General features: G+C 43.0%; 1 protein-coding gene across 8 annotated transcripts; it reads right to left on the bottom strand.

Moving 5' to 3' along the window:
- Positions 1-26,095: 26,095 nt before the first annotated feature.
- On the bottom strand, positions 26,096-53,821 carry LOC139550930 (carbonic anhydrase-related protein-like). Of its 8 annotated transcripts, none has more exons than XM_071362212.1 (11): positions 53,351-53,821; positions 52,991-53,011; positions 49,347-49,538; positions 48,920-49,044; positions 41,610-41,705; positions 39,431-39,493; positions 38,902-38,950; positions 38,691-38,803; positions 33,887-34,077; positions 28,346-28,456; positions 26,096-28,257 (listed from the first exon to the last, which is right to left on the bottom strand). In XM_071362212.1, exons 1-9 carry the CDS (start codon positions 53,421-53,423, stop codon positions 33,943-33,945), a joined length of 867 nt encoding a protein of 288 aa, XP_071218313.1. In that variant the 5' UTR covers positions 53,424-53,821; the 3' UTR covers positions 26,096-28,257; positions 28,346-28,456; positions 33,887-33,942. The 8 variants fall into 8 exon arrangements, with proteins under 8 accessions (XP_071218313.1, XP_071218311.1, XP_071218316.1 ...); XM_071362210.1 differs by having other exon boundaries at positions 28,346-28,461; XM_071362215.1 differs by lacking the exon at positions 52,991-53,011.
- Positions 53,822-72,089: the final 18,268 nt, after the last annotated feature.

Raw genomic sequence — 72,089 nt, forward strand, 5'->3', positions numbered from 1 at the left:
GAGAGAGAGAGAGAGAGAGAGAGAAAACAACCTTTTGAATGCAACAGCCAAAACAGGAAAAGCAGAATGGCACATCAATCATCGGGATTATTATTATTGCTGTTGCCATGGAAACATTCCCTCCATCTCCTCCACCCAAGCACCTCTATCTCCATGTCTCTGCTTCTTATTATTGTGCTTTGTGATTGGGCGTCATTGAAACTGTAGTGATTACACTTCCGCGAGATGAGCAAATCCACAGTGCCATGGCAACCAAGTACAATACTCTTAATCATTTCCCCTCTTCAATCTCAGATGGAATGGGCTGTCAACCATAATGGTATATGGTGAGTGGTTCGGTGAAATGCTTTGTGTGTGTGTATGTGTGTTCACTGCGGCTGTGCAAAATCATCTGTGTTGTTATTGTTTCATCAAGCGCCATGAAAACACCATGAAACCACATACAGTACTGCAACTAGAACTAATTATATTAATTCATTCTACTTCTGTGGTCTGAACATTGACCTAAAGGAAAGCTTTTCCACATATCATTCTGCTAAAGGAATAGGCTTTTCTCACTGTAATATCCTCGCTGATAACCTGATAACCTACTGATGTAGAGCTGCAGACAAAACATACCCTCAACATCAGTGACGTTTTCCCACATGTGGCATCTCAACATGTATACAGTCATTTAATTAAAACAAGACAATAACAGTTATTTTGATTGATCAAAACCATACGACTGCAATTTTTTTCAAACATGAATACGATTGAACCATTAGGCCTACCCTACCTCTACCACCAGCATAATTTATACTGTAGCTAGCTGAAACAGGACTTGTGCAGGTCTTCTGAAGTGGAAAGCAATCAACCCCAGTGTCTCTCGCTCGCTCTCGCTCTTTCCTCAGATCACCTCGTGGCCGAGGAGAAGCAGAGAATAATATTCAGCCATTCTGATGGAGGATGTTTGGTGTAAAGACGACATAATGCAAAGAAGTTATGTTTTATTAACGCTCAACTGTCAATGTGATGAGAGTCTTCAACAGAAAAGACCATCGATGGCAGGGGAATCTGCATTGATAAATAATGGAGTGGTTTGTGTGGTGGTGGGGGGTTGGTGCTATAACAATGCCTTACTTTTCCCCCATAATGATTCCGGCTCCAAAGGGTAAAAGCACCAAGATCTCTTTATTCTTTATATATACTCTCTATACTCTCTGTACGGTGCTTACATCTGGCTCCAGGATGAGTTATCGTAGCTCCATAAACAAAGATAGCTTCTTGGCTTTGGATTCTCCACTACTGTTTGACTCTGACCTTGAGTGCTTTATCAAGCCGTGAGAAGACAAGGCTGCATTTTTGGCCGGTGGGCTCTGAGAGAAACCTCCTATACATGTTAAAAATAGTTTTAATGGTGGATTGGTAAAACAATGAGGGGCACAAAGGTGATAAGTGAAAGGTGAATGTCCTCTGTGTTGTTTATGAACGTGTTATGTTGATTGTGTTATGAATGTGTTATGTTGATTTGGTTACAAACGTGTTATGTTGATTTGGTTATGAATGTGTTATGTTGATTTGGTTATGACTGTTTTATGTTGATTTGGTTATGAATGTGTTATGTAGCTGTTATGGAGGACCCCAAAGCGTTCCCCATAATTCAAACACTTCGCTCAAATGTGGCTCAGATAATGACAGCCAAGTGGCTCTAAACGGGATTCTCAGGAGGTTCGGCAGTCTCCTTTCATGGGGAAGGAGTTCATCCATACAAGAGCCAAATAGACAATAACAAACAGAGATTCCAACATTCAAATGTACAATAAGTTCAAATCCTGTCTTAAGACATGTGCATGCAGCCCAAACTTTCAAAGAAATGATGGACTGATGTCAATGGAAGATTTGCATGGTAGAATCGCACGCCTTAAGTTAACGTTAGTCTCTCAAGTTAGCGTTCGTCCATGTATAGGCTACATTGTATAAGCATACCCCATATCATTGCCTATTTCAATAGTTCCAGCTCCAGGACTCTCGATGGTAAAGTGCACTGGCAACACCACAACCCATGGCTCTGCTTCCATCTGTCATAAAGCTCAAAATAAAAGGGCCAAATGTGGCCTGGCTGCATACCTCTGTGAACCTGGCAATTACTGTGGACAACCACATGACCTCACCAGCCTCTTCTCTACCTTTGTGATTCTAGGACCTTTGCCAGAGACAGAGTTCCCGTTCCCCCAATCCTTCAAAGGCAGTATTCAGGCCCCAGCTTACACTAATACTACCCCGGAAAACATTCTCAACAAAACCCCACCACCATCAGCCGCTATCTTTCTTTTTCAGCTTTCTTTCTTTCTTTTTTTTCTTTCTGTCATTCTCCTTTCCCCTCTACTGTAATTAATTGCTATCCATCATCTCTAATACAAACTTAATTTTGTTCTTTTCGTGAGGGAAATTTTTCAGAGACAAATCAGGGGATGGATTGAGGTTGATGTGGAGGTTGTTGGGTAATGACCCTGAGGAGAGGCTGGCTGTAGGCAGGTCAAATTGGCCCTAATTCGCTCTTGATGTTTTCATGCAACACTGTACAGGTTTATCAGGTTTATTTCTCTCACACTGGCTGCTGATACACTCTTAGAACCTAAAATGGTTATTTGGCTGTCCTGATAGGAGAACCCTTTGAATAACAATTTTTGGTTCCAGGTAGAACCATTTTGGTTCTACATGGAACCTAAAAGAGTTCTACCTGGAACCCCAAAATTGTTCTACCTGGTTATCCTATGGGGATAGCCGAAGAACCCTTTTGGAACCCTTTTTTTTAAGTGTAGAAAAGCAGAACCACACAGACTTAAAAATACAACCTGTTTTACCCACATAGACTTAAAAATACAACCTGTTTTGGCCACATAGACATTGGTTTTTGACACAGACTATGTAGTACACTGAAATGAGTAGGATGCAAGATTAAACACAACCACATTTGATCAGAGAGAATCTCCTGCCTGAATGATAATGGGTGGCAGAGTGATAGTGTTTCACACATTTCTGCAATGTGCATTGATATCATAAAACCACTTGACCACAGTAGAACCTCCTATTTCCAGGTACAGACAACCATGCGTCTGTGGCTATCACCGCTATTACTTTAATTATCACGTTTCAGGGAAGACCCAGATGCAGACAGTGTTGAAGTAACAAAAGTTTATTACTAGAACAGGGGCAGGAAAACAACAGGTCAAGGGCAGACAGAGGTCCGTAATCCAGATCAGAGTCCAAAAGGTACAGAACAGCAGGCAGGCTCAGGGTCAGGGCAGGCAGAATAGTCAAAACCGGGAAAACTAGAAAACAGGAACTAGAAACAGACAGGAACAAGCGGAAACCGCTGGTAGGCTTGACGAACAAAACGAACTGGCAACAGACAAACAGAGAACACAGGTATAAATACACTGGGGATAATTGGGAAGATGGGCGACACCTGGAGGGGGGTGGAGACAAGCACAAAGACAGCTGAAACAGATCAGGGTGTGACATTAATGGAAGTACTTTTACTATCAACTGTGCTTAAATTGTCCACAGATTATCTAAATAAGCAGTAACAAAATTCATACCTCTTTGCATACTGTGTACCAGTGACGTGCATTTAGGGTAGGCAGGGCAGGCAGTGCTTACTCTGTGATAATCTAATTTAAAAGAGCTATTATGAAGTGCCAAATACAAAAAATTATGATATAAAAATAAAAATTATTTTTTTGTTATGTAATGTTTTGTCTCAATGATTCTGGTGGTTTTTATGCTCCAAATCTCAAAATGTGCTAAAACTGCATCAAAACCTGCATCAAAACCTCAGGAAATATGGACAGGGTCATCATAAGCCTTGCTGCTTTGTCTAGCTTAATTTGTTGCATTTAGACAATTTCATATTTTGTGCATGCGTATCGCCTAAGCATGTTGTGTGGGTAAGCCTGGGATAAGCTCTGCACATTTGGGCGTGCCTACATAATTGGCACTTTATGTAGACTATAATTGGCACTAAGTGAACAAAGCTAGCTAGCAAAAACAACCTGACAAAATGGATGCTATACTCAAATCAAATCAAATAGAATTTTACATACACGTGTTTAGCAGATGTTATTGCAGGTGTAGCGAAATGCTTGTGTTTCTAGCTCCAACAGTGCAGTAATATCTAACAAGTAATATCTAACAATTTCACAACAATACACACAATACACACAAATCTAAGTAAAGGAATGGAATAAAGAATATATAAATATATGGACGAGCAATGTCAGAGCGGCTGGTGATGGATATTTAACAGTCTGATGGCCTTGAGATAGAAGCTGTTTTTCAGTCTCTTGGTCCCAGCATTGAGGCACCAGTACTGACCTCACCTTCTGGATGATAGCAGGGTGAACAGGCAGTGGCTCAGCTGGTTGTTGTCCTTGATGATCTTTTTGGCCTTCCTGTGACATCGGGTGCTGTAGGTGTCCTGGAGGGCAAGTAGTTTGGCCCCGGTGATGCGTTGGGCAGACCGCACCACCATCTGGAGAGCCCTGCTGTTGCAGGCAGTGCAGTTGCCGTATCAGGCGGTGATACAGCCCGACAGGATGCTTTCAATTGTGCATCTGTAAAAGTTTGTGAGGGTTTTAGCTGCCAAGACAAATTTCTTCAGCCTCCTGAGGTTGAAGAGGCGCTATTGCGCCTTCTTCACCACACTGTCTGTATAGGTGGACCATTTCAGTTTGTCAGGGATGTGTACGCCAAGGAACTTGAAGTTTTCCACCTTTTCCACTGCGGTCCCGTCGATGTGGATAGGGGGGTGCTCCCTCTGCTGCTTCCTGAAGTCCATGATCATCTCCTTGTTTTGTAAATGTTGAATGATAGGTTATTTTCCTGGCACCACACTCCCAGAGCCCTCACCTTCTCCCTGTAGGCTGTCTCGTCATTGTTGGTAACCAAGCCTACTACTGTTGTGTCGTCTGCAAACTTGATGATTGAGTTGGAGGCGTGCATGGCCACGCAGTCATGGGTGAACAGGGAGTACAGGAAGGGGTTGAGCACGCACCCTTGTGGGAATCCAGTGTTGAGGATCGGCGAAGTGTTGTTTCCTACCTTCACCACCTGGGGGCGGCCCGTCAGGAAGTCCAGGACCCAGTTGCACAGGGCGGGGTTCAGACCCAGGGCCTCAAGCTTAATGATGAGCTTGGAGGGTACTATGGTGTTGAATGGTGAGCTATAGTCAATGAACAGTATTCTTACATAAGTATTCCTCTTGTCCAGATGGGATAGGGCAGTGTGCAGTGCGATGGCGATTGCATTGTCTGTGGATCTATTGGGACGGTAAGCAAATTGAAGTGGGTCTAGGGTGTCAGGTAAGGTAGAGGTGATATGATCCTTGACCTGTCTCTCAAAGCACTTTATGATGACAGAAGTGAGTGCTACGGGGCGATAGTCATTAAGTTCAGTTACCTTTCTTGGGTACAGGAACAATGGTTGCCATCATGAAGCACGTGGGGACAGCAGAGTGGGATAGGGAGAAATTGAATATGTCCGTTAACACACCATCCAGCTGGTCTGCGCATGCTCTGAGGACGCGGCTAGGGATGCCGTCTGGGCCGGCAGCCTTGCGAGGGTTAACAGGCTTAAATGTCTTACTCACGTCAGCCACGGAGAAGGAGAGCCCACAGTCCTTGGTAGCTGGCCGCGTCGGTGGCACTGTGTTATCCTCAAAGCGGGCTAAGAAGGTGTTTTAGCTTGTCCGAGAGCAAGACGTTGATGCCTGCGACGTCGCTGGTTTTCCTTTTGTAGTCCGTGATTGTCTGCAGACCCTGCCGCATACGTCTCGTGTCTGAGCCGTTGAATTGCGACTCCACTTTGTTTCTATACTGACATTTTGCCTCTTTGATTGCCTTACGTAGGAATAACTACTCTGTTTGTATTCTGCCATATTCCCAGTCACTTTGCCATCGTTAAATGCGTTCACGCTTTCAGTTTTGCACGAATGCTGCCATCTATCCATGGTTTCTGGTTAGGGTAGGTTTTAATAGTCACAGTGGGTACAACAGCTCCTATACACTTCCTGATAAACTCAGTCACCGTATCAGTATATTCATCAATGTTATTCTCGGAGGCTACCCGGAACATGTCCCAGTCCACGTGATCAAAACGTTTTGAAGCGTGGATTCCGATTGGTCAGTCCAGCGTTGAATAGTCCTTAGTACGGGTACTTCCTGTTTGAGTTTCAGCCTATAGGAAGGGAGGAGCAAAATGGAGTCGTGGTCAGATTTGCCGAAGGGAGGGCGGGCAGGGCCTTGTAGTATCCCGGGAAGTTGAAGTAGCAGTGATCGAGTGTTTAGACAGCGCGAGTACTACAGTCAAAGTATTGATATAATTTCGGTAGCGTTTTCCTCAAATTTGCTTTGTTAAAATCCCCAGCTACAGTAAATGCAGCCTCAGCACATGTGGTTTCCAGTTTGCGTAAAGTCCAGTGAAGTTCTTTGAGTGCCGTCGTGGTACCGGCTTGAGGGGGAATAAACACGGCTGTGACTATAACCGAAGAGAATTCTCTTGGGAGGTGATATGGTCAGCATTTGATTGTGAGGTATTCTAGGTCGGGTGAAGAAAAGGACTTGAGTTCTTGTATGTTATCACAATCACACCATGAGTAGTTAATCATGAAACATACACAACAGCCCTTCTTCCCAGAGAGATATTATTCCTGTCTGCGCGATGAACTGAGATCCCAACTGGCTGTACGGACTCATCTAGGAGAGAGCCATGTTTCCGTGAAACAGAGTATATTACAATTCCTGATGTCTCTCTGGAAGGAAATCCTCGCCGTCAGCTCATCAACTTTATTATCCAGAGACTGAACATTTGCGAGTAAAATACTCGGAAGTGGTGGGTGATGTGCGCGCCTCCTGAGTCGGACTAGAAGTCCACTCCGAGTACCTCTTCTCCGCCGGCGATGTTTTGGATCAGCCTCTGGAATCAGTTCAATTGCCCTGGGGGGTACGAAGAAAGGATCCGATTCGAGAAAGTCTTATTCCTGGACGTAATGCTGGTAATGCTGGTGAGTTACCACTACTCTGATATCCAAAAGTTCTTCCCGGCTGTATGTAATAACACAAACAGAATTCTGACCTAATAACGTAAGAAATAACACTAAATAAACAAAATACTGCAAAGTTGCCTAGGGGCTAGAAGCACGGCTGCCCTCTCTATCAGCGCCATTTTATGGTTCTGCACCTCAAAGAAGGCAACAAGCTCATGTAAACGTGACAACTGAACTATGTGGAGTTGCTGAAAAAGGCGAAAGGTTAGCTAGACACATGGACACTTCAACCTTGTTTCGGTACATCAAACAGATTACAGAATGATTTGATTGAAGCAGTAAAAAACAGACGAATGCACTTCATTTACAAGTAAAGGTAGGCCTAAATGCATTTTCCTTTGCAATTTGCGAGTTTCGTTTTGATGAGACAGTTTTTTTTACATTTTGTACTGCATTTTTGAGTAATTTTGATTGTTGATATGGACTTTTCCTTAGAACTGTATTCATTATATATGTGTGTGTGCAATAATATTGTACATATTAATATGTCTGTGTTTGCCCACAATGCTCACAGTGGATTGGAGGAATTGTAAATCCATTGTGAAAAGCTATGGAGTTTGCGTTGCAAATGATTCGGATGAAACGTGTCCATATATTTTAGTGCCACCTATTGGTTGTAACTGTGGCTCTATGGCTGACTGAGTTGAGCAGTGTGTCATTTTGTCGGATGTTATGAAATATGCCACTATCGGAAGCTATCATTTGTGTATCTTGGCTACATTGGTATTTACATTTTAGTGAAAGTTGTTTCTCAAGATTAGTTAATAGACAATATCACTCTGGTTGCTGGAGCTATCTGTTGTATGGTGAACTTGGGCTTCATCAAGGTTTATTTGTGAGTAAATCCGGCTTTGATAATTGCCTACCTAGCCACCGACTTCACTGCATGTCACTACGGTGTACCCCACGAGGTGTGTTTTCAGCTGTAATCTTGGTGTTCTGTTGAGAGAACAGTAGCTTGTATGTTCTTTACTGTCGCCACAGTCCTCCAGTCCTCCAGAGCATATCCCACGCTCCCCTGCATGTGTTTCTGTAGCTGTGCAACAGTCAATAAACCGCGAAATGAATGTGTTGAGATATCAAATCACCTTTTGTTTAAAAGCAGGAAGGAGACAGGGAAAAATGAAAGATTTAATTTAAAAAATGGAAGATTATGACGCAATTAACCTCAGTGAAATAGACTGCCTTGGGTCATCTGATTTCATTTTGTTCATCTGTAATAATATTGTGTTAAGCAGATTTTCTTTGCACTGAGGTGGTGTACTACAGACTTTTTCAGTCAGGAAAGGATATAGCATAGAATAAGATTGGTCCTGCGGGACTTGAACAAAAAGCCCTCTGTATAGGCTAACTGTAGAGCCCAGACTGCAGGGAACCAGGGGAGTAGTGCACAGAACATTGGCTGCTATGAAAAAAAATAAACTGTTACTATCAATGCTTCTGAGAATACACAAAACACACTACTGTAACTATGAGCTGAGGTTATAGGTTACACTACTACAGTACACTGCTGTTATCAATATGTGGGTTCCGTGTTTAAAGGTCCAATGCAACAGTTTTTATCTCAATATCAAATCATTTCGGAGTAACAATTAAATAGCTAGGTTTCCATCCAATTGGTGACAGATCTTCATGCAAATATAAAAAAATATGCATAAAGAAAATATGCGCATTTTCATAGCCTCGGGAAGATGTTTTGTGGTGGGGGTGCTGCAATTTGTTTGACAAAGGAATGTGTGTGTGCATCCTGTTTGCAACAAGGCACTAAATTAATACCGCAAACAATGTGGCAAAGCAATTAACTTTTTGTCATGGATACAAAGCAGTATGTTTGGGGCAAATCCAATACAACACATTACTTAGTACCACTCTCCATTTTTTAAGCATAGTGGTGGCTGCATCATGTTATGGGTATGCTTTTAATCATTAAGGACTGGGGAGTTTTTCAGGATCATTTTTTTTATGGAATGACGCCAAGCACAGGCAAATCTTAGAGGAAAACCTGATTCAGTCTGCTTTCCACCAGACATTTGGAGATTAATTGACCTTTCAGCAGGACAATAACCCAAAACACAAGGCCAAATCTACGCTGGAGTTGCTTACCAAGAAGACACTGAATGTTCCTGAGTGGCCGAATTACAGTTTTGACTTAAATCTGCTTGAAAATCTATGGCAAGACCTGAAAATGGTCTAGCAATGATCAACGACCAATTTGACAGAGCTTGAAGAATTTTAAAAAGAATAATGGGCAAATGTTGCACAATCCAGGTGTGTAAAGCTCTAAATGTGTAAAAAGTCAAGGGGTGTGAATTCTTTCTGAAGGCACTGTACTCTGGTCTTGGCATGTGTGCTCTAGCCAACAGCTCACAGATACAGTGCTGTGCGGGTTGTCTAGTCTACATGATGAGATTATTATGGAAAGCTCAAGAATAAATGTATTTGTCAAACAGTAGTAGAATGGCGCCGGAGAGGATGGCTGACGTTTTACGGGCTCCAAACCAAATGTGGTATTTTGTTCATTTTTTTGCATTGTCTGTAACGTATTTTTGTAACTTATTTTGTACATAATGTTGCTGCTACCGTCACTTATGACCGAAAATAACTTCTGGACATCAGAACAGCGATTACTCACCATGAACTGGTAGAAGCTTTTTCATGTAACGAGTCCAACGAGTCCGACATGAAGGATATACTGTTTTCCCGGGAACAGGCCGAAATCCCTGTCATTTGTGTGAAGAGAAGACGGAGAAAAAGGGGGAGGAGGTCGCGCTACCTTCTGAGAATTCGTAGGCGAGCGTGTAAACCCCCACTGCCATCTGTTCTATTGGCCAATGTGCAATCATTGGAAAATACAATGGATGACCTACGAGCAAGATTAAACTACCAACGGAACATAAAAAACTGTAATATCTAATGTTTCACCGAGTCGTGGCTGAACGACGACATGAATAACGTACAGCTGGCGGGTTTGAACTGTATCGGCAGGATAGAACAGCAGCCTCTGGTAAGACAAGGGGTGGTGGTCTATGTATAATTGCAAACAACAGCTGGTGCACGATATCTAAGGAAGTCTCAAGGTTTTGCTCGCCTGAGGTAGAGTACCTCATGATAACCTGTAGACCACACTACCTAGAGAGTTTTCATCTGTATTTTTCATAGCTTTATACATACCACCACAGACTGATGCTGGCATTAAGAACTCACTCAATGAGCTGTATTCCGCCATAAGCAAACAGGAAAACGCTCAACCAGAGGCGGCGCTCCTAGAGGCCGGGGACTTTAATGAAGGGAAACATAAATCCGTTTGACCAAATTTCTACCAGCATGTTAAATGTGCAACCAGAGGTAAAAAAACTAGACCACTTTTACTCCACACACAGAGATGCATACAAAGCTCTCCCTCACCCTCCATTTGGCAAATCTGACCATAATTCTATCCTGATTCCTGTTTACAAGCTAAAATTAAAGCAGGAAGCACCAGTAACTCGGTCAATAAAAAAGTGGTCAGACGAAGCAAATGCTAAGCTACAGGACTGTTTTGCTAGCACAGACTGGAATATGTTCCGGGATTCTTCCGATGGCATTGAGGAGCACACCACATCTGTCACTGGCTTCATCAATAAGTGCATCGATGACGTCGCCCCCACAGTGACCGCTTTCAAGAAGCGGGACTCTAACCTGGAAGCTTATAAGAAATCCCGCTATGCCCTCGGACGAACCATCAAACAGGCAAAGCATCAATACAGGACTTAGATCGAATCATACTACACCGGCTTCGACGCTCGTCGGATGTGGCAGGGCAAACTATTACAGACTACAAAGGGAAGCACAGCCGAGAGCTGCCCAGTGATACGAGCCTAGCAGACAAGCTAAATTACTTCTATACTCACTTCGAGGCAAGTAACACTGAACCATGCATGAGAGCATCAGCTGTTCCGGACGACACGCTCTCCGCAGCCGATGTGAGTAAGACCTTTAAACAGGTCAACATTCACAAGGCCTCAGGGCCAGACGGATTACCATGACGTGTACTCCTAGCATGCGCTGACCAAATGGCAAGTGTCTTCACTGACATGTTCAACTTCTCCCTGTCTGAGTCTGTAATACCAACATGTTTCAAGCAGACCACCATAGTCCCTGTGCCCAAGAACACTAGGTAACCTGCCTATATTACTACCGACCCGTAGCACTCACGTCTGTAGCCATGACACGCTTTGAAAGGCTGGTCATGGCTCACATCAACACCATTATCCCAGAAAACCTGGACCCACTCCAATTTTCATACCGCCCTAACAGATCCACAGAAGATGCAATCTCTATTGCACTCCACACTCCACACTGCCCTTTCCCACATCACAAAAGGAACACCTACAGTGGGGAGAACAAGTATTTGATACACTGCCGATTTTGCAATTTTTCCTACTTACAAAGCATGTAGAGGTCTGTAATTTTTATCACAGGTACACTTCAACTGTGAGAGACGGAATCTAAAACAAAAATCCAGAAAATCACATTGTATGATTTTTAAGTAATTCATTTGCATTTTATTGCATGACATAAGTATTTGATACATCAGAAAAGCAGAACTTAATATTTGGTACAGAAACCTTTCTTTGCAATTACAGAGATCATACGTTTCCTGTAGTTCTTGACCAGGTTTGCACACACTGCAGCAGGGATTTTGGCCCACTCCTCCATACAGACCTTCTCCAGATCCTTCAGGTTTCGGGGCTGTCGCTGGGCAATACGGACTTTCAGCTCCCTCCAAAGATTTTCTATTGGGTTCAGGTCTGGAGACTGGCTAGGCCACTCCAGGACCTTGAGATACTTCTTACGGAGCCACTCCTTAGTTGCCCTGGCTGTGTGTTTCGGGTCGTTGTCATGCTGGAAGACCCAGCCACGACCTATCTTCAATGCTCTTACTGAGGGAAGGAGGTTGTTGGCCAAGATCTCGCGATGCATGGCCCCATCCATCCTCCCCTCAATACGGTGCAGTCATCCTGTCCCCTTTGCAGAAAAGCATCCCCAAAGAATGATGTTTCCACCTCCAAGCTTCACGGTTAGGATGGTGTTCTTGGGGTTGTACTAATCCTTCTTCTTCCTCCAAACACGGCGAGTGGAGTTTAGACCAAAAAGCTCTATTTTTGTCTCATCAGACCACATGACCTTCTCCAATTCCTCCACTGGATCATCCAGATGGTCATTGGCAAACTTCAGACGGGCCTGGACATGCGCTGGCTTGAGCAGGGGGACCTTGCGTGCGCTGCAGGATTTTAATCCATGACGGCGTAGTGTGTTACTAATGGTTTTCTTTGAGACTGTGGTCCCAGCTCTCTTCAGGTCATTAACCAGGTCCTGCCGTGTAGTTCTGGGCTGATCCCTCACCTTCCTCATGATCATTGATGCCCCACGAGGTGAGATCTTGCATGGAGCCCCAGACCGAGGGTGATTGACCGTCATCTTGAACTTCTTCCATTTTCTAATAATTGCGCCAACAGTTGTTGCCTTCTCACCAAGCTGCTTACCTATTGTCCTGTAGCCCATCCCAGCCTTGTGCAGGTCTACAATTTTATCCCTGATGTCCTTACACAGCTCTCTGGTCTTGGCCATTGTGGAGAGGTTGGAGTCTGTTTGATTGAGTGGGTGGACAGGTGTCTTTTATACAGGTAACGAGTTCAAACAGGTGCAGTTAATACAGGTAATGAGTGGAGAACAGGAGGGCTTCTTAAAGAAAAACTAACAGGTCTGTGAGAGCCGGAATTCTTACTGGTTGGTAGGTGATCAAATACTTATGTCATGCAATAAAATGCAAATTAATTACTTAAAAATCATACAATGTGATTTTCTGGATTTTTGTTTTAAATTCCGTCTCTCACAGTTGAAGTGTACCTATGATAAAAATTACAGACCTCTACATGCTTTGTAAGTAGGAAAACCTGCAAAATCGGCAGTGTATCAAATACTTGTTCTCCCCACTGTATGTGAGAATGCTTTTCATTGACTACAGCTCAGCGTTCAACACCATAGTCACCTCAAAGCTCATCACTAAGCTAAGGACCCTGGGACTAAACACCTCCCTCTGCAACTGGATCCTGGACTTCCTGACGGGCTGACCCCAGGTGGTAAGGGTAGGTAACAACACATCCGCCACGCTGATCCTCAACACGGGGGCCCCTCAGGGGTGCGTGCACAGTCCCCTCCTGTAATCACTGTTCACTCATGACTGCACGGCCAGGCACGACTCCAACACCATCATTAAGTTTGCCGATGACACCACAGCGGTAGGCCTGATCACCGACAACGATGAGACAGCCTATAGGGAGGAGGTCAGAGACCTGGCCGTGTGGTGCCAGGACAACAACCTCTCCCTCAACGTGATCAAGACAAAGGAGATGATTGTGGACTACAGGAAAAGGAGGACCGAGCATGCCCCCATTCTCATTGACAGGGCTGTAGTGGAGCAGGTTGAGAGCTTAAATTTCCTTGGTGTCCACATCACCAACAAACTAACATAGTCCAAGCACACCAAGACAGTCGTGAAGAGGGCACGACAAAACCTATTCCCCCTCAGGAGACTGAAAAGATTTGGCATGGGTCCTGAGATTCTCGAAAGGTTCTACAGCTGCACCATCGAGAGCATCCTGACTGGTTGCATCACTGCCTGGTATGGCAACTGCTGGCCCACTGACCGCAAGGCACTACAGAGGGTAGTGCGTACAGCCCAGTACATCACTGGGGCCAAGCTTCCTGCCATCCAGGACCTCTATACCAGGCAGTGTCAGAGGAAAATTGTCAAAGACTCCAGCCACCCTAGTCATAGACTGCTCTATGACAAGCGGTACCGGTGCGCCAAGTCTAAGTCCAAGAGGCTTCTAAACAGCTTCTACCCCCAAACCATAAGACTCCTACACAACTAGTCAAATGGCTACCCAGACTATTTGCATTGACCCCTTTTACGCTGCTGGTGCTCTCTGTCATTATCTATGCATAGTCACTTTAGTAACTCTACCTACATGTACATATTACTTCAATTACCTCTACTAACCGGTTCCCCCCACACATTGACTCTGTATTGGTACTCCATGTATATAGCCTCGCTGTTGTTATTTTACTGCTGCTCTTTAATTATTTGTTACTTTATTTCTTATTCAGAATATTATTATAATTTTTTAACTCCATTGTTGGTTAAGGGCTTGTAAGGGCTTGTAAGTAAGCATTGTATTCGGTGCATGTGACAAATAATATTTGATTTGATTTGATTTGATCATCATGTCACCAGAAGAAGACCCTGGATATTTATTGGAAAGGAGCATCAAGCTCATCTCTGTGCAGTTTCACCACCCTGTGAAGTTCATCATAACTTATTTCATCCGTAGCCTAATAAATTTTTTGTACCCTTCCCCAGATCTGTGGGACCTTAAATAGACAGATGTGTGCCTTTCCTAATCATGTCCAATTCATTGAATTTACCAAAGGTGGACTCCAATCAAGTTGTAGAAACATCTCAAGGATGATCAATGGAAACAGGATGCACCTGAGCTCAACTCATCTTCCAGTCTCATAGGAAACGGTCTGAATCAAATCTAATTTTATTGGTCACACACGTGTTTAGCAGATGTTATTACAGGTGTAGCGAAATGCTTGTGTTTCTAGCTCCCACAGTGCAGTAATATCTAACAAGTAATATCTAACAATACACACAATCTAAAGTAAAGGAATGAAATTAAGAAAATATAAATATTTGGATGAGCAATGTCAGAGCGGCATAGACTAAGATACAGTAGAATAAGATAGAAAACAGTATATATGATATGAGTAATGCAAAATATGTAAACATTATTAAAGTGGTCAGTGATTTAAAGTCTATGTATATAGGGCAGCAGCCTCTAATATGCTAGTGATGGCTATTTAACAGTCTGATGCCCTTGAGATAGAAGCTGTTTTTCAGTCTCTCGGTCCCAGCTGTGATGCACGTGTACTGACATCGCCTTCTGGATGATAGGGCCAGACCATATCCCATATCCCAAGCATAATAGATTAGTAATCAATACATTGATGACAAGCCACCAATGGCTCACAAAGGAGAAGAGAAATAGCAGTTGAGCTTTTTCTTGTTTGGTCCGTCAATCATCTAGTGTATACATGTAATAAATTGTATATAGTGCATGATGTTTGACTTGTGAGTTTGGGAACGACAGGAATGTTTTATAAGGGGCAGCTGTGTTTACCTTTGTTAGGCATGACATAGACAAATGAGTTGGCTTAAGCAGAAACAGACAGGCTCTAGCCTAGCTGCTGTTGCACTGTGAAAATGAAGTGCTTTGTAAAACCAAAACTAGTGGCAACTGAGCTGCCACCAACTTGAAGGAGACAAAACCCTAACCTTTCTGGTATTGAAACACATCATCTTGAGAAGTTTTGAAACATTACATGGTATGTTGTAACACCACTAAATCAAGTGTTGTGCAACACCTTTCCAGGAACTGGGAGCACGAACAGAAAATATTGAAAACACTATGTTGATGTTTGAGTCTTGTTCCGTGCAGAATTAGATACCTTCTCGTTTGGTGTCCTTTCCTCTGTTCACAGCTTCTAAACACCATTATGATATTTTGAATCCTCTCTAGTGTTGAATTATTTCATTTTTTCTGAAGTGCTGATGTTTAACATTGTATGTATTTGATAATTTGCCATTTTATAAAATTTTTGCAGGCATTGTCAGACACAGTGTTCAAACCACCAGCACTAACTCCAGGCTGAACTGCAAGAATTGAGGAATCTGCCTTTGCCTCTTCCATTGGCAATCATGAGTTTGGGAATGGGTTCTGTCCCCATTGAACCTCAATTCTCAGTTTTGATATCCGTTCATCATGATCCATTACACCTCATGGCACAACAAGCTTAATACTAATAAATACATATACTTTTCTTTCTTCAAAAATGTATACAACATTGTGCGAATGAATCATAAAGTCAAAATGAAGTGGCAAGATAGGAAAGGCAAGTTGATCAAAACCAGACTTCCAATGAGTTTGATCACTCAATTTTCTCTCTCTTTGGTTATCCTCATGAAATTACATTTTGAGCAACAAATGAAGTTGGATTTATTCTTACATTATTTTTGGTAGAATGAATTGAAAAAATAATTGAAACAACTTACATAAATGTTTTTACATATATTTTGGGGGTACTTTGACACTTTATTAAGACAGTTCTGAAATGACAGAGGGGATACAGATAGGTGGGAGAAACAGATTGAAGGGTTGGAGCTGGAATTTAACCCCGGTCTTCGGTAGGGAGAGGGGTGACAAAACCGGGTGCGTTACAGGTAGTCAATTTCAATTCACCCCAGAATAATTTCTTACAGTTCGGCTATGCGGTTGAGTGGGTCAAATTCCAAGGAAATATACAATTTTACTGTCCCTCCTGTTTCCAATCTGTCTAAATAAATCATTGAAATAATTAAGGTGGAATTCCACAACAAATATTATCCATACTGTCTTATCATCAATCAATAATTAGTATAAAAACTATTTGCATTTATAAACCATTGATTGTATGCAGTAGCGATTTTAGCATGTAAATCTTGGGGCAAAAACAAAATGCATGCCAGCAAAGCCACAACACAACACTAAACAATACATTAATTGCACTATAACAGTGACAAACGGTGCGCAAAAACTGTTAGGGCCTACATAAAGCTATCCTAACAGCAGAGTCCCAACAGCAGTCCCAACAACTTACCGCTTCTACAACTGGCTTTCAGCGGAGCCTTGCCTGGCAGCGGAACATTTCATTTAGCCTCATTTGCTGCCTTTTAAAAAACCATATCTGATATGGCTGATTTTGCTTAAACAAATGTGGTTTCTACTGACAATTGAGATGTACAACCGATGGCATAAGGGGACGACAAGCAGATAGGAGGCAATCCGCAATTCGATTAAGACATTAATGAGCGAGCGACGACGAACGTAGTCAATATAACAATTTGTTCAGCACTTTTGAAATGTACAGCAGCAGAATTCAGAACATGGGCCATTCTTACACTATTCTCCCTGTACACCAAGTCAGAACCGTAGGATAAATAAAGGGGGCATATGAGCAGACAATGAAAGCTCTTACGATATTCAATGCTTACATTTCTCTAAAACAGGTTAAAGGCTACATGTGCACCACCAAGTTAGAACCGTAGACAAAATTAAATGTGAAAATAGTCAAAATTATTAGGGTGAGGCACATTGAACGCTGTTTGGGTCTCTGCGTGTCAAAAAAGATACACGTCATATAACACTATTTGACCCGTTAAATAAGCTTTTAATTTGACATGTCAAATAATATTCTATTATAGAATGTTGTGTGTTCTGAATTTGCACGTGCAAGCCAAGCGCCACCACTACTATCAGTAGCACTGTCAAAGCTGTACAAGAAAGTTGGCAAACAAGCACACACCGGGCCACGAACAATGTGTTAACAGTATCGCGTTGGTGAAAATAGACCAAATTATTAGGGTGAGGCACATGGGCTACTAACAGCTTACTACACAACATACACTTAGTATTACTTTCTTAGCTACAGTATACATATCTTCCTTGCATATGGCATAATTTATGCAGCAGCACACAAAACATTTTTGCACTCACCTTGTGAAGGTGGTGCAGCGGTCCTTTGTGGGCAAATTTTGTCATCAAACTTTGTCATCAAAGTTTGGCATTCTGTGGATTTATGGTGGGAACTCTGGAGAAAAAACACACAGCCACTATATTGAATAGCAGGCTGTCGTTAGTGGTTGCTTTGCAATGCTTGGGCTGAAATTTGGGATGTCTACCCTTACTAAGGACATTAACTTGACGATGACGTACTGTTCCTATGAGTGACAGAACACTGAGCCAATCACGGCGCAATGCTCCTATTTTCTGCTATCTCGCCCCACCACCACAGAAAGCACTGAGCTAAGCTGAAACATCTGCATTTTGGAGCTGCCTTACTCAAGAAAACAAAAAGAGACCATGTGTGTATGCAGCTTTATTAGCTGAATTATATATATTAAAACATTTAATTGTTTGCAAACTGATATGTGACATATATTAATGGCAAAATAACATGCAAAACAGGCAAGCCCCCCCAAAAAATATGTATATTTATATATATTTATGTATCTTTGTTTTTGCTAAAAATGTGGGGCTCAATACACTGATTGTATGACAGGCCATCAGTGATGGGTCGCTGATTGTATGAAAAACACCGTTTTTGGGGCCTCCGCAGTGCACGCTGACCAGGTCGCCAGGTGTACAGTGTTTCCTCCGACACATTGGTGCGGCTGGCTTCCGGGTTGGATGTGCATTTGGTCAAGAAGCAGTGCGGCTAGGTTGGGTTGTGTTTCGGAGGACGCATGGCTCTCGACCTTCGCCTCTCCCGAGTCTGTATGGGAGTTGCAGCGATGAGACAAGACTGTAACTACTACCAAATGGATACCACGAAATTGGGGGGGGGGAATAAAAATAAAGAAAAACACCGTTTTTGTTTTGATGCAGCCTTTTTAAACCCCAAAAAGTGATTTCACAACACTCTCTTAAAAACTCAAAAAATCAGGTTGAAGAACCACTTTGGGTGTTTCAGAGTACTTAATTTCTGTTTTAAAACACATTCTGTGTATTAAAACACTTCCACTTAAATTCAAACACCCTCCAAACACCAGATCTCAGTTGAGGTGCGATACTTTTCATGATTTCATTACACAATCATGGTGTTTTGAGACTTTCTATTTTTGAAGTGTGGTCAGAAAAATATTACCGCTCTGCCACAATCCAACCTCTTTTATCAATGATGATTTTACCGTGATCTTACCATTGTTAACTGAGAGCGCCTCATGAATAGACATCATTTCTCACGAGTCTAAGGTCTCTTATGTTACGAAGTCTTTCCAGGAGAGATTAGTCTTTATACAAGTGGAAAATGACACTATTAAAGATGAAATGGTCTGTGCCCTCACTCACACCCAAACACTAATTTCAACCATGGGTGGCTCAGTCTCACACCAACCAGGAAGTGAATTTTGTATTTTTATCAAATCTCTTCCCATTTTTGTGTTCCACCATCAGTATCCATCAGTATCCATGGGTATACTTGTGCAACATCCAGGGTTTGAATGGGACATTGTACTGCTGAACCCTCCCCATAGCATGGGCTCAATAACCGTCCATTTTCTGGGTCCCTGCCCTCACACAATCACACATCAGCTCCAATCTGTCCTTACGATGCTCCGCTGCACTCCAGGAATGGCCCACTCCACTCACACCTCAGTGGCTGCAGTAAAACCCTGCTATACAGTATAGTGAAACGCTGCTGTACAGGGGAAGGGTGGGGTCAGTACCCTCCTCACAGATACCTGGGGTACGTGCTCAGGTAAGACACGCACGCATGTACACAGAGACACACACACTCACACATACACACAACAGACACACACACACAACCAGTTCAGTCCTAAATAACCACTGAGAGCACAAACACAGAAAAGCACACCCACGGTCTAGCAGCTATTACCACTCTCTGAGATACCTATAGATATCTACACTCATTCACCCCCTCACAGAGTACCTGTCATTACATTGTCATTACCACCCTTGGTTAAAGGAAAACTCCACCCCAAAACTATATTTTGGTATTTGTTCCATTAGTCCATTGTTGATATACTCCCAACATGTTTTGCATGTCAGCAATCAAATTTTCAAGAATATAACTGTCAAAACACAGAAATACAGCTGGTATTATGCATTTTGCATCAGGTTTGCTGTGATGTGAATGACTGGATACAGAATAACGTTAGAGTAACATTATGGCAGCTATAGCTTACCAAGGTCAGTGTCTCCTCCTCTGTGTGTAGAAACCTGCCCATCTGTTTGGCCTTCTGGCTCTATTGTCCGAAAGGCTCGAATCAAAAGGGTCACGTTAGGAGGGACATCAATAAACCTTTGAATGAACGCAGAACAATAGAAGAGCCCATTGCTGGGCTATGGTCAGTACATCTGTGTCAAACATCATCTCCTGCTATGAGATAAATCTATTAGACGCCGTGAGAGAATGCTGAGGTGGACAACTGGGAGGATATGGAGGATTCTATGGTTCAGCTTTAAGGTTTTAGTTTGTGCCTTTCTCTTTGACTCTGAAAGGGAAGGGAGATATTTATAGAGATGTAGGATCTTAATTTGAGCCAGTTTGCTACAGCAGGAAAATAATCCCGCAGCAACAGGAAATGTGAATTATTATGTGGATTATAATTAATGGAATTTTTATTGTAGATGTTGATGCATTTTCGTTAGGGCAAATCAAGTCTGAAATTTCAAAGTGGAAATTACAAACTTTAGAAGCCTTTTAAAAACTAAAACACACTACAAGTTCGCATTTCTTGCCGTGTAGGAAAATTCTCAGCAACAAAAGAGTGATCAAATTGAGATACCACATCTGTAGGTCAAAATACAATGGGCTTCTTCTTTAGAAGAAAAGACGCAAGAAAAGAGGCAGCAGATCGGGCAGCCTTCTGAGAATCCGTAGGCTAGCGAGTAAACTCCCACTGCCATCCGTTCTTCTTGCTAACGCGCAATCATTGGAAAATAAGATTGATGACCTACGATTAAGATTATCCTACCAACGGGACATCAAAAACTGTAACATCTTATGTTTCACCAAGACGTGGCTGAATGACGATACCGACAATATAGAGCTGGCGGGATTTTCCATGCACCGGCAGAACAGAAACGCTACCTCTGGTAAGACGAGGGGTGGGGATATGTGTCTATTTGTCAATAACAGCTTGTGCGCAATGTATAATATTTAAAAAGTCTTGAGGTATTGCTCGCCTGACGTAGAGTACCTTATGATAAGCTGTAGACCACACTATCTACCAAGAGAGATCTCATCTATATTTTTCGTAGCCGTCTATTTACCATCACAGACCAATGCTGGCACTAAGACCGCTCTCAACCAACTCTATAAGGCCATAAGCAAAGAAGAAAATGCTCACCCAGAAGCGGCGCTCCTAGTGGCCGAAGACTTTAATGCAGGCAAACTTAAATCAGTTTTACCAAAGTTTTGCCAGCATGTCACATGTGCAACCAGGGGGAAAAAATCTTAGACCACCTTTACTCCACATGCAGAGATGCATACAAAGCTCTCCCCCGCCCTCCATTTGGCAATTCTGACCACAATTCTATCCTCCTGAGTCCTGCTTTCAAGCAAAAACTAAAGCAGGAAGTACCAGTGACTCGCTCAATACGGAAGTGGTCAGATGACGCGGATGCTACACTACAGGACTGTTTTGCTAGCACAGACTGGAATGTGTTCCAGGATTCATCCAGTGGCATTGAGGAGTATACCACCTCAGTCATCGTCTTCATCAATAAGTGCATCGACGACGTCGTCCACACAGTGACTGTACATGGATATCCCAACCAGAAGCCATGGATTACAGGCAACATCCGCATTGAGCTAATGGCTAGAGCTGCTGCTTTCAAGGAGCGGGAGACTAATCCGGACGCTTATAAGAAATCCTGCTATGCCTTCAGACAAAACATCAAACAAGCAAAGTGTCAATACAAGATTAAGATTGAATCCTACAACACTGGCTCTGACGCTCGTCGGATGTGGCAGGGCTTGAAAACTATTACGTAATACAAAGGGAAACCCAAACGCGAGGTGCCCAGTGACGCGAGCCTACCAGATGAGCTAAATTCCTTTTATGCTCGCTTCGAGGCAAGCAACACTGAAGCATGCATGAGAGCACCAGCTGTTCTGGATGATTGTGTGATAACGCTCTCAGTTTCCGATGTGAACAAAAGCTTTAAACAGGTCAACATTCACAAAGCCGTTGGGCCAGACGGATTACCAGGACTCAAAGCATGCGCGGACCAACTGTCAAGTGTCTTCACTGACATTTTCAACCTCTCCCTGACCGAGTCTGTAATACCTACATGTTTCAAGCAGACCACCATAGTCCTTGTGCCCAAGGAAGTGAAGGTAACCTGCCTAAATGATTACCGCCCCATGGCACTCACGTCAGTAGCCATGAAGTGCTTTGAAAGGCTGGTCATGGCTCACATCAACACCATCCTCCCGGACACCCTAGACCCACTCCAATTTGCATACCGCCCTAACAGATCCACAGATGACGCAATCTCAATCGCACTCCACACTGCACTTTCTCACCTGGAGAAAAGGAACACCTATGTGAGAATGCTGTTCATTGACTACAGCTCAGCGTTCAACACCATGGTGCCCACTAAGCTCATCACTAAGCTAAGGACTCTGGGACTAAACATCTCCCTCTGCAACTGGATCCCGGACTTCCTGACGGGCCACCCCTAGGTGGTAAGTGTAGGCAACAACACTGACAACACTGATCCTTAACACTGGGGCCCCTCAGGGGTGTGTACTTAGTCCCCTCCTGTATTCCCTGTTTACCCATGACTGCGTGGCCAAACACAACTCCAACACCATCATTAAGTTTGCTGATGACACAACAGTGGTAGGCCTGATCACCGACAACAATGAGACGGCCTATAGGGAGGAGGTCAGAGAACTGGCAGTGTAGTGCCAGGACAACAACCTCTCCCTCAATGTGAGCAAGACTAAGGAGCTGATCATGGACTACAGGAAAGATGGGCCGAACAGGCTCCCATTAACATCGACGGGGCTGTAGTGGAGCGGGTCGAGAGTTTCAAGTTCCTTGGTGTCCACATCACCAATAAACTATCATTGTCCGAACATACCAAGACAGTCGTGACGAGAGCACGACAAAACCTTTTCCCCCTCAGGAGACTGAAAAGATTTGGCATGGGTCCCCAGATCCTGAAAAGGTTCTACAGCTGCACCATCGAGAGCATCCTGACCGATTGCATCACCGCCTGGTATGGCAACTGCTCGGCATCTGACCGTAAGGCGCTACAGAGGGTAGTGCGAACGGCCCAGTACATCACTGGGGCCAAGCTTCCTGCCATCCAGGACATATTCAATAGGCGGTGTCAGAGGAAAGCCTATAAAATTGTCAGAGAGTCCAGTCACCGAAGTTATAGACTGTTTTCTCTGCTACCGCACGGCAAGCGGTAGCGGTGCGCCAAGTCTAGGCTCAAAAGGCTCCTCAACAGCTTCTACCCCCAAGCCATAAGACTGCTAAAAGGAAATACGGGCCGCCACCGGACAATTTACATTGACCCCCACATACTTTTGTATACTGCTGCTCCTAGCTGTTTATTATCTATGCATAGTCACTTCACCCCTACCTACATGTACAAATTACCTCAACTAACCTGTACCCCCGCAGCCTGACTCGGTACCGGTGCCCCCTGAATATAGCTTCGTTATTGTTATTCTTATTGTGTTACTTTTAATTATTACTTTTTATTTTAGTGTACTTAGTAAATATTTTCTTAGCTTTTCTTGAACTGCACTGTCGGTTAAGGGCTTGTAAGTAAGCATTTCAAAGTTAAGTCTACACTTGTTGTTTTCGGTGCATGTGACAAATAAAGTTTGATGTGATTTGATTTGATTAATCTCTCATATTGACTATGATGTACTGCATCAGTACATTTCTGTTTCTTTCTACCATGAATCTGGACAGGACTTTGGGAGTAGTTGGAATTTAAATATGGATGCAACTACTGTACGTTTTAGAGCCAGAATACCTTTTTCCCTGCCCGTGAGAGAGCAACTACTGATGGGAAAGTGAAATGTACTATACAATGTTATCTGAAGAGGATCCATTTCACGCTGCTCCACTCCAACTTGGTAAAAATCAAAGGACGAGGACAATAGACATTTGCACTCTCTTGAGGATGCATGAGGCACATTTTACAACAGTAAGGCTCCATTTCTGTTCACTCTCTTTTCCCTCTGTGTCCCTTCTCCTCTCTCACTCTCTTTCGGTGCTCTTGATCATAGAATAATGTAGCTTTTTCTATCCTCCCTCCTCTGCGAGAGTCATAGAAACGAAATAATAGAAATGTCAGACGAGATGTTCCGTCATCGCTGATATTCTCTCTCGGTCCGTGAAAGGCCACGCCTGATCAAACAGTTAGATGCCCTGTGGCCCGGAACATTCCCCCGTTGGAACATTCCCCCGTTGGAACATTCCCCCGTTACTTCTCTCTCTCTCTCAGTACCAGGTTCTCACAGCATTGGATTAGAGTGCCCCCTGCTGTTTCACTGAATAACCGCAACTCAGATACATTTGTAAGGAAACTACTAGGGAGGCATTTGCTGTGAATGGTGCATGCACACCACTAACTACACGCTTTCTAAAGAATGAAAACTTAAATCTTAAGATAGTTGGACCAATAGATAGGAAACATCACAACTACACAGGATTGTGCAAGAGATAAAGTCATGATAGTACATGTGGGTCAATTACATGTCTTTGTACTGCGACTCACCCAACTAGCCTACTGTATGTGACTACAGTGTGTCTAGCTACAGCCATGTGACCCCCTTTGTCAATGACCTTTCAGGTGTCGTGTTTTCTCCAGTGCTATGTTAGTCATTATCAGTGTATGAGACATGGCTAGGTTTCGGTGCTGCCATTAGTCATTCAGACAGAGGAGGGCGCTGTAAGACCTGTTTGGTCTCATTCACATTCCTACCATAGATGCTCCAGCATAGTGCAGCTGTATATGGTTTCCTGCTCAAACCATCAGACTTTATATTAAGTTGCTCTTATAACTATGTAGTAGTTATGTAATTAATTATAATGCATCTATTTTATGACAGGTGAAACATATATAAATAGCATTATCCTTTTTATGAATAACCCCAATATTAGTATGAATGTTTTGTATTTCTTTACAGTGATTCCAATCTCCTCAAGGCCACAAAACAGTAAAACATGCTGGACATGTTTGTAGTTATTCTTGGCCATGAAAAACTCCTGGCCCAGGTCACATTGTCAGGAAAAACTCCTGGCCCAACTTGCAATACTTTTTAATTAAACAAGACCTTTTGGCATAGGCTTTCTAAGCGCTCTTCTGTATTGTATTCCAGTACGTTTATGGCTTATACTAATAATATGGGTGGGTCTCTGTTGTACTGTTGCACTGTGAGAAGAGAGCTCCCTATGGGCAGATTAGCTGTGTATTAGATAGGTGGGTGTGGTAGGTTGGATAAGCCTGTTGTTGTTTTAAGTGACTTTATTCATTATGGCCCGTGTAACGAGCACATCCTGCTGTAAACATGGCCTCCAGCTGTAGGTGTGATGTCATTAACTGGCTGTTATGTCACCGATCCAGTTCGGGGTGCGTTCATAAATTCACTCTGGCTATCTGCTCCGATTTCAGAGTGTGCAGAGTGCAGAATAACTGAGGAATTTATGAACACTCAACACCCCTTGAATATGGAAGGTGTCAGTGAACCTCGGCGAAAAAGCGTAATTAAATTGTTGCCAGCAGCACAGTTACAGTCACCAACGCTCTGGATAACATGAAAACAGCCTAACCAGCTCTGCTAGGGCGAGTAAAATGGTCAGAGTGAGGTGTTCTGTCTGGAAGTAGCTAGCAAGTTAGCCAATGTTAGCCAGTTAGCTTGGGTGCTTGACTTCTGTTGTGAGATCAGAACGCTCGGATCAACCCACCTCCTCGGCCAGAGCGTCCAGTGTGCGCTCTGAACGTGTGGCAAGCGAAACACAATGCTCTGAATTTACAAACACACAAAGCGCACTCTGAGCGCACTCTGGCACTCCAGATGGAATTTACGAACACACAAAGCGCACTCTGAGCGCACTCTGGCACTCCAGATGGAATTTACGAACACACCCTTGGTTGCTTCGTCAGGGAATGCTGGAGACAGACACTAGTACAGTAGGGCCTGATGTATACATGGTATAGTGTGGCAGGGACTGGAGAAGTCTGCGACTTTGGTCCTATGTAATGAAAATATACCTACCCATACTAAATGGTAGTGATCTTTTTCAGTGGTGTAATGGTAAATTGAACTGGCTAGATAGTTGAAATAACACCAGTGACAAATGTATTACTACTAACAGTTTGACCTTTATTGTTAAGTTACAGTAAGAGTAATCTTTATCATCATCATCATCATCATTATCACATTAGTCAGTACAAGAACTACAGAACCTTAAAATGTCTAAAAACATCACAACAAAATTCAAGTCTTCATTGTTTCATTTTCATAGCCTATAACCCTGTGCTGTACTGTGTTGTCTATAGCCCTTAAAAGGTAATTTACCTTTGATGGATGTCTCCTTTGTTTTTACAAGAAAGGGCACACTGTGGTCTAATCGTCTATTGTCATGCTTCCTATTGCTAGATAAGCAGATATCGAAAAACACAAAAACACTGTGTTTAATACTGCGAGGACAGGAGCCAGAAGCTGACGGAAATATCTCAACAAATATCAGCCTGTGAGACATCTGAGATTATACGGCATTAAACCTGACCTGAGGTCATTAAACCTGACCTGCCCATGTATATTATACAGAACTACATATGTTTCTGCTTGTTAGTGTGTTTCCTATTCTGAGAGACAGTGCGGTTTTAACAGCATCTTTCTTTAAAGTAATGTACTGTACATTTATTTTCCATATTTTGAAAATCCCTAGGAACAGGTGTTAGTTCATTAACATTTTTCTACTTATTACACAACCTGCATGACAGTACAGTACAATGACATGCCCCAAGCTAAGTATAAAGCCTGCACAAATCCTATCACAAGGACTACATTCCACCAATAACCCCACTATCACACCAGTAAGAATGCATGACCAATCCAGCGCTTCCATCTAGTATACTACTGTTAGTGTGGATATTGGATCAGAGCCAATCATGTCTCTCCTTCCAGAGCATGGAGACATCTTGTACCAGCCAACAGCAAATGGCTTTGTTCCAGGTCAAAGGTGAAGCCAGCTGGTTGGTCTGTCAGCGCTACCTTCATCAACAGAGTAAAATCGTGCCTTTGTGAGCTCCCTCCAAGTCCAGTAGCTATAAATTGTAACACCAGATAATGTGATTTAACCACAGAAATGTGGACCATTATACTGGTAGGTACAGGTGTGGCTCTACAAAACGTTGGCATTTTTGAGCTAACCTGGTATGTGTATGCCGTCATCTTCTTTTTACAAATCTTAATCGAATCATTAATCGAGACAGGCTTCTGTCATCCTGGCATGCAGCCCTTTGGGGTGGACCCCCCTGTCTCAATCAATGAGAAGATTTGAAAAAGACGAGATGGTGGTGTACACATTGTTGGATTACTTCATGGACCAAACAAACATTTATTTATTTTAACAGAGCATTTTATCGATTAGAATGGACCCCCTGAAACTGGACACAGCCATTTTATGAAATGCCTGTTTCCACGATTCGAGGACGAAGATAGTATCGCAAATACCAGGTTAGTTGAAAAATCTCCAGCAACATTTTGTACAGCCACTTCTGTAACTACCAATATAGTGGTCCAAATCTGGTGTTACAATCTGTAGCTACCAGTCCAGGGGATTCAATGTAACATAACTTCCAGCCATCCAGCTGATTCAACAAGGCCATTCTCCCTCTCTCCTCCTTTTTCTCGTTTCACTCTCTTTCTCACTATGAAAATAAAAAAAGGGAATATTTTGCAGATGTTGGAACATTCCAGCAATCATGTCGCCGCTACGACTGGGTTTGGAAACAGAGGTAGCGGGTAGAGGAGCAAAGGGTTATTTTTATAAGTCCTATGTTTTGGGTTAGAGTTGTTTGACATTGTGCAATATTAATATTAATATTTTCCACTCTTAAATCCACAAACTATTATCCTGTTTTCTATGTATGCGCTATGATGGTTACAGAGCTAGAAATTACATTTTCAGGCACACTTTATGTCACATAATCCTTATGAATCCTTATACCTGTTACGCGGAGTGGAACCCATTAGCAGACTCAGACGAGGAGACTGGGATGAAATAACCAAGGTATTTATTGAAACACAGGGGGGAGATGGAGTGCAGGTCATGGGAAGCTCGGGCGGGTTGCTGGAAACCAGGTGAGGATGCTGAGGCTGGAGCGAGAGAGGTTGAGACAGGCTAAGCAGGTCCGGAGGGGATTCCAAGGGGGTAGTAGAGTGGGGAATCCAGGACAGAGTAGTAGAATGACGAGATGTGGGACTGGAGACAGGGACCAGAGTCACAGCGCGCAGAACTGTAGTGGAGAGGAAAACAGCGTCAGGCAAGGAAAACAGGCACAACAGGATCTGAATAGTAACAAACGGCTAGAAACGTAGACTGACTGAGCAGAGATTACGATCTGGCAGCGTGGAAGTGGCAAGGCTGAGTATTTGTAGAGGTCTTGATTATGGAACAGGTTGCAGCTGGTGGGGATCTGCTCTGACTCCAGCACACTTGTCTCCGCCCACACAATCACACACACACAGAGAGAGAGAGAGAGAGAGAGAGAGAGAGAGAGAGAGAGAGAGAGAGAGAGAGAGAGAGAGAGAGAGAGAGAGAGAGAGAGAGAGAGAGAGAGAGAGAGAGAGAGAGAGAGAGAGAGAGAGAGGGAGAGAGTACTGGGGGAGTGGCGGCAGGTCAAGGAGACACAGGATGAGCAGTAGAGGGCGTTGCAGGAGCAGATGTGACAATACCAGAGAACCAACTGGGTCAATAACATTTCGAAATCTGTTGATAAAAACAACATTGCGGCAGGTAGCCTAGCGGTTAAGAGCGTTGGGCCAGTACCGAGCCGACTAGGTGGGGAAAAAACTGTTGATGTGCCCTTGAGCAAGGCACTTAACTCTAGTCGCTCTGGATAAGAATGCCTGCTAAATGACTCAAATGTAAATGTTAGCAAAGACAAAAATAATACAGACTCCAAAAAGATATGGGAACGGTTCTTTTTTTTTTTTAAAGGCACAAAGGAATATCATGGATATAAAATATCACTTATCAGAAGATAAAATCTCTCCTTATGTATTTTGTTAGTGTATTTGTGCTTTTGCTGAATATGCTGGTGTCATGACGTTGCCTGTTTAGGTACATAAAGCCCATTCCCCTCTCCCTGCCACTCCCTGCCTCCCCCTTTCCTCCTTCAACCCATGCTGTTGTCATAGAGAGACGTCGTAAATTCCTGAGAATCTCCTCATGGCCAAACAGTATTAGAGAGAGGGTAAACTTTCAGGACAAAGGAAATTTCTTCCACCTCACAGAGCTTGAGGTACGAACAAATTTCAATTTCCGGAAAAAGTATAAAAGATCGGTGAAGATTCCAGCTATTAACATGTCCGTTTGTCACCATGTGGGAAACTCATGGGAGACTGTGTGGCTACATTACCATACAGCTGTTTGTATAATAACCTCAGATATGAGGTTTACATCTGAGTGTTGTATAAAATTAATGAGTGAGTATGATACTGTTTGTATAATTGTGTAATATGATTTTGGACTGTTTAATGAAGAAAAATACAAATCCCTTTTGATTTGAACTAAATCCGAGGACCTGCCCCTGAGCCAGTTGGGTCAGACATCCTGGGACAGCCCCTCTCTGCAATCCGAATAAAGACCCAACTCTGAGAAATTATCAGCAGACCATGTTTTTTCTCCATAGGAGGAGAACGAAGGTTAAGTACCATTGCTGAATCTTTAACCATACCACGTGGTTAAACTCTTAGACGAATAAGAACAAGTCTTTGATATTGACTACTAGTCTGCAGCTAGGAATTCGGTATCATTGAACGCGAAGAAAGACAACCGCCGAAACACCCATTCTATAACGAATGTCACTCTGAACTATCCACAATAACCAAGACAGAGACAGAAGAAACTCCAACAGAAACTAACTTTTCTCCAGCGATCAAGACGACACACTGAGCGTAAATATATATATATTGATTGCAATTGTTCCCGAATGAGTGAGCGTTCATGTGTAAAGGATTAGCATGTCAATTGTTATAGTTATGAACTAGTCGACCCACAATTTTCCCTTTGTCTAACAAGCCGCCATGCCGGTTCAGCCCACTAGGGCATATTTCTCCCATCATTTCATGTAACCATTTTAAGTTTGTTTGTTTGTTTATGCATTTCTGTGAATTACTTAGTTAGTAATAAATAAATGATTTAAGACAATTGATGTATGGATGACTCATAGTGAAGACTGGGTTCGTGCAGATAACCAACAATTTACGACGTTTGGAATGAGACTAACGTGAGGTAAAAATAAATAAATCATTAATCAGAAGACTATTGATCAGATATGAAAATATCTGAAAGGTTATATTGGGAAATTATAACTTTGTAATCTGACTACTTTCCCTGGTGCCCCCGAATTCATAGTTAATTAGTTACGTTATTAACCAGTTGATCGCGTAATAACTAATTACAGGAATCTTTGATATAAACTATAAGTCTTCAATTTAATGATAGCAAAGACACGACACTGGTTTTTCTAGTTGGTTATTGTTTGTTGTATTTTATTTGTTGTGGCCCATTGGGCACGTGTATAGTTTGGTATACTGTATGGTTGTTTTGAGTTAAATAGGAAAAAATGAAATAAATGGTCTATACAAAAAATATATATAAAATCACTTATGCAAATTATTTGATGTAATTGTAACAAGCTAAGTTAGTGCATGCAATTATGCAGTACTGTCAAACTTTTAGTATTTCCATGGTAAACAGTATTGACAATTGGCAGACCCATTTAACTACCTGCATTTACAAATGTGCTACAATGTAATTACATGCATTATTACCTTATGATTAACAAGTAATGGTTTGGTAATATAATTTAAGGTATTGCTGAATTGTGCAATTTGAGTCAACAGTCAGGTCCCCTTCAGAACCCCCTTTCTCTATCCCTTCAGAACCCCCTTTCTCTATCCCTTCAGAACCCCCTTTCTCTATCACTTAAGAACCCCCTTTCTCTATCCCTTCAGAACCCCCTTTCTCTATCCCTTCAGAACCCCCTTTCTCTATCCCTTAAGAACCCCCTTTCTCTATCCCTTCAGAACCCCCTTTCTCTATCCCTTAAGAACCCCCTTTCTCTATCCCTTCAGAACCCCCTTTCTCTATCCCTTAAGAACCCCCTTTCTCTATCCCTTCAGAACCCCCTTTCTCTATCCCTTCAGAACCCCCTTTCTCTATCCCTTCAGAACCCCCTTTCTCTATCACTTAAGAACCCCCTTTCTCTATCCCTTCAGAACCCCCTTTCTCTATCCCTTCAGAACCCCCTTTCTCTATCCCTTCAGAACCCCCTTTCTCTATCCCTTCAGAACCCCCTTTCTCTATCCCTTAAGAACCCCCTTTCTCTATCCCTTTAGAACCCCCGTTCTCTATCCCTTCAGAACCCCCTTTCTCTATCCCTTTAGAACCCCCTTTCTCTATCCTTCCTTCTTCCTCCTCTATTCCTCCTTTTCCTGGCCCCTCTCAGGTATGGGCAGGTAATATCCCTTACCAAAGAGACAATACTCCACTATCTCTCCCGCATTTCTCTCTGTAGCTACACTGTTTCACAGTGGTGTAAAGTACTTAAGTATGAATACAATAAAGTACTACTTAAATCGTTTTTTGGAAGTATCTGTACTTCACTATTTATATTTTTTATAACTTTTACTCCAAAACATTCCTAAAGAAAATATATTTTTAACTTTTTACTCCCTTACATTTTCCCTGGCACACAAAAGTTGTTTTCTTTAAATCAGGCAGGACAGCAATATGGTGCAATTCACACACATCAATATAACGTGTTGTCATCCCTACTGCCTCTGATCTGTCGGACTCACTAAACACAAATACTGTGTTTGTCATTTATGTCTGAGTGTTGGAGTGTGCCACGGTCTGTCCGTAAATTAACATAATAATTTAAGGAATTAAATTCCTTAATATAAGGAATTTGAGTTTTCCATTTACTTTAACTTTTTACTTTTACTCAAGTATGATATGAGTACTTTTTCCACCACTGTATTTAAGTACATTTAAAACCAGATACTTTTATACTTTTACTCAAGTAGTATTTTACTATGTGACTTTTTTACTTGAGTCATTTTCTATTAACGTATCTTTACTTTTACTCAACTATTATACAACCATTTCCACACAGTTTGTTATACTTAGCCGGTAGCTACTAAAACATCTGTCAAACTACCAAACAAGTGCCCCTTGGCTCTCTGATACAGTCATGTTCTTTCACTCACACTATTTGCGTAATGCAGTAGAGGCCAAGCCACACTTTGTCCCTGTGCCCTCGGTTCAGCACATCCAAATCCATCCACTCAAAATGAGTAATTTTCTAGTTGTTTCCAAGGTGTTCCCAATGCGAGCTCTAAAATAGATATCCCTCCGCTCCACACACAACACCACAGCTAGTCCCAGATTAGTAGAAGAACTGGGTTAGCTCATCATTACTATAGCTCTGACACTGCTCCTGTGTTTAGTGGTGCCATTATTATTTTACCTCTGGGAAATGCCTGGCCTATTTCTATTAAACTATGACTTCCAGGGCATGACAATATAGCCCCGATTTCATTTGAAACATGGTTATTTTTGTTGTTGTGGTATAAATGACTTCCCATCAGGTTTGAACCTGGTTTGTGGTTGTGAAGAGCGATGGTATCTAGTAGTCACACAGATGTCATAAACACTTGAAAATATCTATACATATATAAAGTACACTCTATATACACAAAAGTATGTAGACACCCCTTCAAATGAGTGGATTTGGCTATTTCAGCCACATCTGTTGCTGACAGGTGTATAAAATTGAGCACACAGCCATGCAATCTCCATAGACAAACATTGGCAGTAGAATGGCTTTACTGAAGAGCTTAGTGACATTCAACGTGACACTATCATAGGATGCCGGCTTTCTAACAAGTCATTTTATCACATTTCTCCCCTGCTAGAGCTGCCCCGGTCAACTGTAAGTGCTGTTATTGTGAAGTGGAAACATCTAGCAGCAACAACAGCTCAGCCACAAAGTGGTAGGCCACAAAAGCTCAGAGAATTGGCCCGGCAAGTTCTGAAGCGCGTAGTGCATAAAAATCATCTGCCCTCGGTTGCAACACTCATTACCGAGTTCCAAACTGCATCTGGAAGCAATGTCAGCACAATAACTGTTCATTGGGAGCTTCATAAAATGGGTTTCCATGGCTAAGCAGCCGCACACAAGCCTAAGATCACCATGCGCAATGCCAACCGTCAGCTGGAGTGGAGTAAAGCTCTGGAGCAGTGGAAACGCTGCAACGGACAAATCTAGGTTTGGCGGATGCCAGGAGAACGCTACCTGCCCCAATGCATAGTGCCAACTGTAAAGTTTGGTGGAAGAGGAATAATGGTCTGGGGCTGTTTTTATTGGTTCAGGCTAGGCCCCTTAGTTCCAGTGAAGGGAAATCTTAATGCTACAGCATACAATGACATTCTAGACCATTCTGTGCTTCCAGCTTTGTGGCAACAGTTTGGGGAAGGCCCTTTCCTGTTTCAGCATGACAATGCCCCCGTGCACAAAGCGAGGTCCATACAGAAATAGTTTGTTGTGGAAGAACTTGACTGGTCTGCACAAAACTCTGATCTCAACTCCATCGAATACCTTTGGATAAATTGGAACGCCGACAGTGCCCGACCTCACTAATGCTCTTGTGGCTGAATGGAAGCAAGTCCCCACAGCAATGTTCCAACATCTAGTGGAAAGCCTTCCCAGAAGAGTGGAGGCTGTTATAGCAGTAAAGGGGAGACCAACTCCATGATTTTGGAATGAGATGTTCGACAAGCAGGTGTCCACATACTTTTGGTCATGTAGTGTATTTAAAAACCATGTACTTGGTATTTACATGGTTGACATTTACCTGTTAAACGTGGGGCTAAAGATCCCCCGTGGAGGATGGACGGGGGAAGGGGGGTGTCACTGGAAGGCAGCCCGGACGGTCCTGTCGCTGAGGGGCTGAGAGGGGCGGAAGTTGTCTCCCAACATCCCGTCGTTCCCCTCAGGTAGATCAGAACCTTTCAGATGGGACCTGAGCCTCCTGAACTCCTCTATCTGGGAGAGATGATGAAAAGAATGGCGAAGGTAAAGAGTGGTGATGGATTAATTAAGATAAGTATTCAGTCTAGTTTTGATCAATGTTCTGTCTAGCTGCACTGCGGCTGCCCTCTGCTCCAGCCTTTACAAACCTAATGTGGATAAAAGCATAAGACATATGTCCATCTTGTGTGGACTAATAAAGTAGAGTGTATTCAGAAAGTATTCAGACTCCTTCACTTTTTCATATTTTGTTACTTTAATTCTATCAATTCTAAAATTGATTAAATTGTTTTTATCCGTCATCAAACTACACACAATACCCATAATGACAAAGCATAAACAGATTAGATTTTTTGTGAATTGATAAAAATGTAATAAAAAGGAAATATGACATTTACATTAGTATTCAGACTCTTTACTCAGTACTTTGTTGAAGAACCTTTGGCAGCGATTACAGCCTCGAGTCTTGTTGGGTATGACGCTACAAGCTTGGCACACCTGTATTTGGGGGGTTTCTCCCATTCTTCTCTGCAGATCCTCTCAAGCTCTGTCAGGTTGGATGGGGAGCGTCAATGCACAGATATTTTGAAGTCTGTTCAGAGATGTTCGATCGGTTCAAGTCCAGGCTCTGGCTGGGCCACTCAAGAGACTTGTCCCAAAGCCACTCCTGCGTTGTCTTGGCTGTGTGCTTAGGGTCATTGTCCTGTTAGAAGGTGAACCTTGGACACAGTCTGAGGTCCTGAGGACTCTGGAGCAGGTTTTCATCAAGGATCTCTCTGTACTTTGCTCCGTTCATCTTTTCCTCGATCCTGACTGGTCTCCCAGTCCCTGCCGCTGAAAAACATCCCCACAGCATGATGCTGCCACCACCATGCTTCACCATAGGGATGGTGCCAGGTTTTCTCCAGATGTGACACTTGGCATTCAGGCCAAAGAGTTCAATCTTGGTTTCATCAGACCCGAGAATCTTGTTTCTCATGGTCTGAGTGTCTTTAGGGTGCCTTTTGGCAAACTCCAAGTAGGCCTTCATGTGCCTTTTACTGAGGAGTGGCTTCTGTCTGGCCACTCTACCATAAAAGCCTGATTGGTGAATTGCTGCAGAGATAGTTGTTCTTCTGGAAGGTTTGCCCATCTCCACAGATGAACTCTGGAGCTCTGTCAGAGTGAACATCGGGTTCTTGGTCACCTCCCTGACCAAGGCCCTTCTCCCCCGATTGCTCAGTTTGGCCAGGTGGCCAGCTCTAAGAAGCATCTTGGTGGTTCCAAACTTCTTCCATTTAAGAATGTTGGAGGCTCCAGAAATGTTTTGGTACTCTTCCCCAGATCTGTGCCTCGACACAATCATGTCTCGGAGATCTATGGATGATTCCTTCAACCTTATGGCTTGGTTTTTGCTCTGACATGCACTGTCAACTGTGGGACCTTATATAGACAGGTGTGTGCCTTTCCAAATCACCACAGGTGGACCCCAATCAAGTTGTAGAAACATCTCAAGGATGATCAATGGAAACAGGATGCACCTGAGCTCAATTTCGAGTCTCATAGCAAAGGGTCTGAATACTTATGAAAATAATGTATTTCTGTTTTTGTATAAATTTGCTAATATTTCTATAAACCTGTTTTCACTTTGTCATTATGGGGGTATTGTGTGTAGATTGATGAGGGGAAAAAATAATTTTATTGATTTTAGAGTAAGACTGTATCGTAACAAATTGTGGAAAAAGTCAAGGGGTCTGAATGCTTTCCGAATGCACTGTATATCTTATATCTGATCTTATTTATTGTTTTCAGTGTTCTGTACATGTTGGCATTCTACTGTATGCTTAGGCTAAGAGCTAATTTCTTCCTGTCCTGGTCTATTTTACAGACCTCTTTCCAGCTGAGTCTGGTCTTGTGTGTGTAGCAGTAAAATGACAGACGTTCTCCGTTAAGATTTTCATTGGGTACTGGACTGGACACCTAGCTCTAAGCTAATAGTTATCTGGTTGGATGGTCAGTCAGACTTTGCCAATGCAGGAGGATAGTGTTTGCCCGAAACAAACAAGACAGATGGATTCAGTAATACAGGATTTTATGAGGCACAGCCAACTAACTACTTGACAACAGTACAGTTTCATAGAGCTGTCTGCATAAACAGAGCCATTAACAACCATTATCAGATGAATCAATCAATACTGATGACTCATTTACTATCAATAAAATGCACTGAAAGGTGTTTTATTTGTTCTGGCTTCCTTAGATGGTACACATACGGAACATGTTGTACTTTTCATAGTGCTTTTAGTCAGTAGTCAACAGTTATAAAACAATGCTACAGCTGGGAGATGGGAAAATCTACATAGAATATTCCATTGAACAATGATTTACCATCACAGCACAGGTTTAAAGGTGTTCCTAAACAGGCTGCATATTGGGTAACTGCCCTCCAGAGTTTATATAACACTGAATTATAGGATCTCTATGAGCTGTCCTGTGTTATTTACTGTATGTGAATAATTGGTCGCTCAATACGTATGAACAATTCATTAATCACTCTGTTTTTTAGCTTTATGATATTTCAATTCGTGCCTTTGCTCTCCACCATAACCTTTCCGTCCTCTCAAAGGGAGGTGTCTGGCCTTTACATGAAAGGCTTGCTCAGAATCAAAGCCTCTGTAGAAAGTGTGCTGACTTGGAGAACAAACTGTATTGTGCAATGCTGTTGAATCAGAAGTTGGGACCTTGCTTCATAAATATGGGCTTATAAGTGCCAAATCAATCACAACACTGTATTTTACCTTCTAGCAGAACACACACTTCAATGCAGGTAGCTAGAGCAACCTCAATATCTAGGAGCTGGTTTGAATAACACTTGGTATAAAAGCAATACGGCCACTTGGAGGGCTAGCAGGTGCCATCACCATTGACATGTGAAGGGATAAGACCTAGGGGTAGGACCTGGGGCAAGGGTCTAGAAGCCAACATTAATCAATTCTTTATTATTTGCCCCTGCTGGTCATCTATGAATATTTGAAGGTCTTGAAAAATGATCTGGCCTTAATGGCCACATGTACTCTAAAAGCATCACCCAGTACAGCCAGAAAAGGTCTGGTTTCTCTCTAGGTTTCTTACTAGGTTCCTGCTGAAAATAAAAGCATAGACCAGCATATGCTGGTGACTAGTGCTGGTTTTGCTGGTGACCAGCCTTCATTGTGTTTTGGACACTTTGATGCTGATGACCAGCTTATGCTGGTATGCTGGTGATGCTGTGATGCTGGCAACCAGCATATCATCATAAGTACCAGCATATGCTGGTCACCAACAAAACAAGCATCAAAGTGCTTAAAGATGCACTATGACGAAATCGCTCCGCCATTTCCTGGTTGCTAAAATTCTAATAGTTTCCCTAATTTCTGTTTATGTGACAAAACTAGTAAGAATCATTGTACCATCTACTGTGAAATATATTTTTCATAACCAAAAATATTGTATTTTCAGCTGTTTGAGGCTGGTATACAAAACCGAAGGATGGCAGACATATACATAGCGCCCACATAGAACAGATCTACCGCTTCTTACTTCCGTTCAATGAGAATGACAGATCTATAACACACATTTCTATGTAAATTTTAGGTTACCCAAAAAGTTACATATTGCAGGTTTAATTACTTAAGACAATACATTACATACATCATAAATGAAGGCCTAGTTTTTCCCTAATACAGTGGCCACATCAGGACTGGAAGTCACATTATGAACTTTAATTCATCCACAATCTGAATTCTGAATGACTACTAATTCCAACTACTAATTCAGATTGGATTAGTTGAAAAAAATTGAATTTATCTTTGTGTCACATGAGATTAATTAATCAGTCAATGTACATGCAAAAACAATCGACCTGCAGGGCCTCCTGAGTGGTGCAGTAGTCTGAGACACTGCATCACTGTGCTAGCTGTGCCACTAGAAATCCTGGTTTGAGTCCAGGCTCTGTCGCAGCTGGCTGCGACCGGGAGACCCATGGGGCGGCCCACAATTGGCCCAGCGTCGTCCGGGTTAGGGGAGGGTTTGGCCGGCTGGGATGTCCTAGTCCCATTGCGCTCTAGCGACTCCTGTGGCGGGCCGGGCGCACGCACGCTGACACGGTCACCAGGTGTACGGTGTTTCCTCCAACATATTGGTGCAGCTGGCTTCCAGGTTAAGTGGGCAGTGTGGCTTAGCTGGGTCGTGTTTCGGAGGACGCACAGCTCTCGACCTTCGCCTCTCCTCAGTCCATACGGGAGTTGCAGCAATGGGACAAGACTGTAACTACCAATTGGATACCATGAAAAAGGGGTAAAAAAAAAACATATGGAACTGCAATAGAGCATGCTGGAAAATATGATCTTTATGGTTGTGGTTTTGCTTGCTAGACCATGCTGGTCAAACCAGTTTGACAGCTAGACCATTCTGTTCGGCCAGCTATACCATGCTGGGTAGGGTAGGGAGTTTTCCCTAGCCATTGTGCTTCTGCATCTGCAATGCTTGCTCTTTGGGGTTTTAGGATGGGTATCTATAAAGCACTTTGTGAAAACTGCTGATGTAAAATGGGCTGTATAAAATACATTTAATTGATTAATTGAGCCAGACCATTGTGTCAGACGGCCTACCTGTAACTGTGAGATGGTGAGTGGGTAGCGGTACAGGATCCAGGTGACGCTCTCACTACATGGAGGGGTGGTCAGGGAGCCCTCATACACCCAGTAGTCTCTCAGGAGAGGGTCTGGAGGGAGTAACAAACACATGCCCATGTCTTCATCTAATACTGTGTCACACCATACATGCAAGCAGGAATCATACACAATTAGATGAAGGACTCACCAGGAAGTAGTGTGTTGGGATTGAAGCACGGTATGATCTTGGTCTTCCCCTGTACAGATAGGTGAACACACAAAAATATTTGTTGACCTGCTTCGTTTGTAATGTACTGTTTATTTCGCCACCATGTTTGTCATGACTGTATTATTGCAGATCGTCTGTATTACTGGAGCTCCTTCTTCACATTCTGCATCAACACTTCACCTGTCTAATCTGAAATGTTTCAGATGGTTTCAAGTCAATCTGGAGCATTGATTCCATCAGGTTTAATTGGAAAATCAACAAATGGATCAATTGCTGCATGCTCCAATCGTTGCAACTCTACTGATTTTCTGTTAACTGCCTAGTTTGATTGTCTATGTACTGTATGTCTTCCTCTATCTCTCAGTTAAGCATTGGGCATCTACCCTGTTAAGGTCATATCAGTAATTTCTCATAACCTCTGTCCTCTCATCACCATGACAACTCATAACCATAACATCATCACCATAACAATATGACTTGGTCAACAATGTGGATGCCAAGATCTTACCTTGTATTGTAGGTCCTGCAGCACTTCTGTTATGGCCTTCAACCCCAGATGCTCCTTCCCTATCTGAAGGAAACAATGTCAAAAAGAGGTCATGAAAGATGGTCCTAACAGATCAACGTAATGTTATGATGTTAACACATCTTAACATGGGGCTGTTGACGTGTTTGGAGCATCCTGGAAGGATGTGAAAATGGTGAAAAAATACTAAATTATCATACTTGAGTAAAAGTTAAGATACTTTAATAAAAATGACTCAACTAAAAGTGAAAGTCACCCAGTAAAATACTACTTCAGTAAAAGTCTAAAAGTATCTGGCTTTAAATATACTTATCAAAGTAAAACTCAATGCTAAAATATACTTAAGTATCAAAAGTAAATGCAATAAATACTTTCAAATTCCTTATATTAAAGGGATACTTTGAGATTTGGGCAATTAGGCCCATTATCTACTTCCCCAGAGTCAGATGAACTTGTGGTTACCCTTTTTATGTCTCTGGAAGGTAGGTAGAGTTAGTCTCTGGAAGGTAGGTAGAGTTAGTCTCTGGAAGGAAGGTAGAGTTAGTCTCTGGAAGGTAGGTAGAGTTAGTCTCTGGAAGGTAGGTAGAGTTAGTCTCTGGAAGGAAGGTAGAGTTAGTCTCTGGAAGGTAGGTAGAGTTAGTCTCTGGAAGGTAGGTAGAGTTAGTCTCTGGAAGGAAGGTAGAGTTAGTCTCTGGAAGGTAGGTAGAGTTAGTCTCTGGAAGGAAGGTAGAGTTAGTCTCTGGAAGGTAGGTAGAGTTAGTCTCTGGAAGGTAGGTAGAGTTAGTCTCTGGAAGGAAGGTAGAGTTAGTCTCTGGAAGGTAGGGAGAGTTAGTCTCTGGAAGGTAGGTAGAGTTAGTCTCTGGAAGGAAGGTAGAGTTAGTCTCTGGAAGGTAGGTAGAGTTAGTCTCTGGAAGGAAGGTAGAGTTAGTCTCTGGAAGGTAGGTAGAGTTAGTCTCTGGAAGGTAGGTAGAGTTAGTCTCTGGAAGGAAGGTAGAGTTAGTCTCTGGAAGGTAGGTAGAGTTAGTCTCTGGAAGGTAGGTAGAGTTAGTCTCTGGAAGGTAGGTAGAGTTAGTCTCTGGAAGGAAGGTAGAGTTAGTCTCTGGAAGGAAGGTAGAGTTAGTTTCACGAGCCAGTGCTAACTAACATTAGCTCAATGACTGGAAGTCTATGGGTATCTGCTAGCCTCCACTCATTGCGCTAACGCTAGTTAACAATTGTGCTAGCGCTAGTAAGCAACTTCCTTCAAATCGCTCGCAGAGACATACAAATGGTATCCACAAGTTAATCTGACTCTGGGGAACTAGATAAAAGGCTTCATTGCCAAAATCCCGAAGTATCCCAAACCAGACTGCACAATTGTATTTATTATTGTATTTACGGATACACTCCAACACTTAGACATCATTCACAACCCGAAGCATTTGTGTTTTGTAAGTCCGCCTGATCAGAGGCAGTAGGGATGACAACGTGTTCTCTTGATAAGTGTGATAAGTGTGTGAATTAAACAATTTTCCTGTCCTGCTAAGCATTCAAAGTGTAACAAGGACTTTTGGGTGTCAGAGAAAACGTTTGGGAGTAAAAAAGTACATATTATCTTAACCTCTACGGGATCGGTGTATTATCTTTTACCAGATCTAATGTGTTATATTCTCCTACACTAATTTCATATTTCCACAAACGTCAAAGTGTTTCCTTTCAAATGGTATCAAGAATATGCATATCCTTGCCTCAGGACCTACAGACAGTTAGATTTGGGTATGTAATTTTAGATGAAAATGGGAAAAAGTGTCAGATCCTTTTAAGGAATGAAGTGAAGTAAAAGTAAAAATGAAGTGAAGTAAAAATACTTAAGTAGTACTTCAAAAATATTTTTACTTAGTTACTTTACACCACTAAGTGTTTGTCCATTCATATATTCAGTCATTGCCTCAAGCTAGTTCATATCAGTCAAATGTTATCATGGTTATTTCAATGTGGTGGTTTTTCTCAGTACAATAAAAAAAATGTATATTTAGTGTCAAAGCTTTAGTGTCAAAGCTGATATGAATATGATATGATATAAATTACAGTAATAATAAACCAAGTGCCTAACAAAACCATACAGAGCATGAGAAGAGGGGATTCGCATATGACTATAGACTGAGACCAAAGCAAACAATACCTGCACAAACAGAGCGATGATGAGAACTCCGTTCTTCTTACCCAGGGCTTCCTCCACACTGTTGAACAGGGTTGTGTTCCAGTGGATCAGATGGAGCTGGGGGGGAAGCGCATGTATTGTATTGTACAATATTATAGTGAAGCTGATCACAAAAAAGATTAACCACATACAGTATGATATTCAGGTAAAGAAAGAAAGAGAAAGAAAGAAAGAAAATGAAAGAAAGAAAGTAAACGAAAGAAGGATGGGCAGAGGGAGGCTGCAGAAGACAGGGCCGAGACAGAGCAGGTGTACGGGACGTAAGGGCACTCTACAGTTTGAAATAGAGCACAAAACACCTTTGATAGAAAAGGAAGCTTATAAAGCCAAACCACCATTGGCATAGCCTCTTCAGGCCCTTTCAAACGCGTCAATGGCCTGAGTGATGTGTAAATATATTCTACAATTCACAACCTCTCTTTCGCCATCGCCATCTGGCTTGGATTCTCTGTCGACACGACCACGTCTGAGCAGACCCCCTCCGTCTGAGCAGACCACCCCCCGGGCTACTAACTTTAAACGCCGCGTGCTAGCTTAGTGGAGGCCTCCCTGCTCCATCTACGGCTGCCCCCTGGACACTATGATCACTTGGCTACATAGCTGATGCATGCTTGACTGTCCATTAATTCACGGTACTCCATTCTGTTTATTTGTGTTTTATCTGTCGGCTCTGTGCTTTAACTCAGGATCTGTGTGTAGTTAATCCGACCCTCTCTGCCTAGTCGTCGCCATTTTTACCTGTTGTTGCTGTGTTAGACTAGCACCCTGTTATTGCTGCTGTTATCTTACCTGTTGTTTTAGCTATCTCTCCCAATCAAGACCTGCAATCACTTTATGCCTTATTGTATGTCTCTCTCAAATATCAATATGCCTTGCATACTGTTGTTCAGGCTAGTTATCATTATCATTGTTTTGGTTTGCAATGGACCCTGTAGTTCCACTCTCCGTACCTCTGATACCTCCTTGGTCCCACCCCCCACACATGCGGTGACCTCACCCATTGAGACCAGCATGTCCAGAGATACAACCTCTCTTATCATCACCCAGTGCCTGGGCTTGCCTCCGCTGTACCCACGCCCCACCATACCCCTGTCTGCACATTATGCCCAGAATCTATTCTACCACGCCCATAAATCTGCTCCTTTTATTCTTTGTCCCCAACGCTCTAGGCGACCAGTTTTGATAGCCTTTAGCCGCACCCTCATCCTACTACTCCTCTGTTCCTCGGGTGATGTGGAGGTAAACCCAGGCCCTGCATGTCCCCAGTCACCCTCATTTGTTGACTTCTGTGATCGAAAAAGCCTTGGCCTCATGCATGTCAACATCAGAAGCCTCCTCCCTAAGTTTGCCTTACTCACCGCTTTAGCACACTCTGCCAACCCTGATGTCCTTGCCGTGTCCGAATCCTGGCTTAGGAAGGCCACCAAAAATTCTGAGATTTCCATACCCAACTATAACACTTTCCGTCAAGATAGAACTGCCAAAGGGGGAGGAGTTGCAATCTACTGCAGAGATAGCCTGCAAAGTTCTGTCATACTTTCCAGGTCTATGCCCAAACAGTTCGAACTTCTAATTTTAAAAATTAATCTCTCCAGAAATAAGTCTCTCACTGTTGCCGCCTGCTACCGACCCCCCTCAGCTCCCAGCTGTGCCCTGGACACCATCTGTGAATTGATCGCTCCCCATCTAGCTTCAGAGTTTGTTCTGTTAGGTGACCTAAACTGGGATATGCTTAACACCCCGGCAGTCCTACAATCCAAGCTTGATGCCCTCAATCTCACACAAATCATCAAGGAACCCACCAGGTACAACCCTAAATCCGTAAACATGGGCACCCTAATAGACATTATCCTGACCAACCTGCCCTCCAAATACACCTCTGCTGTCTTCAATCAAGATCTCAGCGATCACTGCCTCATTGCCTGTATCCGCCACGGGTCCGCGGTCAAACGACCACCCCTCATCACTGTCAAACGCTCCCTAAAACACTTCTGCGAGCAGGCCTTTCTAATCGACCTGGCCCGGGTACCCTGGAAGGATATTGACCTCATCCCGTCAGTTGAGGATGCCTGGTCATTCTTTAAATGTTACTTCCTCACCATATTAGACAAGCATGCTCCGTTCAAAAAATGCAGAACCAAGAACAGATATAGCCCTTGGTTCACTCCAGACCTGACTGCCCTCGACCAGCACAAAAACATCCTGTGGCGAACTGCAATAGCATCGAAGAGCCCCCGCGATATGCAACTGTTCAGGGAAGTCAGGAACCAATACATGCAGTCAGTCAGGAAAGCAAAGGCCAGCTTTTTCAAGCAGAAATTTGCATCCTGTAGCTCTAACTCCAAAAAGTTCTGGGATACTGTAAAGTCCATGGAGAACAAGAGCACCTCCTCCCAGCTGCCCACTGCACTGAGGCTAGGTAACACGGTCACCACCGATAAATCCGTGATAATCGAAGACTTCAACAAGCATTTCTCAATGGCTGGCCATGCCTTCCTCCTGGCGACTCCAACCTTGGCCAACAGCCCCGCCCCCTCCGCTGCTACTCGCCCAAGCCTCCCCAGCTTCTCCTTTACCCAAATCCAGATAGCAGATGTTCTGAAAGAGCTGGAAAACCTGGACCCATACAAATCAGCTGGGCTTGACAATCTGGACCCCCTATTTCTGAAACTGTCCGCCGCCATTGTCGCACCCCCTATCACCAGCCTGTTCAACCTCTCCTTCGTATCATCTGAGATCCCCAAGGATTGGAAAGCTGCCGCGGTCATCCCCCTCTTCAAAGGGGGAGACACCCTGGACCCAAACTGTTACAGACCTATATCCATCCTGCCCTGCCTATCTAAGGTCTTCGAAAGCCAAGTCAACAAACAGATCACTGACCATCTCGAATCCCACCGTACCTTCTCCGCTGTGCAATCCGGTTTCCGAGCCGGTCATGGGTGCACCTCAGCCACGCTCAAGGTACTAAACGATATCATAACCGCCATCGATAAAAGACATTACTGTGCAGCCGTCTTCATCGACCTGGCCAAGGCTTTCGACTCTGTCAATCACCATATTCTTATCGGCAGACTCAGTAGCCTCGGTTTTTCTAATGACTGCCTTGCCTGGTTCACCAACTACTTTGCAGACAGAGTTCAGTGTGTCAAATCGGAGGGCATGTTGTCCGGTCCTCTGGCAGTCTCTATGGGGGTACCACAGGGTTCAATTCTCGGGCCGACTCTTTTCTCTGTATACATCAATGATGTTGCTCTTGCTGCGGGCGATTCCCTGATCCACCTCTACGCAGACGACACCATTCTATATACTTCCGGCCCTTCCCTGGACACTGTGCTATCTAACCTCCAAACGAGCTTCAATGCCATACAACACTCCTTCCGTGGCCTCCAACTGCTCTTAAACGCTAGTAAAACCAAATGCATGCTTTTCAACCGTTCGCTGCCTGCACCCGCACGCCCGACTAGCATCACCACCCTGGACGGTTCCGACCTAGAATATGTGGACATCTATAAGTACCTAGGTGTCTGGCTAGACTGCAAACTCTCCTTCCAGACTCATATCAAACATCTCCAATCCAAAATCAAAGCAAGAATCGGCTTTCTATTCCGCAACAAAGCCTCCTTCACTCACGCCGCCAAACTTACCCTAGTAAAACTGACTATCCTACCGATCCTCGACTTCGGCGATGTCATCTACAAAATAGCTTCCAATACTCTACTCAGCAAACTGGATGCAGTTTATCACAGTGCCATTCGTTTTGTTACTAAAGCACCTTATACGACCCACCACTGCGACCTGTATGCCCTAGTCGGCTGGCCCTCGCTACATGTTCGTCGTCAGACCCACTGGCTCCAGGTCATCTACAAGGCTATGCTAGGTAAAGTGCCGCCTTATCTCAGTTCACTGGTCACGATGGCTACACCCACCCGCAACACGCGCTCCAGCAGGTGTATCTCACTGATCATCCCTAAAGCCAAAACCTCATTTGGACGCCTTTCCTTCCAGTTCTCTGCTGCCTGCGACTGGAACGAATTGCAAAAATCTCTGAAGTTGGAGACTTTTATCTCCCTCAACAACTTAAAAAATCTGCTATCCGAGCAGCTAACCGATCGCTGCAGCTGTACATAGTCCATCTGTAAACTACCCACCCAATTTACCTACCTCACCCCCCATACTGCTTTTATTTATTTACTTTTCTGCTCTTTTGCACACCAGTATCTCTTCTTGCACATGATCATCTGATGATTTATCACTCCAGTGTTAATCTGCTAAATTGTAATTATTCGATTTATTGCCTACCTCATGCCTTTTGCACACATTGTATATAGATTCTCTTTTTTTTTCTACCATGTTATTGACTTGTTTATTGTTTACTCCATGTGTAACTCTGTGTTGTCTGTTCACACTGCTATGCTTTATCTTGGCCAGGTCGCAGTTGCAAATGAGAACTTGTTCTCAACTAGCCTACCTGGTTAAATAAAGGTGAAATAAAAAATAAAAATATATGTAACAAAGTAATGAGCTTTAAAAGCCCTGACCCGAAGTAACCTGTTTTTATGTGAATATAACAAGTCCCTCTTTCTCAAGGCCATCAGACTGTTAAATAGCCATCACTAGCACAGAGAGGCTGCTGCCTACATACACAGACTGAAATCATTGGCCACTTTAATAAATGGAACACTAGTCACTTTAATAATGTCACTTTAATAATGTTTACATTTCTTGCGTTACTCATCTCATATGTACAGTTGAAGTCGGAAGTTTACATACACCTAAACTCAGTTTTTCACAATTCCTGACATTTAATCCAAAGTAACAATTCCCTGTTTAGGTCAGTTAGGATCACCACTTTATTTTAAGAATGTGAAATGTCAGAATAATAGTAGAGAGAAAGATTTATTTCAGCTTTTATTTCTCACATCACATTCCCAGTGGGTCAGAAGTTTACATACTCAATTAGTATTTGGTAGCATTGCCTTTAAATTGTTTAACTTGGGTCAAACATTTCACGTAGCCTTCCACAAGCTTCCCACAATAAGTTGGGTGAATTTTGGCCCATTCCTCCTGACAGAGGTGGTGTAACTGAGTCAGGTTTTTAGGCCTCCTTGCTCACACATGCTTTTTCAGTTCTGCCCACAAATTTCCTATGGGATTGAGGTCAGTGCTTTGTGATGGCCACTCCAATACCTTGACTTTGTTGTCCTTAAGCCATTTTGCCACAACTTTGGAAGTATGCTTGGGGTCATTGTCCATTTGGAAGACCCATTTGCAACCAAGCTTTAACTTCCTGACTGATGTCTTGAGATGTTGCTTCAATATATCCACATCATTTTCCTCCCTCATGATGCCATCTATTTTGTGAAGTGCACCAGTCCCTCCTGCAGCAAAGCACCCCCACAACATGATGCTGCCACCACCGTGCTTCACGGTTGGGGTGGTGTTCAATGGCTTGCAAGCCTCCTCCTTTTTCCTCCAAACATAAAGATGGTCATTATGGCCAAACAGTTCTATTTTTGTTTCATCAGACCAGAGGACATTTCTCCAAAAAGTACGATCTTTGTCTCCATGTGCAGTTGCAAACCGTAGTCTGGCTATTTTTTGGCAGTTTTGGAGCAGTGGCTTCTTCCTTGCTGAGCGGTCTTTCAGGTTATGTCGATATATGACTCGTTTTACTGTGGATATAGATACTTTTTTAACTGTTTCCTCCAGCATCTTCACAATGTCATTTGCTGTTGTTCTGGGATTGATTTGCACTTTCGCACCAAAGTACATTCATCTTTTGGAGACAGAACGCGTCTCCTTCCTGAGCGGTATGATGGCTGCGTGGTCCCATGGTGTTTATACTTGCGTACTATTGTTTGTACAGATGAACATGGTACCTTCAGGCGTTTGGAAATTGCTCCCAAGGATGAATCAGACTTGTGGAAGTCTCCAATTTTTTTTCTGAGGACTTGGCTGATTTCTTTTGAATTTCCCATGATGTCAAGCAAAGAGGCACTGAGTTTGAAGGTAGGCCTTGAAATACAATCTAGAAGAAAAAGAAACGCACACCTATTTAGGCGAGGTGCTGGCTAGTGGAGTAGAAAACTTGAAAATAAAGGAGAGCCGCACACTCTAGGAGCTCAGATGCAAAAATGTAATAGCCAACGTTTCGACGGGCAAGCTGTCTTCATCAGGGTATAATCACAAACACTGCAGGGTGACTCGTTTATATAGTGTCAAAAGACACTCAGGTGTCTGTAATCATGGCCAAGCGTGGTTTAATATCATTGGTTAATTCTCAAATATTAAAATGGCATACAAAGAACAGCATACAAAAAACAAATGGATAGCATACGATCATAGATTCATTTTAGACTACACAAGCTTACAAACAATTACAATGGCAAAAGTCACAATAATCACAAGAATGGCTTCAGATTAAAGTCTACGTTGAGACCGAAGGCCTTGAAATACATCCATCTCCAAAACTACTCAAATGATGTCAATTAGCCTATCAGACGCTTCTAAAGCCATGACATCATTTTCTGGAATTTTCCAAGCTGTTTAAAGGCACAGTCAACTTAGTGCATGTAAACGTCTGACCGACTGGAATTGTGATACAGTGAATTATTAGTGAAATAATCTATCTGTAAACAATTGTTGGAAAAATGACTTGTGTCATGCACAAAGTAGATGTCCTAACCGACTTGCCAAAACTATTTGTGGAGTGGTTGAAAAACGAGTTTTAATGACTCCAACCTAAGTGTATGTAAACTTCCGACTTCAACTGCATATACTGCATTCTGTACTTTTCTACTGTATCGTAGTCTATGCCGCTCTGACATTTCTTGTCCAAATATTTATATATTCTTTATTCCATTCCTTTACTTAGATTTGTGTGTATTGGGTATATGTTGTGAAATTGTTAGATATTACTTGTTAGATATTGCTGCACTGTCAGAACTAGAAGCACAAGCATTTCACTACACCCGCAACCATATCTGCTAAAAACACGTGTATGTGACAAATAAAATTTGATTTGATTTGTAACAGTGGCCTCCAACTTAAATAAACATGGTCAGGGCCTTGAAGCGGACAGTGTGTGTGTGTGTGTGTGTGTGTGTGTGTGTGTGTGTGTGTGTGTGTGTGTGTGTGTGTGTGTGTGTGTGTGTGTGTGTGTGTGTGTGTGTGTGTGTGTGTGTGTGTGTGTGTGTGTGTGTGTGTGTGTGTGTGTGTGTGTGTGTGTGTGTGTGCGTGTGTGTGTGTGTGTGTTTGGCCGAGACCCATACCTCCATGGGGAAGGCCTTAAAGTTGACGGTGTGTTCTGAGCCCCGCTGGTTCTCTTTGCCCCAGTGGAAGCGCACCTCATGCAGCTCGTACTCATGATCAATTTGCAACGGTCCACCAGTTACCACTGCAGACAGGAAACCCAGAGCATCATGGGAGAGCAGACACAGGAAATGCAGACCACATCAGATGATCTTGCGTTTTGAATGTAGGCTTGAATTCTGATTAAACTCTGAAGTGTATGTGCATGTCCCTTGCAGCACACAGTCATTGACTCAACTTTCTGGGGTCACGGCTAATGTAAGATCATTGAAAAAGTGCATTCAAGATCATTACTATAGTGGAGGGTTGACATAAATTCCACCTATGAATTGCTTTTATGTGTACCATGGTAATGTTAAATTAACTTTTTGGATGTGTGTTCTGCACCTGATTTGGACCTCAGCATGATGCGTATGGTGTGTCCATCGTTGATGACCTCACAGTCCCGACACACAACGTAGTTGGGTGTTAGCCCCACGTCCAGGAGCAAGGGGTCATAACGCGCCTCCCGGGAGTTCAGGTTGATGGGTGACTGGTACTCCCCATTGGCATCAGGGAACAGCAAACCCCACTCTACACCTGAAAACACGCACAACTTAGACTTACACTCAACGTCACTGACGCTTGCGTAAAGTTACAACTTCTGGGCTCTGGCATGCAGTGAGATCTCCATGCAGAGGCCTCCATGCACTGAGATCTCCATGCAGAGGCCTCCATGCAGTGCGTGGTGAATTCACAAAGTGGTGACAGAGTATGTCTAGTGTAGTGTAAATCCAGCCATTGAATACGCAAGCAGCATTAACAAAGTGTATAAGTGAGGACGCACTAATGTGTGCACATGCACACACACACACACACAGAGACACACGCATACACACGCACACCACACACACTGGAGTTAAAGAGTTCACCAATTCCTCAGTGTCACTGCGCTGAGCAGTTGGGGAGTCGGTACCAAGAATAACTGTCACCAGAGGGACACAAGGACGCTCTAGTTCGTGTTTCTTCCCACCTCTCACACTTTCTTTCTCACTTTTATATCTCCCTTTTTCCCCCTCTATTTCTTACACTGTTAGTCCCACATCTCTCCATTCTGTGTGTAAATGGTTTGTGAAAAAAATCCTCATTATTATATTCTCACATCTTTTCACACTCTGTAAGAGCACTCTGTTAGCTAGCTGTCTTAGGTCTCTGGTCTTTCCATACCATGCCCTGAATTATTTCATAGTTATTTCATATCACTCTGCTGTATGTGCAGAGAGAGTGCAAAACACAATTAATCGAATCAGATTTGAGATCAAATCTGTCAGGGACACACCCTTCTTGCAAACTATTACAGACTACAAAGGGACGCACAGCCGCGAGCTGCCCAGTGACACGAGCCTACCAGACGAGCTAAATCACTTCTATGCTCGCTTCTAGGCAAGCAACACTAAGGCATGCATGAGAGCATCAGCTGTTCCGGACGACTGTGTGTTCACGCTCTCCGTAGCCGACATGAGTAAGACCTTAAAACAGGTCAACATACACAAGGCTGCGGGGCCAGACGGATTACCAAGACGTGTGCTCCGGGCATGTGCTGACCAACTGGCAGTGTCTTCACTGACATTTTCAACATGTCCCTGATTGAGTCTGTAATACCAACATGTTTCAAGCAGACCACCATAGTCCCTGTGCCCAAGAACACAAAGGCAACCTGCCTAAATGACTACAGACCCGTAGCACTCACATCCGTGGCCATGAAGTGCTTTGAAAGGTTGGTAATGGCTCACATCAACACCATTATCCCAGAAACCCTGCACCCAAATTTGCATACCGCCCAAACAGATCCACAGATGATGCAATCTCTATTGCACTCCACACTGCCCTTTCCCACCTGGACAAAAGGAACACTTATGTGAGAATGTTTTTCATTGACTACAGCTCAGCGTTCAACACCATAGCACCCTCAAAGCTCATCACTAAGCTAAGGATCCTGGGACTAAACACCTTCCTCTTCAACTGGATCCTGGACTTCCTGACGGGCCGCCCCCAGGTGGTGAGGGTAGGTAGCAACACATCTGCCACGCTGATCCTCAACACTGGAGCTCCCCAGGGGTGTGTGCTCAGTTCCCTCCTGTACTCCCTGTTCACCCACGACTGCATGGCCAGGCACGACTCCAACACCATCATTAAGTTTGCAGATGACACAACAGTGGTAGGCCTGATCACCAACAACGACGAGACAGCCTATAGGGAGGAGGTCAGAGACCTGGCCGGGTGGTGCCAGAATAACAACCTGTCCCTCAATGTAACCAAGACTAAGGAGATGATTATGGACTACAGGAAAAGGAGGACTGAGCACGCCCCCATTCTCATCGACGGGGCTGTAGTGGAGCAGGTTGAGAGCTTCAAGTTCCTTGGTGTCCACATCAACAACAAACTAGAATGGTCCAAACACACCAAGACAGTCGTGAAGAGAGCACGACAAAGCCTCAGGAAAGTAAAAAGAGTTGGCATGGGTCCTCAGATCCTCAAAAGGTTCTACAGCTGCTACATCGAGAGCATCCTGACTGGTTACATCACTGCCTGGTACGGCAATTGCTCGGCCTCTGACCGCAAGGCACTACAGAGGGTAGTGCGTACGGCCCAGGACATCGCTGGGGCTAAGCTGCCTGCCATCCAGGACCTCTACAGCAGGCAGTGTCAGAGGAAGGCCCTAAAAATTGTCAAAGACCCCAGCCACCCCGTCATAGACTGCTCTCTCTACTACCGCATGGCAAGCGGTACCGGAGTGCCAAGTCTAGGACAAAAAGGCTTCTCAACAGTTTTTACCCCCAAGCCATAAGACTCCTGAACAGGTAATCAAATGGTTACCCGGACTATTTGCATTGTGAGCCCCCCCACCCCAACCCCTCCTTTTATGCTCCTGCTAGTCTCTGTTTATCATATATGCATAGTCACTATAACTATACACTCATGTACATCCTTCCTCAATTGGGCCGACCAATCACTGCTCCCGCACATTGGCTAACCGGGCTATCTGCATTGTGTCCCACCCACCACCCGCCAACCCCTCTTTTACGCTACTGCTACTCTATGTTCATCATATATGCATAGTCACTTTAACCATATCTACATTTACATACTACCTCAATCAGCCTGACTAACCGGTGTCTGTATGTAGCCTTGCTACTTTTATAGCCTCGCAACTGTATATTGCCTGTCTTTTTTACTGTTGTTTGTATTTCTTTACCTACCAATTGTTCACCTAATACCTTTTTTGCACTATTGGTTAGAGCCTGTAAGTAAGCATTTCACTTTAAGGTCTACACCTGTTGTATTCGGCGCACGTGACAAATAAACTCTGATTTGATTTGATTTTATTCCACAGTGTCTCTTCCTCTAGTCCCATGATGGGGGACATAAACGGGATCAAAGCTCTCCCTTCATACATCACTGACCCAATCTAAATACAGACCCACTCTGAAGTGTCTGACCTCCTACACGCGTACTTAGCCTTGTAATTAAGATGATGAAACCATGGCTTTGAATCGCAGAGGGAGCACATAGCACAAAAACATGCTTTCTGAAGCAAAGCCAGGAGTTAGTAAATGAAGCGGCTAATGTGTTACGACTACAGACAACTCCCCTCTCCTCCTTTAGTGTATGGATGACTTTATCCCCTACCAACAAGATGAACAAATGTTTTCTCAAGTCAACACCAATAACAATATGACTATTAGAGTCACTAAAAGGTCAGCTCTTGACTTAGATGTTACAATCTCTCAGGTTCTTTTCCCAGTTACTGGAAACCTTGACCCTATTACCCTAAGAGCCCAGAGGCAAATTTGAGACACACAAAGCACACAATGGAGCCCTGGACAGGAGCTGGTAAAGCTCAAAACCATGAAAGCATGGTAGCTAGACCACTACTCTCTTAGAATACCAAATCATTGGTGTGACTTCCAGAATCTTAAGTTCAGTTCGAGACAGCTAATTTGCATGATCAAGTTACCCCAATAAGGAGTGCATTGATCAAATGACCCTACCTTCTTTAAGTTCTTTACCTACTGTATGTGTGTGAGAGAGAGAGAGAGAGAGAGAGAGAGAGAGAGAGAGAGAGAGAGAGAGAGAGAGAGAGAGAGAGAGAGAGAGAGAGAGAGAGAGAGAGAGAGAGAGAGAGAGAGAGAGAGAGAGAGAGAGAGAGAGAGAGAGAGAGAGAAGAGAAAAAAGACAGAGAGACATTTCTCTTTCTGTTTATATCTGTGAAGAGAGTACTGCATTCCCATATCAATGCATGTGTTTGGTGCCAAAATGGGGAAGAAAATTGTATTTTTCTGAGCTCTGTTTTGTGTGAGAAAAAGAGTGAAAGGAAACAAAGTGTATACTAAAACCTCCAAATCCCTTACCTTCTTGATATCCCCAGTCCAATTCATCCTTCCCAGGGTAGTAGTCTGACTCCTCAATCACACTGTCTGCCATGGCTGTGGCAGTATGGAACAAGTCTTCTCACTTAACACACTTGCTTTGATTTGAAGTCAAAGTCACACTCTGGCTTTTGTTCTTATCTGTCTTCTTTTTGGTTTCTTCCTTCCTTCCTTTCTTTGTGTGGTAGGGAGGGTTTTCTGTCAGATGCCAGTGACTATGAGAGCCTGTCTTCAGTGAGGTGCTGCAGAACGGGCTGGTACAGCGGTTCAGCTCCAAATACTGATGAAGCTGATGAGGCTCAGTCCTTCAAATAGGAGAGAGTGAGTGTCCCAAAAGAACTCTCTCTCTCTCTCTCTGTGTGTGTGTGTGTGTGAATCCAGGCTGCAGTGTAGACTCTCCAACTGTAGGTCAGTGCAAGCAGCTAAGAGTTTCACAACTCTCTCTAAGCACCAGCAGCCCACAGGTCCCCACCCCACACATACAGAGTAAGCTTGGATTGGATGAGTCAAGCGCCTGTGCAAATCTCATTTGGAGCACCTTTTAAACAGCACAGCATTTCACAATGGTGTATATGGGAGGGGGGGGGGCAGGAAGGTCAGAATTATATTTCTGCCTGGGGTGAAGGGTGAAGGAAACGGGGAGTGGTAGTGAAAACACTACTCCCCGTGAGAGGCGGGAGAGGTGGAGAGCTTTGCAGAGGGGTTACTGTTAGGAACAGATATTATGATCCTGATGTTTTTGAGGTAAAGAAAGTGCCAGTCAGCATTTCATTATTAGACTGTGATCTAGTTTTCCAGATTTGTCTTACCTCTGAGAGATTACAGGTTCATTTTTTGCATTTATTTTTTCAAAGAGAACAGATTAACAATATCATTGGAAATATAAGGTTTATGTAATATTGGTGTCAAATATTTCATGTGAACCTCCCTTTGGAATTTGAAAGTCCTTTACTGGCTAGGTTTTTTGTTTTTTCTATCAGCAAATAGTAAACCAATAATGTATTTCTCAATAGATACGAAGTATATTGTCATTCTCAATAGAGCTTACAGAGTAGAACTGACCAGTACTGTTCTGGCACGATAATATATATCCCGTGTCTTATTCCTGTCACAAAGTGTAGAATTTGTCCAAAGGGTTTAAGACTGATTAATTGCTTTATATTCTGTAAAAGGAAACCACCTTGACCCTCATTTCTCATTTCCTAAATTGAATACATTGCATAACCCACTCTGTCAGAATATTCACAATGAGGTCATTTCGATCCCAGAGGACCAGATATGATGCTAAAACAATTGGGTTTTAAATAGCATGACTTTTAGCATAATAACCCTGTTCAGCAGCAAATAAATCATGAACATAGTTGACACTGGTCTTCTTTTCTTTCTTTTCTAATTTTGACTTTTTCATAAAGTTTTATATTATTGCATATTTTTCTCATATTCTTTGTTGATTTATTAGAACCATTTTTCCGTTCAGGCCTAATTAGTCTACATTTTCTTTAGTCATTATTGGTCATTCATATATACTTACTATGTCTATTAGTATTATAGTATAGTATATAGACTCTCAACTCCTGTCCAAGGCTCCTTTTTCAATTTGGATCGCAAATCAATAACGACACTGCCCTCTAGTGGACACTAAAGGATCTTGCAGAACACTTATCTTGCTGAGTATGATTGACTGTAAATGATGAGTTCCACCAGCGATTGGATGTTTGACATAACACTACACAGCTGATTCAAATTATCAAAGCTTGCTGCTTTGATTCAGCTGTGTCGTGTTAGGGCAAAAACCAAAACGTGCACCCCTTGGGGTCCCCAGGCCCGAGTTTGAGAAAACCTGAGTTAAGTTCTTTAGAAAAAATATTTAACTCTTTTGTATCTCTTTATTTGTAATGTTGTATGAAATTAGTTAGATCATTTTCAATTGGTCATTTTAGTTTGTTACAGTAAATATTATAATATACACACACTCAGTGTTTCAATAGGCCAATTTCTTTTCTATGCCTCTGTTCACTGATTATAACTTGTGACGCAAAGAGTGGCTAAAATATGGTTATGACGTTTCATGGGACAACGCACACTATAAGTACTGTCCTGCTTTGATATCATCAGGGCCAAATGACACACCTGCGGGGTGAGGCCAACTCAAATTCAATTAAAATTCATTATTTGAATTTTATTAATTCAGAATTGACCCAAAAAATTAATTTGAATTGGCCACACCTCAAAGGAAGCATAATTTGAATTGAATTTGAATGAAAGGAAGTGTAATTTCATTAAAACCATTTCAAATCTTTTCAACTGAGAAGTGAAATATGAAAGTCTCATTGATTAAGTAAATCTTTTATCAAAAGGATATGCCACTTACTAATGCATAGAATACACAGACCATTTAAAAAATGTGTTTGATTATAACTCAATCATAACTCAAACAGTATTTTTCTTTGTCATGAGATTATTAGATTGTTATATTGTTCTCTTCCATACTGTAGTGTTTGATGCAATGTATTCTGGGAAATCTATTCTTTCAGACAGCCTATGTTTTAGGAGAATGACTAGAAAATAAAAATAAACCTTTCAACCTTATGCTAAATGGTAGTGGTAACAATACATGATGTCAAAATAAACATTACTATGTTGATAGAATGAGTTGTGGTAGCTTGAATGTGAGTGTAAGGCTATTATACCTTTTAGGGTAGTTTGGGTTGTTACAGAGTATCAGAGCGAGATGCTCCTACCATCAGCTAGGGATTGTTCTGTACAGTGACATCAAATCATATCAAATCCAATTTTATTTGTCACATGTTTTGTAGACAACAGGTGTAGAATAAGAGTGAAATATCTGGAGTAGCAGAGGAGGCTGCTGAAGGTACCGCTTGCCGTGCGGTAGCTGAGTGAACAGTCTTTGACTAGGGTGGCTGGGGTCTTAGACAATTTGTAAGGCCTTCCTCTGACACCGCCTTGTATAGAGGTCCTGGATGGCAGGAAGCTTGGCCCCAGTGATGTATAGGGCCGTGCGCAATACCCTCTATAGTGCCTTGTGGTCGGATGCCGAGCAGTTGCCATACAAAGCTGCGATGCAACCAGTAAGGATGCTCTTGATGGTCCAACTGCAGAACCTTTTGAGGATCTGAGGACCCATGCCATATCGTTTCAGTCTCCTGAGGGGGAATAGGCATTGTCATGCCCTCTTCACAACTGTCTTGGTGTGTTTGGACCATGATAGTTTGTTAGTGATGTGAACACCAAGGAACTTGCTCCACTACAGCCCTGTCGATGTGAATTGGGGCGTGCTCAGCCCTCCTTTTCCTGTAGTCCACAATCAGCTCTTTTGTCTTGCTCACATTGAGGGAGAGGTTGTTGTCCTGGCACCACATTGCAAGGTCTCTGACCTCCTCCCTGTAGGCTGTCTCATTGTTGTCGGTGATCAGGCCAACCACCGTTGTGTCATTGGCAAACTTGATGGTGTTGGAGTTGTGCGTGGCCACGCTGTCGTGGGTGAACAGGGAGTACAGGAAGGAACTAAACACTTACCCGTGAGGGGCCCCGTGTTGACGATCAGCGTGGCAGATGTGTTGTTGCCAACCTTTACCATCTGGGGGCGGCCCATCCAGAAGTCCAGGATCCAGTTCCAGAGGGAGGTGTTTAGTCCCAGGGTCCTTAGCTTAGTGATGAGCTTTGAGGGTGCTATGGTGTTGAACTGTAGTCAACGAACAACATTCTCATGTAGGTGTTCCTTTTGTCCAGGTGGGAAGGGGCAGTGTGGAGTGCAATAGAGATTGTGTCATCTGTGGATCTGTTGGTGCGGTATGTGAATTGTAGTGTGTCTAGGGTTTCTGGGATGATGGTGTTGATGCTTGAAACATGTAGGTATTAGAGACTCTGTCAGGGACAGGTTGAAAATACCAGTGAAGACACTTGCCAGTTGATCAGCGCATGCTCTGCGCAAGCGCCCTGGTAATCTGTTTGGCCCTGCGGCCTTGTGAATATTGACCTGTTTAAAGGTCTTACCCACATAAACTACGGAGAGCGTGATCACACAGTCGTCCAGAACAGCTGGTGCTCTCATGCATGGTTCAGTGTTATTTGGCTCGAAGCGAGCATAGAAGGCATTTAGCCTTCTTCTGTCTGGTAGGCTTGTGTCACTGGGCAGTTTGCGGCTGGGTTTCCCTTTGTAATCCGTAATAGTTTGAAAGCCCTGCTACATCCGACGAGCAGAGCCGGTGTAGTAGGATTCAATCTTAGTCCTGTTTGGACGCTTTGCCTGATGGTTTGTCAGAGGGCACATCGGGATTTCTTATAGAGCGTCTGGATTAGTGTCCCTCTCCTGGAAAGCGGCAGTTCTAGCCTTTAGCTCAGTGCAGATGTTGCCTGTAATCCATGGCTTCTGGTTGGGATGTGTACGTACGTGCGTAGTGTCACTCTGGGGACGATGTCGTCGATGCGATTATTGATTAAGCCGATGACTGATGTCATATTCTCCTCAATGCCATCGGATGAATCCCGGAACTCATTCCCGTCTATGCTAGCAAAACCTTCCTGTAGCTTAGCATCTGCATCATCTGAACATTTCCGTATTGAGTGACTCACTCACATTTCCTGCTTGAGTTTGTGCTTGTAAGCAGGAATCAGGAGGATAGAATTATGGTCAGATTTGCTGAATGGAAGTCGAAGGAGAGTTTTATAAGCATCTTTGTGTGTGGAGTAAAGGTGGTCAAGAGTTTTTTTACTCTGGTTGCACTTGTTTCATGCTGGTATAAATTAGGTCAAACGGATTTAAGTTTTCCTGCATTAAAGTCCCCGGCCACTAGAAGCGCCGCTTCTGAGTGAGCATTTGCTTGTTTTCTTATGGCCTTATACAGCTCGTTGAGTGCGGTCTTAGTGCCTGCATCGGTTTGTGATGGTAAATAGACAGATACGAAAAATATAGATGAAAACTCTCTTGGTAAATAGTGTGGTCTACAGCTTATCATGAGGTACTCTACCTCAGGCGAGCAAAACCTCAAGACTTCCTTAATATTAGAGATAAGCGCACCAGCTGCTATTGACAAATACACACAGAACACCACCCCTCGTCTTACCGGTGGTTGCTGTTCTGTCTTGCTGATGCACGGAAAACTCAGCCAACTGTATATTATCCAAGTCCTCGTTCAGCCACAACTCGGTGAAACATAGGATATTACAGTTTTAATGTCCCATTGGTAGAATAGTCTCGAATGGAGCTCATCCAGTTTATTCTCCAATGATCGCACGTTCACTAGTAGGACGGATGGTAAAGGCGGATTATCCACCTGCCAACGAATTCTCACTAAGCACCCAGATCTGCGGCCTCTGTATCGGCATCTCCTCTTCATGCGAATGATGGGGATTTGGGCCTGGTCCGGGAGGAGGCGTAAATCTTTCACCTCCGATTCATTAAAGAAAAAAAAAATTGTCCGGTCGGAGGTGAGCAATCGCTGTTCTGCTGTCCAAAAGCTCTTTTCGGTCATAAGACATGGTGGCAGAAACAATATGTACAAAAAAAGTTACAAACAACTGTAAATAGTTGTTTTTGGAAATGGACTGCTTCACTTGGTGCTTCCTCTCATGCTGGTTCCACATGAAGGCCCGTAGGGACTGACCCAGATCAGCGATTTCTGGTGGCCTAGGCTCCGTGCCTGGCCCTGCCCCGTTCCTGGCGCCACCATCATTCTCCTTTTCTTCCTCTGGATTCCCATACTCTTCTTCATCCTCACGGAACTCCTGCTCCAGCTGTTCTCCTGATTCCGCCGACCCCGTCAGCGTGCTCTTGGTGCGAACCTTCTTCTCATTCTTAGGTGGCCCCCTGCTGGCCTGCGACCACTGCTGCCACCAATTGTAGAAAAGTAGAATGTTGAGGGCCTGGGGAGATGTCAGGGAAGAGCAGGACAACAGAGTTCTTAGTGTCATGGAAATTCCACACATGAGACACTCAAAGTCAATCTGAAATTAATCATAGTTTATTAACAGTAAATTGGAGAGGTTCCAACAAACCTGATGCACCATAGTGAACGTCTGTCAGGAGCTCCCCCCGGGCCAGTCCCGTTAGATCCCTTATATACAAACTTATATTTGCATGATTTAGCTTATTCATTCATAATTAATTCATCATTAACGTTTGCTTCACCCAATACTGGGTCACGCATGTGACAGACCAACACCTCCCGAGGCGTCTTCTCTCTAAGCTGAGACCTTGAAACTGAGATATCTTTCGTTCTCAAAACAAGGGTCTGGGCGTACTGCAACTTGCAGATACTGATAGGGAGGGTTCGTTCAATCAGTCACTTGCACGAACACAGAAAATGGTTATCAGAAAAGCACAAACATAGAACACAGAAATTGGTAAGAAGAAAAGCTACAATATAACATTTTCCATCACATTAGTTTTATATTTACATTTTTTTGCACCAAGTGAAGGAGTCCATCTCCAATAACAACTATTTACAGTGAAAATGGCCACCAAAAAAATATAATTATTTCAAAGGTCACTCAGTATGTACAACTCTAGCTCAAAACAGCCATTGTTGGGACAGCCCCTTTCTTCTCAAGGTCTGCAACAGACTTCTTAAATATCAGAGTAAGACTGCCTTTCCCTCCTCAGGACTATACCAAGTCTCACACAAATAGGGGAGTATTTCACTTTATCTAGAAAACAGGTATACCGCATGACTAACCAACATTCAGGTAAGTATATCCAACATTTCCCGTCTGTAATAATTATGAAAAACCCTTTCGTTGGCATTAATGATGAAAACAGGTAGAGTATCACGTTTACACAGAACGTGCTGACTTCACCTTTCTTATAACCACTGCATTTGACCGGCAGCCGTCTGTTTACTTGCCGCGTTCAAAACAACTGAGAACTCTGAAAAATACAAGGTCAAATCATGACGTCAGTGATCTTCAGGTCGGAGCTCAAGAAAGAGGTCAGAGTTCCCGAGTTGGATAACAGTTCAAATCGATTTTCCAAGTCGGAGCTCGTATTTTTCCGAGTTCCCAGTTGTTTTGAGCGCAAAAACTATTCACAGTGGAGGCTACCCAGAAGTGTAAGCGCAGGTGTTCGTTATACGGAAATACTTTGGCTATAAACTTTACCAAAACAGGGAACTAGTCACAGTGCGATGTTGGCGCAAAGCCGCATCATCACACTCCCACAGTGGGAGTGTCACACTCCCACAGTTCGAGACCCACCCAGACAGTGGGTCTCGAACGTAGGCCACCAGCACCGATTACAAATGCCCTAACCACTATCCCATTAACAGGGGTGGACTGGGACAATAATTCGGCCCTAGCATTTTATCCACACCATCCCACATCACTGCACGCACCACCAACTCACCCCCAGCCATACACACACACACCCCATTCCCAAACACACACCCTGACCCTACACACCCTACTTATACACATGCAATAATGCTGACACATAACATTGTCAGTACAGCGTTTCTCAACCAGTTCTATACTAGTGACTGGCGAAACATGGTCTTCCTTTTAACCAGCTGTTTAAAACAAATACAATACGTTAAAACACCACTGGAGATACAACTCACCACTATAATGGTGCTTCTGCTCTAGTCATTTTGTTTGCCGACCTGTTGTGCTGTCTATCTGTCTCAGCATCTTCTCTGCGGTCACTCTGTGCTTCTTGTTCTGTCTGTCTGCGTTATAAACACCAAGATAACTACTTAGGCTATATTGCAAATGAATGCCTGTCATATGTGTTCCCCTGAATCAACACTTAGCCTAAGTGTTAATTACTTTTACAAGGCTGCAGGCTAACAGTTTCCCGTGGTGGCAGCAGCCTGTGATTTGGTCAGACCCAAATCATGAGTAATCATCTTGAAAAGTATTTCATAGTACTTTATTAAAAAGTGTAATAAGAGGGATCACGTGACCCCTGAACGAGATGGCCGCATGAACTAGGAGCTCCGCACAAGTAGTTTCCAATTCCTAATCTTACCTCCACTTCAAGTTTAAACTCATTTAGCTTTAGTCAAAAAGTCATGGCGGCTACAAAAGGCGACACTACAGGTGACATTTTTACCCGGACTCGAGCACTAGCGACGGAAAAAGCCTCCAAGAAGCAGCTAGCTTCAGAAAAAGCTAGCGCCATTAGCCAGGAGCAAGAGGACCCGTTCCCCCCCGAGGCCCAACGAAGGCCAACCTCGCACTCTGTCGAAGACATCTTTTCTGAGCTGAGATCCCAACGTACAGAACTCAACACTAAACTAGATGCCATTAACGCTCAGCTCAGTGCGATAGGGGGCAAGGTGACAATCCTGGAAAATGCTTTGCCTGACATAAACAACAAGATAACCATAAACGCGGGGCGCCTGGACGAGGCAGAGGGGCGAATCCTATCCACGGAAAACTTATTGACAGACGCCATGGAAACAATAGCATATGCTAAAAAAAAAATAGAGCAGCTGGAAGAGAAAACAGAGGACCTGGAAAACAGGGGGCGAAGGAATAATTGTGTTCTATTAAATCTGGGCGAAAAAGAAGAGGGAAACATGCCACTGATCCGCTACCTGCAAGACAAACTTCCCGAGTGGCTCCACCTGTCCACCGACAGACCCATAGAACTCGAGAGAGCTCACCGAGCACTGAGGCCCCCACCAGCAGCCAGACAACCACCGCGCCCAATCACCATACGTTTCTTGAGATTCACCGACAAGGAACGAGTCCTACAGGCGGCGAAAACCAACACCATTACAGTGGGAAACGCCAAACTCACCTTACTCCAGGACCTGTCAGCTGGAATACGCCGAAAGCGCCGAGAGTTTGACGAGGTGAAGAAATGCTCCATTGACCGAGGCATCTTTAGGGGATTCAAATACCCAAACGAGCTCAGGATTCTTCACCAAGGAGCCCTGCGACACTTCAAAACTCCCGAAGAGGCAAAACGTTTTTTGAAAGACAACCCCGGTCAATGAGAAATGGACCAATGACTAAATGCGATTACTATTATTACTAAAGGAGGTAAGACAACATATAGCCGATATCCAAAGACCCACCCGCCCTGCTAAATGTCATTATAGCCGTCTAATCTATATTTATGTTCCTTTAGCTGAGAGGGATAGGCTCCATATTATAACCTAGGCCTACTATATGTAGGCTGGGCTATTGATTTTATTTTTTTCCCATTTTTAATGTGGTCTGGACGGGGGCTACGTTGTCATTTACCCAATGCGGGGCGGAGAGGATGAGGCATTTCTTTGGTGGGGAGGGGGAGACGTTGTGCGTTGCTAACTGTTCCCGGTTTTTTTGTTGTTGTTGTTGGAACACAGAATTGTGACTGAGCGGGGAGGTAATAGATCCAACGGGATATGTCGAGTTGTTTGGGAACTCGGCTGGGGTGTTCAGAGACTGTTATTTTATGTAAACCATTTATTTTCCTTTTATGTGAACGCAGCTGTAACTACTATCCACCTTTACCCAGAGATGACTTGCACTAAAGTTCGATTACTGTTCGATGACGATGACTAGTACCTTAAATCTATTGACATGGAACTGCCATGGTCTAGGTCATGCAATAAAACGGAAAAAGATACTATGTGCTCTAAAAAAGGAAAAAGCAGACATCGCGCTATTGCAAGAGACACACCTCTGTGATGCTGAACATGCCAAACTCCGCAGAGCTTGGGTGGGACAGGTGTATACCTCATCTTTCAAATCCAACAGTAGAGGCACAGCCATACTTATCCATAAGAATGTTCCATTCATAATTGACAAAAACATATCTGATCCGGAGGGGAGATTTATTTTGATAACTGGGTCACTGTATGGCCAACCAATTACTCTCTTAAATATATACGCCCCTAACACAGATACTCCTGCTTTTATGTCGAAAATGATAACCCTGTTCAATGAGCATTGTGTTTCCTTTGGAGTGTTGGCCGGAGATTTTAATTGTACCCTGAACCCAACCCTAGACAAATCATCTCAAGTCCCCACCACAAATCCTAGATCTGCAAAGATGTTGAACTCTCTTACTAAAGAGATGGGACTGATAGATATCTGGAGAGAGACTAATAGCTCATCTATGGACTATACATACTACTCTAATGTCCATAACACCTACTCCCGTATAGATTACATTTTTATCCCAAAGAGTTTCATAAATTCAGCCACGTGTAGAATCGGACCCATAGCGCTTTCGGATCACGCCTTTGTCCACCTCCGCTTTGACCTCTGCAAAAACATCCCGAGGTCAAAGAGCTGGAAATTCAACACCTCCATGCTATCAAACGAAGCATTCCATACATTGGTAACTACATGGATAGACAACTACACACAAGACAACAAAGATTCTCCTGTTTCTCCGGCCACAATGTGGGACGCTGCTAAAGCCACACTAAGAGGTCATCTAATTGCATATGCTTCCTCTAAGAAAAAAGCAATGGAAGCACACAGGCTAGATCTGGAGAGGGAGCTGGAACGCTGTGAAAAAGTACATAAACAATCCACAGACAGCACCTCCTGGAGTCAACTTAAAGCAGCCAAAGCCAAACTGAATTTGGACTATACTCGGGAGATAAAAAAAAAAGTTTTCTTTACTAAACAGAAATACCATGAGTATAGCAATAGGCCTAGTAGATTGCTTGCTTATCAATTAAAAAAAGAGCAGTCAGAGCGTACAATTATGGCTATCCGAACAGCAGAGGACGAGGTCACATATGACCCAAAAAAGATCAATTTAACTTTTCATGATTTTTACTGCAAACTATATACCTCTGAGAGAAAACACACGGAAGCAGAACTCCACTCCTTCCTAGAGGGAATCTCGCTACCTAAACTATCAGAGACTGACCAAGAAGATCTCAACTCCCCCTTCACTCCTGAGGAGATCCTGGAGGCAATTACCTCCATGCCACCTAACAAGTCCCCAGGCCCAGATGGATTCCCCAGAGAGTTCTACAAAGCTTTTTGGCCCCAGCTTAGCCCTATTTTCATGCCAATGCTGGAGGATTTTTGCAAAAACGGAGTTCTCCCAGACTCAATGCGCACAGCTCGCATTACAGTGTTGCTCAAAAAAGACAAGGACCCCCTATCCTGCTCCTCCTTCCGGCCCATAAGCTTGTTGGATTTCGACTACAAAATAATTACCAAATTGCTGGCCAAAAGACTAAACACTCTTCTTCCCAAAATAATAAAAGCGGACCAAACTGGATTTATTAGAGACAGATACTCTTCTGATAACATTCGCCGTCTTTTTGATATTATTGATCAAGTAAACGCACAGAAGACCCCTGTCCTGCTGGCTTCACTGGATGCTGAGAAGGCGTTCGACAGGATGGAGTGGAGCTTTTTGTTCTCAGTCTTAGAAAAGTTCAATATGGGCCCAAACTTTATTAAATGGATCAAATCACTATACTCTCATCCAAATGCCATGGTGACTACTAACGGACTGAACTCTGACAGATTCCCTTTGGGACGGGGCACAAGACAAGGGTGCTCGCTATCCCCCCTGCTCTACTTGTTGGGGGCGGAGCCTCTGGCAGAGTTGATAAGGAGCAATCCAAGTATTACAGGTGTTCCTGCAGGCGGCCTGCAGCACAAGATTTCGCTTTACGCGGATGATGTCTTGCTCTACATATCCAACCCTGAGAAATCCCTTCCTCCCATTTTAGACACAATTGCTCAGTATGGCACGTTTTCAGGTTATAAGATAAATTTTAACAAATCCACTGTCTGCCCTCTCAATATTACACTCACCAGTTCTATGAAGACACTATGCCCATTCCAATGGAAGACACAGGGGTTTCAGTACCTTGGGATATTCATAACACCAGATCTGAATAGGCTTTTCAAGGAGAATTATCTTCCACTCCTGGATCGAATCAAAAACAACCTCCAAACCTGGATCTCCCTCCCAATTAGCTTAGTAGGAAGAATTAATGTAATCCGTATGAACATCCTCCCTAGACTGAACTATTTATTTCAGATGCTCCCATGCTATCTCCCAGCTTCCTTTTTCAAAACAATTAACCAAAGCATCACCAAATTTATATGGGGCAATAAAAAACCTAGGATCAAGCTCTCCACTCTATCGAAACCTGAATCTAAGGGCGGTCTTGCCCTTCCCTCCCTTCAATTGTACTACTGGTCTGCCCAAATCCGCAACATGCTAACATGGATCACAAACAGACAAGAGTCAACGTGGATCCAGATAGAAGCCCAATCCTGTGGTTCATTGCCACTAAGCTCAGCTATATTCATTAATAACTTTAGTGAAGTGGGCAACATAGCCAAAACATTTGTGATTTACAGCACCCTACTAGCGTGGAGGGACTGTAAGAAATACCTGGGCATCTCCTCCCAAATATGCTCTCACTCGCCTATAGTAGGCAATCCAGACTTGCCAAAAGCCCTGAGGGATGCCAACTTTAATCTTTGGCATACTCTAGGAATCAGGACCTTTTCAGACCTATTTCATCAGAAGACCACTACACTGAAATCCTTTCAAGAGCTCTGCAGTGAATTCAATGTGCCAAGATCCCATTTTTTTTAAATATCTTCAAATTAGACATGTCATCTCCTCATTTACTTCCAAGAGGAGGTTTAGAACTCAGTTGAACGAAGTTGAAACCCTTCTTGTCACAGCACAATCCATTAAAGGCAAAATATCCTATATCTATAGACTCCTTTCTGAGAAAGGAGGCTCCTCCTTTACTCCTTTGAAAATAATCTGGGAAAAGGACCTTGGTCTGACTATCAGTGATGAGTTATGGGCGGAGGTTTGCGACAGGGTATACTGCTCCTCTACTAATGTAAAAATGAAAGAATCGAATTACAAATTTTTGTACAAATTTTATTACACTCCCTTGAGACTCCATAAAATGAAAACAGACATTTCTCCTAACTGTAAAAGATGTACCTCTGAAAGTGGAACCTATATGCATGTATTTTGGAGCTGTAGAGAGATTGCCAGATTTTGGCAATCTATACATACTGCTGCACAGAAAATACTAGATGTACAGTTTGATATGACCCCGTGTCTCTATCTTCTTAATGCCCAGCAGGACTTTGTTCTTGATCCTGACAGAGAAAATTTGCTCATGACCATTACATACTTTGCTAAGAAATGTATCCTTCTATTGTGGGCCTCTAGTACCTCTCCTACATTTAAAATGTGGATTGACCAGATTGTTGACTTTCTCCCTCTTGAAAAGCTCACTTATGACCTCCACAAGAAACAGCCCAAGTTTGATAGACTCTGGTCTCCACTACTCCACTATATCTCAAATTGGACAGAGTGAATGGGGGGATCGGGGAGGTGAGCAGATGCGTGTTGTGTAAGGTGCTGTAAAATCTAAAAACTAATCATTGGCTCGTCATCTCAGCTAAGGCTGGAAATAGCAAATAAGAACCTTGATAGTGCTGCTGCAAGTTCTACATTTTAAATTTTGTTATAATTATTATTTGTGTGTATGTGTGTATGTATGTATATGTAGGTATGTATATATGTATATATATATATATATAACATTTTTTAATTTTTTATTATTATTATTATTATTTTTTTAAGTCTGTCACATCTGTGAATGTGGAATGTGTTTGGTTGGTTGTTTGAAAACTTAATAAAACTTTAAATTGAAAAAAAAAAAAGTGTAATAAATAGACTACCGAGGTATTCAATAAATAGGTTGTTTCATCTAACACGTCCAAGCACGTGTTAACGCGCAACCTAATCCAGGGATTGTCTTGAATATTGGGTTGACAATTAGACTACAGTTGCTATATTTTACTGTCAAAATAGGGCTCCAGATTTTTGGGGGAGGGTTCAATAGCGATAAATTGTATACATCTTTATGTGCACTAACTAATATCGTAGGCTAATTCATTTGGGGTTCAACACCTGAGGAAGTGGAAACTCAAAAAGCATTATCTAGATCGCTAACTATAAATATAATACCCACTGTATATAATATAATACCCAATATATACCCATGTATTCATCCAACAGTAAATTTAATGTCCTAAAAAAACTTTGCAGTTGTATGCTACTTCCCATGACAACTAATAGGCCTTTGCGCTTTCGCACATTTCGCCAACAGAAAGCTGAGACTCACCTCTCTTGACAAGGACAAGGGGAAGAAGCTTCCAAAGCGGTGTTTTTCCCGCAGTTGCATTTTGAAATGTTATATGATCAGAACACATTTTTCTCTTGAACGCATGGGGAGGGGGTGGGGGCTCACTCATCACAGTAACAGGCCTCAGCAAGGGCACATGCACAACGGCAGGGAAGACACTTTAATTACAGGAATTATGAGGATAATGCACTTTACTGTTTGACCAAATCATAGGAAGTTGAGTGAGGTGACAACGTAGAATGTGCTCTTTCTAAGTTTATTGGCATTTTTTTTTACAATCCATGATCTTGGCTGTCTAACTGATAGCAGAGGATGAATCTGAGTTTGCATGACCTTAGCTCAGCCAATCAGAAAACCGGGCCACTATATTAACAGGCCTATGGGATGCCGACCATATCATATTTTTCTTTTTTTTCTTTTTTATGTTTAAAAACCAAAAATGGTGTTAATTTTTGACCACCCCACCCAACAAATAAAATGGTAGAGCCAATCTGGCATTTGCCTGAATTGCCAGATGGCCAATCCACCCTGCCCATTAAAGCTGTACACATACATAGGTTTGGTTTGCTCCTACCAGAACTCGACTAGGCAAAGTGAACGTCTGTGCTTGCATACTCCCTTAAAATATACAAATACATTTGATTGAAATACAAGAAAGAATTGACAATATTACTGTTTGTCCCTCTCGAGATGCCATAGCCAGTACACTTCCTCAGAATAGTCAGAATTAATCTAAGATAACAGGAGAAATCTGTTATTAATTTGAAATTTTTTGCCGAGGTCTTAGTTGCATCTCGCTAAGATGTTTGGAGCAGTATTTCAGTGAAAATTAGTCGTCTGTCGTTGAATGACAAACACTTCGCTGTAGAATCCCTACTTTTGACCAATCACCTACAAAGTGACGTGGACTTCGGCTACCGAACTTTGGCTTGCTCCAAGAAATAGGCTGTGTTCCAGAGCATCAAATCCATGATGTATTATGGGTAACTGGGTGACTGATTGACTTATGGGTGACTTATGGGTGACTGACTGACTTACAAATAATCATGAGAAGTTATTTATGATGCAAGGTGCAATGTCGAACAGCTGAACACCAAAACGTCACAAAATGTTATCATACTATATAGGCTCTGTCGAGAAGCAACCCCTTCTCCCTAGGCACTTCTGTAGATTTGAAACAACTGGATAGGTCTAAGTGATAGGGTGAATGCACTTTGAAATAAATCTAAGGTCTGTTAAAAGTACACATGAAAAACTATTTTATTATAAGCTGGCAAGCATAGCTAGCACACAGAAATCGGTAGCCAAAGTGATTTTTTACTGTAATTGAGTTGATTGGTAATGATGACATACAGTGCATTCGGGAAAGTATTCAGACCCCTTGACTTTTCACACATTTTGTTACATTACAGCCTTATTCTAAAATGTATTCTTTTTAAAAATTCTCATCAATCTACACACAATACCACATAATGACAAAGCAAACACCGTTTTTTAAATTATTTTGCAAATGTATTAAAACTAAACTTAAATATCATATTTACATAAGTATTCAGACCCTTTAGTCAGTACTTTGTTGAAGCACCTTTGGCAGCCTCGAGTCTTCTTGGGTATGACACTACAACTTGGCATACCTGTATTTGGGGAGTTTCTCCTATTCTTCTCTGCAGATCCTCTCAAGCTCTGTCAAGTTGGATGGAGAGCGGCGCATCAATAGATGTTCGATCGGGTTCAAGTCCGGGCTCTGGCTGGGCCACTTGTCCCGAAGCCAATCCTGCGAAGAATACTCCTGCGTTGTATTGGCTTAGGGTCGTTGTCCTTTTGAAAGCTGAACCTGTCATGTGCCTTTTACTGAGGAGTGGCTTCTGTCTGGCCACTTTACGATAGTTGTCCTTCTGGAAGGTTCTCCCATCTCCACAGAGAAACTCTGGAGCTCTGTCAGAGTGACCATCGGGGTCTTGGTCACCTCCCTCCACCTCCCTTGGTCACCAAGGCCCTTCTTCTCCTATTGCTCAGTTTGGCCAGGCGGCCAGCTCTAGGAAGCATCTTGGTGGTTCCAAACTTCTTCCATTTAAGAATGTTGGAGGCCACTGTGTTCTTGGGGACCTTCATTGCTGCAGAAATGTTTTGGTACCCTTCCCCAGATCTGTGCCTCGACAAAATCCTGTCTCGGAGCTATTCAGACAATTCCTTCGACCTCATGTCTTGGTTTTTTCTCTGACATACACTGTCAACTGTGGGACCTTATATAGACAGGTGTGTGCCTTTCCAAATCATGTCCAATCATTTGAATTTACCACCGGTGGACTCTATTCAAGTTGTAGAAACATCTCAAGGATGATCAATGGGAACAGGATGCACCTGAGCTCAATTTCGAGTCTGAAAACAAAGGTTCTGAATACTTTTGTAAATATGGTATTTCTGTTTTAAATATTTTATAAATTTGCCCACATTTCTAAAAACCATTTTTCCCTTTGTCATTATGGGGTATTGTGTGTAGATTGATGAGGGGAAATTATTTTTTAATCCATTGTAGAATAAGGCTGTAAAGTAACAAAATTTGGAAAAAGTCAAAGGGTCTGAATACTTTCCGAATGCACCGTAAACGTATTGGGGTTGACATCCATACAAGCATTATACTATACTATACATTATACTAAATTATATGGATCTTTCCCCCACGGCCCTTTCCCCATGCATTTCCATGGCAAAAAAAATTGTTTTGGTCGAGTTCGATTGACTTCTTTACTGCATCTATGGCAGCGCAAAAAGACACTCTAGCGTGCTCATACAACAAAGACTGTTTATACATACGAGCAAATAACAACTTCTGCATAAGCACTTGTGCAACCAATACAATAATGGCACTTAGTATAGACACGGGAAGTAGGGGTGCTGAGGGTGTTGCAGCACCCCCTGATATATGAGGTCTTTATTATTATTACATTTTTTTATTACACAAAATTTGTGCACTGCGCCTTTAATTCTCCTGTATGAGAAAAATTCTCTCAGCAAAGCCAGTTGTACACTACACGATTTTGGCCCCGATTTAGTTGTCCCCGACACGTTTTTGAGATCGGAGACAAAATCCCGATGTCGTTGCCTACCCTTCTTTGAGCAGTCCCAGACATCCCGATAATTTCACATTTTTGATTTTATCGGCACAAAATCTGCAATGCTCTTGAGGTGTGAGATGTGCCACGACAAGTTTTGAGAACTGTGATCAGCAATAGCCAATGAGAGCTCACCAGAGCAGAAGCCAGTGAGATGATTAAGTAATTTTGCATCACCCAGAATGTGTAGACTCGAACAGGAGGGATGACGACTACTATTATGTGTTTCTACCTGCCTAAACCAAAACCTGAAACCATTACAGCACTGACATTCACAAGCAATGTTATTCAATTAAAAATGTTGGCTAGTTATTTCAACTCTGTATGGCAAATGCGAATGTCTGACTGAAAACGTTTACGAGGCTGCTTTGAGCCACAGCTTGTTCTAGCTACATTAAATGTAATCACATCATCACATCATTTTTTTTTGCGAGACAGTGTGGTATTGACAATCGTCACGACCAAGTGAAGAATCTTGCATCTTCCCTGTCTGTGCCACATCGTTCAGTGTGAGCAACACCACGTTTGGCAAGACAAAAAAAACTACAGGAATGATGGTTGTTTAATGTGAAAGGCTCAGCAATTTTAGGATTTTGAAAGTGTAGAGAGCAGGGGAGCAGAAATTGATTTTTTACAGTCCCAATGAACTCCAGTTATCAAAGCTAACTCCAGGGAGCGTGTCACTCTCTTTAGGGATAAGACAACTCTCAGTAGAGTCAATTTAGCCCCAAAAATATTTTACACTGTGATTTAAACTGTCCTTGATGTACTATGTGGCATAGCAGGAAGATCGGAATGCCATGAACCAAGAGGTTGTGAGTTAAAATCCCAGAAGAGGACATGTTGAATAATAATTACTGTATAAATGAACATGCACAAGGTAATCATGTGTGTCAAAAATGTAAGTTGAAAACATTGTATGTTAAAGCATTGTTTGTGTGAGTAGGGGTGTCCACAACCTTGCCAACAAACAAAGAACTGTGAATGGATCCGTGGTTCACCAATTAGAGCCTTGATTGGCTCGGCCACAGTAACAAGGGGTGATGTGTAATGATGAAACAATAGTTTTTTGGGGAGAACGTTTCTTTGGGACCATCAGGTGACGTTCTGACTATGTCCAGTTTTCTGTGGGTTAGAAGAAGATTCCATCAACATCCACCAAAAATACACAGAACATGGTTGCCATGTTCTAGTCACATTAAATGAGAACGTTGTAAGAACATTCATTTGTCCAGTTTTTTGTGGGTTAGGAGAATATTCCATCAACTTCCCATTGTCACGCCTACTCCCGCTCCGGCGCTCGACGCCACCAGTCTACTAACCACCGGCTCTGGCAATCTTCATTACGCACACCAGCTCCCCATCATTACGCACACCTGCTGCCCATCATTACGCACACCTGGACTTCATCATCACCTTGATTACTGTGAAGGAAAATGTTATGTTTGTGCTTTTCTAATAACTAATTTGACTTGGTTCATGCAAGTG

This window comes from Salvelinus alpinus, chromosome 23 (assembly GCF_045679555.1).
Source record: "Salvelinus alpinus chromosome 23, SLU_Salpinus.1, whole genome shotgun sequence".
Lineage (NCBI taxonomy): Eukaryota > Metazoa > Chordata > Actinopteri > Salmoniformes > Salmonidae > Salvelinus > Salvelinus alpinus.

What these genes read in the sequence shown, in the direction of transcription:
- LOC139550930 (XM_071362208.1), bottom strand. Translation starts at nt 53,423, where the DNA reads ATGGCAGACAGTGTGATTGAGGAGTCAGACTACTACCCTGGGAAGGAT. An exon ending in TTAAGGCCTTCCCCATGGAG is followed by an intron (nt 41,706 to 48,919) that starts GTATGGGTCTCG and finishes CTTCCCCCCCAG; the next exon opens with CTCCATCTGATCCACTGGAA. An exon ending in TCATCGCTCTGTTTGTGCAG is followed by an intron (nt 39,494 to 41,609) that starts GTATTGTTTGCT and finishes TGTTTCCTTCAG; the next exon opens with ATAGGGAAGGAGCATCTGGG.